The 72,089-nt window shown below is 37.9% G+C and overlaps 5 protein-coding genes and 1 non-coding gene across 6 annotated transcripts; 3 read left to right on the top strand and 3 right to left on the bottom strand.

The window, feature by feature from the left end:
• The first annotated feature begins 5,471 nt into the window (after positions 1 to 5,471).
• LOC134818767 (P protein-like) lies at positions 5,472 to 15,847 on the top strand. Its single transcript, XM_063828412.1, has 11 exons — positions 5,472 to 5,622; positions 6,977 to 7,107; positions 8,762 to 8,899; positions 9,018 to 9,061; positions 9,315 to 9,450; positions 9,635 to 9,714; positions 10,272 to 10,381; positions 11,122 to 11,260; positions 12,094 to 12,245; positions 14,180 to 14,287; positions 14,493 to 15,847. The coding sequence occupies exons 1-11, from the start codon at positions 5,472 to 5,474 to the stop codon at positions 14,903 to 14,905; spliced, it is 1,602 nt and encodes a 533-aa protein (XP_063684482.1). The 3' UTR covers positions 14,906 to 15,847.
• A 19,231-nt stretch (positions 15,848 to 35,078) lies between these two features.
• Trnam-cau (transfer RNA methionine (anticodon CAU)) lies at positions 35,079 to 35,150 on the top strand. Its single transcript has one exon. It is a non-coding gene; the product is annotated as a tRNA-Met (tRNA).
• A 2,625-nt stretch (positions 35,151 to 37,775) lies between these two features.
• LOC134818766 (uncharacterized) lies at positions 37,776 to 41,541 on the bottom strand. The gene is made up of 5 exons (XM_063828411.1): positions 41,360 to 41,541; positions 41,010 to 41,199; positions 40,662 to 40,831; positions 40,338 to 40,436; positions 37,776 to 37,787 (listed from the first exon to the last, which is right to left on the bottom strand). The coding sequence occupies exons 1-5, from the start codon at positions 41,474 to 41,476 to the stop codon at positions 37,776 to 37,778; spliced, it is 588 nt and encodes a 195-aa protein (XP_063684481.1). The 5' UTR covers positions 41,477 to 41,541.
• Positions 41,542 to 41,736: 195 nt separating this feature from the next.
• LOC134817772 (phosphatidylinositol 4,5-bisphosphate 3-kinase catalytic subunit gamma isoform-like) lies at positions 41,737 to 47,863 on the bottom strand. The gene is made up of 2 exons (XM_063827095.1): positions 47,837 to 47,863; positions 41,737 to 45,444 (listed from the first exon to the last, which is right to left on the bottom strand). Exon 2 carries the CDS (start codon positions 44,877 to 44,879, stop codon positions 42,231 to 42,233), a length of 2,649 nt encoding a protein of 882 aa, XP_063683165.1. The 5' UTR covers positions 44,880 to 45,444; positions 47,837 to 47,863; the 3' UTR covers positions 41,737 to 42,230.
• Positions 47,864 to 55,126: 7,263 nt separating this feature from the next.
• On the bottom strand, positions 55,127 to 60,769 carry LOC134818765 (uncharacterized). The gene is made up of 3 exons (XM_063828410.1): positions 60,639 to 60,769; positions 56,993 to 60,033; positions 55,127 to 56,461 (listed from the first exon to the last, which is right to left on the bottom strand). Exons 2-3 carry the CDS (start codon positions 59,942 to 59,944, stop codon positions 55,145 to 55,147), a joined length of 4,269 nt encoding a protein of 1,422 aa, XP_063684480.1. The 5' UTR covers positions 59,945 to 60,033; positions 60,639 to 60,769; the 3' UTR covers positions 55,127 to 55,144.
• A 1,305-nt stretch (positions 60,770 to 62,074) lies between these two features.
• LOC134818764 (uncharacterized) lies at positions 62,075 to 67,556 on the top strand. Its single transcript, XM_063828409.1, has 5 exons — positions 62,075 to 62,200; positions 62,498 to 62,612; positions 62,855 to 62,958; positions 65,902 to 66,047; positions 67,096 to 67,556. Exons 1-5 carry the CDS (start codon positions 62,075 to 62,077, stop codon positions 67,142 to 67,144), a joined length of 540 nt encoding a protein of 179 aa, XP_063684479.1. The 3' UTR covers positions 67,145 to 67,556.
• Positions 67,557 to 72,089: the final 4,533 nt, after the last annotated feature.

Below are 72,089 nucleotides of genomic sequence, written 5' to 3'. Positions count from 1 at the left end.
GAGATCAAAACGTGTTGAAATAAAAGCTTTGTATGACAGCGAACTAGGGAAATAATTGCAAAGTTATAAAAGTTCATACCTGCAGGCGCTATTTTTTTCATCGTTAACAGCTGTCCATGCTGTTACCATGAGAGGTTACCATGGAGTGCGGTATTTGGTACTCCGGGGTATGGAATTGCACTCTGATCTGTACTGGGGAGTCACGTTATCAGAGTGTGATAAAGAACATTTTGTTGATGTAAGTTTAAAGTACATGATTGAAACTGCAACAAAACTTATAGGTGGCCTCCAGCTTCAGCAGCAAACCCTCGCTTTAACCTTATTTAACACTCACTTTAAACTACCTGATGAGTTGCTTGACTTTCGTTCTGTAGACTACCACCACACCACAGCAAGGGAAACCCCCACGATATCTGGCACTAGGATTGTACCCTGGAGTCTTGTGGGGGTTGGTTCCCTTGGTTTTTGTTAACGGAGGTTTGTCAGCACATCTCACCGTGACCGCTGCTTGGCCACTGTGCTTCCTGAATGAGAGCTACTTTTTAGTTATCTCAATATTTGCTACCTTGTAAAGTTGTAAAACCTGGCACTGATTCTACTTCATTATGGGTTACTGAGAAAAAGAGAAAGAGAAAGAGAAAGAGAAAGAGAAAGAGAAAAGAGAAGAGGAAAAAGAGAAAGAGAAAGAGAACAGAGAAAGAGGAAAGAGAAAGAGGGAAGGGAAAGAGAAAGAGAAAGAAGAAAGAGGGAAAGAGAAAGAGGAGGAAAGTGAAAGTAAAGAAAAAGAGAAAGAGGGGAAAGAGAAAAGAGGGCAGAGGGAAGGAAGAGAAAGAGAAAGAGAGAATGAGAAAAGAGAAGAGAAAGAGGAAAGAGAAAGAGAGACAAGAGAAAAGAGGAAAGGAGAAAGAGAAAGAGAAAGTGAAAGAGAAAAGGAAAGAGAAAGAGAATGAGAATGAGAAAGAGAATGAGAAAGAGAATGAGAAAAGTGATAGAGCTTGTTTCGACAACTAAAGGAGAATAGAGCTACCTGTGGTAGAGTGTTATTGAGACTGTCCCAGGTCAGAGTAGATAAGAGGAGGTATCGGGCATTGATTTGAATACCTCTACTCATTCCTGAAAACTGGTATACTTATAGTGGGGGTGTTCACTGTTGTATTTAATATCCTCCCCCGAAATAAATGATCTTATAGTACATTTTGTTAGCATTTATTGATTTTACTATTTTTACCTAATGACCTTGTATTTGGTTGAAAGTTGGAAATCCAGTTGTTAAGAGAACTGTATTCGAAGTTATTGTAAGCTGTAGGTTGCTTTGTAATCGTATAACGGTTGGACTAAGGAGCATCGTAGTTAACATTGTCTCGTTCACTTGCTCTGAAAAGAATATGGCTTTACAATTGTTGGGGTGAATCTTTTAAGTATATAGATATGAGAAAGAAATACAAACTGTAGCTCCTCGTTCTGTGTTCGATTAACATTTAGTTAACTGATTCTAACTTTAGGAATTGGGTCGGGGAGTCTGCTTGACTCGAAATATGGGGTTGAAACATACTGATGTTTCTGATTATTGTTCCAAAGGTGGAACATACTGTGTTCTGAAAATATTGTCACAAGAACATTGAAAACTCACAAATCGTTACGGTATTGTGTTGACACGAGGGATAATGGATTAAAACGGGGCATAACAATTTTTGGGAAAACTTTATTCGCGTATCGTGATTCTTACTGTGTTAGGCCTCTAAATCTTACATTAACAGAGTCTATTTCATCTTCGTTTGGACTCTCCTTTGGCAGCTGTCTATGAAAGTGTCCTGAATATGAAAAATTAGTTCATGTACGTGCTTTTACATTCTGTTGTTAACATTTCTTTTAGCAGTTCTTAAGTTTCTTTACTTACAGATTGAAGATTAAAGTTTGTAAACAAATTACGGCAAGGTTCAAGTCGTTGACCTCACTAAGTTTAGACATCTGCTAATTGGTTTCCGGATAGAGCAAATTTATTCCTTTAGATTTTAAGATCATTGACTAAAAAAAATCTATTAATTCGCTAATCAAACTGGGATAATGCGATTACATTATTAAATTGCCGAGGCGCAAGCCGAGTGGGAAATTGATACAATAATCGCACGAGGCGAAGCCCAAGTTCGATTATTTTTTTGGGGGGGGCCCCCCAGTTATTTCACGATGCGCAGCCGAGTGCAATATTTGTTTAACAAAATACAATGTGTTTTCGCACGTAAATTAATGTGTTCAACCAATCATGATGACTTAAATCAGTATTAAAACGTATGGAATATAAATGTATACAAGAGGATCGTAGATGTATCGTGGAAGTTTTCACGGCGGGTTAAAACAAAGAATGCTTATGGTATACGTTGGACGTAATGGTAACTTTTCTTATCAGCATTTTCTGCTTTATCAGGAAAATACTAAATTAACAAGTACTTGGTAGATGCAGTTACATTATTGGTATTTTCATCGTAAGCCAACATTAATCTATAATTATATTCTAAATATTTTGCTAAGGTCATTAGGGTTTTGGATCTTGTTTTTCAAAATGATGAATCGTTCATATCGGTAAGAAGCAAAACGCCTGACTACTCTCTTGAAAACATCATTAAACTGAGAATTATTGGTGTCGAGGATATCGTGATAATTACATAAGATAAGGAAGGACAAGGCTTAAACTAGATATAAAACTACCATGAAAAAGTACTCAAATTAGTCTGATTTAATCGATCATAGTAATTAGCAATTAGTATTAGCAATTTAGGCAAGCTGAAAAGCACCAATCTCGGACAATCATTAAACACACGGACAACTCCAGATATGTGTACGATATCATTGCAGGTAACTTCTTGTTTTACGTTGAGAAAGCAAGGATTCCTATTGATGACGTCCTGCAGGAGCGCAATGAATAGCATAGAAATTGACGATGTTTCTACTGCAAAGAATTGCTTAGAGATTGTCGGAAATCTCGATCCGAGTAAGACTTTCCCAGAATTGTTTCGTTTTAAACTCCTAAAAAAACAAATAACTGCTATTTAGAAACAAAATTATAGTTCGGTGAAAATAACTTTATTAATGAGTAGCTACCAAAATCAATTGAATTCTGTATATGACAATTAACATTATGCCGTGATTATTTTACATGATCTTATTCACGTATCATATCTCACGTGGTGTACCGATCCCAAAATGGAAACAAAGGTCTGGCTCAAACTTACTGAAGAAAAAATTGGCAAACAGGGGGACTGTATAATAGTGAGTAACTTTATTAAAAGTGTAGACTTGGTCCGAAATACTCTCAAATTTTCAGGTAGTCCATTTTTTGGTCTCCAATTAAAATATGATTGTAACATTTTTTGTCGTTAAAGTTTTGAACATTATAATATCAGGTTGATCCAGTGTAATAAAACCTACTGATGCCGTGACCACTAAGATTAAAGACATGACAAAGATTGAACATTTGTTTATATAGATTCCCTAAGTGAAGCGCCAATTTTTGAAGAGTTTGTTGTGTTTTATTGCAAGCAAACTTATAAACGCTTAATCTTTCTTAATTTTGTTATAGTTACAGGGCTATAGCATTGATAAATTTCTAACACTTGTTCCTTTTACTCCACCGCAAAGATTGCTTTGATAATTATTTTTGAAAGATGAGCAGTGTAAATGGAATGTGAAATCAAGGTTCATGAATTACTCAAGATTCGAATTTACAAATCTTAAGTTGTGTCCCTTGAAAGTTATCGGGTTTGACAATTCGTAATTACGCTGAGAATTCTCTTCTTTACAGACTGCTCCAATTTCTGCGTGAAAAATTTTCACCTGAATTATTCAGTGGCCTGCAATTTCCCTAGTAGTGATTAGAGTAATATCAACTGAAAGATGCATTCGGATTACCAAATTCCAAAGTTTTTCCTTAGAAAAAAACTTTTCCAGTTCAAATTTTTTGGAAATCTTTCCAGATATTTCCGAAAATCTGGATTGTTACATTTTGGCTAATCGCCAATTTCTAGAGGCTGCGAACCCGTTGGTCCTCTAATAGCAGAACCGAGTGACGCGTCGCATGTGCTTCTGTGAACCTCTCTACAGTGTAGATCACTGCACAACGACTACTCGTAAGCAATATTGCTACAAAACAAGATAAATGTGGCCAGTCATTGAAAGACAAAGCTATTTTAACAATGTTCAAAACTTTCGATATTTAATCAAATCAGAAATATCATTTGGAAAAAGCTATCGATAATTTATTGGAGCGCAAGTAATATTAACAAATAATTTGTAGTTATAATAATCACCCAGTTCGACGTTTTGATGAATAAAACAAATAACATTAAATACTTTCAAATAAAATCATTAAAATAGGGCTCATTGTTAAACGGCGTATGAACTATGAATCAAAAAATGTGCAATGTATGTTTTAAATAAATCATTTCTGTATAGGGCATACCAATATTGATTAGGTCAAATTTCTCCATCGTGCCGTGTCAACACCGAACGCATCAATAGGTTTTACATACCTCACTATTGGTATGTGGGAGTATGACAATGTCGCACGCTTCATACCTCTCCAAATTCTCTTGTAAGACTCTCAATCTCACTCCAAACCTTTTCTGCCTCTCTGAATTCCAAAATAGCAGCCACACCGTCACCATCACCACCACAACCCCACCACCCAGCCCACCAGAGCCCACTGCCACGATAAGAGTGTGATCACTCTGTCTTCTCTTGTTATCTGCACATGTGTTTATACCCCACGAGGAGGTTGCTTTGCGGAGGTGGACACCCACACGTTGGTACCCTACTCCTGGTTCAGCTGGATCTGTTTTCCACACTGCACGCAAGTGTTCTCCTTGTCGCAGGTACAGTGTCTCCTGTTCCCAGCCTCAGAGGCAGGGACGCGTCTCTTTTCAGCCCAAAACTGTTTCGGTTTATGTGTACTGTGTAGGACGGAGTGCTCCTCTTTGCAATCCCACTCTATTTTTTGTCATTCCGTTTGGTTAGTTCGATCAGGTGAGATTTTCTCCACAGTCGATCAGATCACGCCTCTGGTCAGTGCGAGGGGGTGGGACCGTATGTGTATCCATACATTGCTTGCACTGTCACTCCAGAGGGCCTCCACGTACCACATCCGACCAACATTTCATCTTTATTTTCGTGTGGGTTTCTGAGCTGATTCACGTTCTTTCTGTACCGTCGACAAGCCTTTCCTTGATGAGGGAATTCTTCAGTTTATTCGATAGTTGCAGTGACGGGATTTTTTGATTCTCTTACGCCATTCACAAGCATTTCACAGTTCTGGTGAAGTTTTGTCTTAGATTTAATGTTATTAACAGGAAATCTTCACTTGCATTTGTCCGCTGACTTCCCAACTGAACCTCCAACGGTTCTAGAATGGTCACCGAGATATACTATACAACCCTCAAAGTAGCCATAGGGAACTGAGGTGGAGGGTGGTAGTGGCACCAATGGCGTCTTCTCTGACTGTTGCATCCGGGGCAAGATTTAGATGTCGGAGGTTGAAGGACTTGGATGGTTGTGTTTTACGAGAGAAGTTTGTATTGGAGGGAATTGGAATTCTTCTGGGTGGAATTTCCGAGGATAGTTTCGTAACAGAACGTTTAAAATCCACCATCTGCAATATAAATATTTATAATGCAGTGACCTTTTCTTCAGTATTAGCTAATTGTGTCACGTCCCCATTTTTTGGGGGGGGGGAATTGTTTTTGTTTTATGTTCGCTAGTTAAAACAATCAAAAGTTTTAAAAGATTACTTGTTTTTACAAAGGCACAAACCCGAACTGAGAGTTTGATGGGGCGCCCGTTTTTTGAATAGCCTCTCTGTGTCGTACCATCGTTATATAAATCGGGAAATATATTACTATTTATATATAGCAGTATTTCATATAGAAGTTAAGTGGTTAACACGTTACTACGTGTTGCTTCTACAACTTTTGACCTGAAATCGAAAGTGTGTAAAATCCGAGGTTACCTCTGAAGATCAGGCAATTCAGTTTCTAAAACCGGTTGTTAAAACTAAAAAGTGGATGGAGAGAAAAACAATTAATTCTATCAGAGGGACTCAATCATTCACTTTTGGTTTCTGTAACGCTCACTGAGTCAGTTTCACTTGATAAGTTGGAGACGTCAATGTCTAATTCCAGAAGATGTTTCCAGGTTACGTTTACTTCGTTTCATTTAACGTAAACGTTTTGCCCTCAGAAAGTAATTTTCGTCATAGTAGTTCCATTTTATCATACTCATTTTATGCTGATATTGCTTAAGGGTTTTTCTGCTAGACCTTATTTTTGTTACACGCGGAATGAAAGTATTAAGAACTGTTGGGTATATAAATGATAGCATATGTAACTTATTGATAGCTACGCTGGGATCTGGTCGTCAATGAAATCTCTTATATCAGAAGTAGTAAATATTAACTTACACTATGACCATAGAAAGAGGTTGTCAGCAAAATTAAAATTACGCGCACGATATCTAACTTAATCAATACCTGCTCGTACACAATACACATGATCGATACAATCATTATTACCTTATTTTGCCCTACCCCCAACTAATGAACCGGTTTGGAGTCGACCTTTGCTTATTGATTAGTGGATTTTGAAAATCGTGTAATGGTACGTTCACAGTTCATTCACAGTCTCAGTAACTTCACAACGATAAACCGCCTCCCACTTATTAACTAGGGACATAATATACAGTTAATCAAAACTGGTTCACGATGGTTTGGTTGAAACATAGCTGCCTGTTGTCCGGAATCCATGGGAAACAATACAAAGTAAAATTAATGATACTTTAAAAGAGAGTTGTCAAAAAAGTTAATAGAAATAATAACTGATATAAATTGGAAACTGATTAACGATAAAGGTATTTTCATTATATGAGAATAATAATCCATAAGATTAACTTTTATTAAATATATAATAGACTTATTTCTTAATAAGATTTTCAGGTGATAGTGGCGGTAATACTGTTAGTAGTGGTTTACGCGCTGATAATGACAGAGATAATCCACAGAAACAAAGTGCTGCTCTGCTTGGTGGCGGAGTTTGGGGCTGGGAACTGCTTCAGCTCTTAAATATGGTATGTTAATTGTGAGATTTGGTTAAACTATCAACTATGGTAAAAACTTTTGTTTGAGCTTCATTTCGTGTTTAATTTGTGTACGCGAGATGAGACTTATGACTCGTTATGATTGATCCGTTGTATATTACATGAGGCCTACTTGTCTACTAAATCTTCACTATTATTTTAATTACTATTTCACTAATTAATTAAATAATCTTCACTTTATTTAATTACTAATTCACTATTTAATTAAATAATCTTCACCTTTATTTTTACAGAGGACCCAATATGGAATAATTATAAGTTGGATAGACTGGAGAATTGGCTTTCTACTCATGGGTTGGTAAGTGACGTCGAGGAAATATTATTTATCGGTTCACAGACAAAAACTATTGACCAAGTGTTGCGACAAAGAAATTTTAACACCCCTCCAAAATAAATTTTTGTAGTAAATTTGGAGAAAGTTTTCATGAAAAGAGAGCAAATGACAATTTTCCAACAAAACATTTCACACGAAATTGCACCGGGAATTCAAAAACCCAAAACTACACAATTTATCAAAAGCAATATCTCTTATCATGATAATTTCAGAGAATCGAAATCTTTATATAAGTAGTTACAAGCTTGCATGGTCTTCCATCGCAAAATTAGGGTCCTATTCCTTTAAAAGATTTCCAGAAATTTTCGAATTTATTACTTCTGAAAATGCATCTAATATAAATTTTAAAATTATAAATTTAAAATTCCATAGTAATGTGCATGAGTCGTAAACTACGTGATTTGTAAAATAAGCCTTGGAGTTATGACTCAATATAGTCGATGCAAGTTTCTAACATATGATACAGAGATTGGAGCATGTTGGAAGCAGTGTTACTCAGTAACATGGAATAAGAGTAACACTTTTTCATATTTCATCACAAGTCACTCATGATCGGTGGTAAGAAGTAGTAGTTTTACTACAGCTACGTAGATGTAGATGTATAAGGTAGGATTAGCCAGAACAGGCATTTATCAACAAGAATGGCTAGGAGCGATGGTTTTTGCAAAACAAGAATTTGTCGCGCACGGCCTTCTTGGTCAATGGTCATGGGGACTCGGTCCACAGTAATAGCACCAAGATACAGTAAATCAGTCCAGAGGGACACAAAACTCCTGCATATGCAGCAACAATTTCTGTAGAAAAAACGGTACGTTGTCACTTCAATCGGCTTAATATAAGTCACGTCATGCCGTTTCAAGATGGATACAATGCTGGCAAAATTTTTAGAATAAAAAATTTTAATTAATTTACGTTCCAGTCCTAGGTTTATATACTTGCTTCATACATTGAAGCAGGTATATTTTCGGTATTGAGTTTGATTTTTGAACTTATGCTTTTGACCCCCTAATTATTAAAAGGGATTTTGAAATTGTATCTAATAATGTTGTCTTTTTGGTAAGTGGAAATTACACAATTTGGATGATTCCATTAAAGATGAGGTAGCAATGACAAATAACAATTGAGTTCTGTATTATGAAAATTATTATATATTCCATACAGAAGTTCTTCGGAAAACTTCAGCAGCATACGTCATACCTGCCCTTCTTTCACTTTTGAAACGACACCAATAGGCTTATATTTCAAATTAGTTCATGTAGTTAATCAATATAATTACCAAATTACTTTCAGATGTTAATGGTGGCACTGCTGGCAGACTCGGGATTCTTCGACTGGACAGCGGTGAAAATGTACGAGCTGTCCAAAGGAAGGATCTGGGTGTTACTTACCCTTCTAAATGTGTGCACTGCTGTCATGTCCGGATTCTTAGTGAGTAGCAGCTTTGTTTAGAGACCCACTCCTATTATTCAAATTTAGCCTCAATGCTTAAAACACTTGACCATCAGTATTTAGTTCGCTAGTTTGTGCTAATGTGAATATGTTTCAGGATAACGTAACCACCATCCTTTTGATAACACCCATAACTATCACGTGAGTTTCAACTTTGCAACCATTAACAACTAATTATAAAAATAAAAAATAAACAAAATTTTGTTTTAAAATAATTTTTTTTAAAAGAATTATGTTTTTATCTCCGCAGAAGTTTTGTCAGTAAAACACCTATGTTCGATTAGAAACATGATTTATCCGAATTAATTTATTTAATGGATCTTAGAAAGTTAAGTTGTAAATACATAGCTTGCCGGGTAATAACTCTATAAAATTTCAACTAGTTTCCATACAGGTTGTGTCAGGTGATGCATCTTGATGTCAAGAAGGTGATTCTAGCGATGGTGATGTTTTCAAATCTCGGAGGAGCTTCTACCGGTATAGGTGATCCTCCCAACGTTCTTATCATCAACTCTCCACTCCTTAATAGTGTAGGTTAACTCGTTGTTTTGTTGTTTTGTTTACGGGATTTATTTTAATTGAGGCTCGTGCTCTCACTACTCATAGTCAGTAATTGTGACAAGAAAACACACAAAATACAATTATTCTGGTATTTCGGGTCATGGAAATCATTTGGAAGCTATAACTATAAGCTAACCCTCGCTATTATTACAGAAGATAACATTCGGGAAGTTTACTGGCCACATGATGGTTGGTTCTATTCTCTGTTCAGTGGCTGCTTACATTTACTTTTGGTAAGTAGTGATTACCTTTCTGACTGTTATCACGTTTTTGCTTGCCTCCAATTACTTAGATATATACTACATTTTAAGCTCGGATGTCTAAAGCCTTTCATGGCAGAAATATAGTTTAATTGCTGCGTGGATATTTCCCCTGCCTAATCGCAAATAAATAACAGTAAGTTAAACTGACTGTTATTACTTGTTAAGAAAGAAATCTCATGATAATGTACATGAATAATATGACGGGAATTATATTTACCCATTTGTTACAGGTTGATGTTGAACTATTTACCCATTTGTTACAGGTTGATGTTGAACTATTTACCCATTTGTTACAGGTTGATGTTGAACTATTTACCCATTTGTTACAGGTTGATGTTGAACTATTTACCCATTTGTTACAGGTTGATGTTGAACTATTTACCCATTTGTTACAGGTTGATGTTGAACTATTTACCCATTTGTTACAGGTTGATGTTGAACTATTTACCCATTTGTTACAGGTTGATGTTGAACTATTTACCCATTTGTTACAGGTTGATGTTGAACTATTTACCCATTTGTTACAGGTTGATGTTGAAAAGGACCGCTAAGAGTCTAATCGTGCAAGATAATGATGTTCAGGAACTTCTGAGGGAGGCTAAACTTTGGCAGAGAATAGCGGACCGGAGTTACATCGGTTTGTTATAATACAATAATACCTTGGCTTTTGAGGGCTACACGCGATAATTCCCGACAGCTTGCTGGAGGGAACGCGTGGCCCGAAAAGAAGCCAAGGTATTATTTGTTATAATTTTTTTCGGTTCCGATTGGAAGATGTGTAATGTGATACGTGCGCGTTATACAATATAGACTATAGTGTTTATATATAACCTTAACCGTTATATTATTAAGCTGTATAAAACATAGTTGGTCAGTACGCACTGTACGAACTTTTAGAAGGTGCCGAACTGTACGAATTTTAAAAAGCTGTCGAGGAATTTTTACCGAATTTTATGAAAAAATTTTGTTTTAGAGAAAATTTTACACTTCAGATTTAAAATATTAACACGTCGACACGCCATCGTTTCCCTCAATTTATGAGGCGAATTTTTCCCGAACTAATCCCGAACTTTTAAAAGGTGCCGAACTGTACGAATTTTTTACAAATTTTGTACGAACTGACCAACTATGGTATAAAAGAAAACTGATGACACATATCGCTCCCCTTGTACATTGCACACATACACTGTTAAAGCACGAATTTTCACCCATAAAGGGACCCATAAAGGGACACTAACTGTACCCTATTTGGGAAATCATCCTAGTAATTGTTTTAATAGTATCAGATACAGTATCAACCATCTCTAATACTGTATCTGGCATCTCTAATACTGATATTGTTTTAACCCACCTTTACCTAGTTTTCATCATTACCAGGAACGACGGATGAAGTGGCTGTGAAGGAAATGTTAGCGGGTAAAGCTGCACAGGTGACACGTCTTGCGGAGGAGAGAGTCATGACACCACAAGAGGTGACCAAGACTTACAACGTTAACCTGCCTAAACTTAGAGCTCAGTGAGTCTTTAAATTATTTAAAGATAAAGAATAAAAAAGTATTTAAAGGATTGCTCAGAGTTAAATATATTTTGTGCGTAACAAGATTGTTGAAACGGATGTCTTTTTACTGTAAGATATTCTTTTGGTTATTGATTGACTTGGCAGGTTGATTTTGCTTGTGGGTAAGGAAGCAAACGCTTCTAAAGAGTAATCGTAAAATTTTATCCTGGGGAACTGATTGAATAAACTTCAATTTTGGTCTTGTTACCCTTTTCAGTTTCAATTTTCATCACTTGTGCTCATGTTTCCAATAAGTTAACCTTGGTTGAGGAAACCAGTAATTCTTAGATCAAATTAATGATTCGAACTTCAGCTTGAACACGTTGAGTTATTAGGATGAGTAGAAAATCTATCCTTGTGCTTATTTCCTTAAATTCTTATCTCATTATCTTTTAGCAACGATAGCATTATCTCTTAGCAACAATAGCAACGATAGCAGAGTCCACTGGTTAAACGATATGTATTAGCTAATCATGATACATAAAACCAACCTGCCCATTTCCTGAATAACACTTCCTATTTCCGCAACCTTTTTCCTGCGTAGCTCTCCCGAGTTCGAAGAAATACCAACTTGTATTTCTAAGAAAGCATTTTGATATTAATGATCGAACTTGCTGCTTCCCAATCTGATAACATTGCCTCGATGTTTGGTTAACCATACAAATTAAACCCTCCAACTGCTTTTTGTGAGCTGCATTCTTAGAAGGGCTTGCAGTAACCATGGTTACCAACGGTTACCAACGGTTACCAACAGTTACTAACCAACCCACTTACCCAACACTCCACACCAGATACGGTATCAGAGATAAGGGGAAACTTGTCAAAACAGCAACTGTACTGATAGTGTGCATCTTGCTGTTCTTCGTGTACTCCCTGCCTATAATACATACTACGCCCGGAGAGGTCGCTATGGCTGGTGCCATTGCGCTCATCATCGTCATAGGTTTGTAGCTCATTACATGTTTCTGGGTATACCTTATCATTGTCATACGTTTGTAGCTCATTTGGAATACATGTTTCTGGATATACCTTATCATCGTCATACGTTTGTAGCTCATTTGGAATACATGTTTCTTATCATCGTCATACGTTTGTAGCTCATTTGGAATACATGTTTCTTATCATTGTCATAGGTTTGTAGCTAATTTGGAATACATGTTTCTTATCATTGTCATAGGTTTGTAGCTAATTTGGAATACATGTTTCTTATCATTGTCATAGGTTTGTAGCTAATTTGGAATACATGTTTCTTATCATTGTCATAGGTTTGTAGCTCATTTGGAATACATGTTTCTTATCATTGTCATAGGTTTGTAGCTAATTTGGAATACATGTTTCTTATCATTGTCATAGGTTTGTAGCTCATTTGGAATACATGTTTCTTATCATTGTCATAGGTTTGTAGCTAATTTGGAATACATGTTTCTTATCATTGTCATACGTTTGTAGCTCATTTGGAATACATGTTTCTTATCATTGTCATACGTTTGTAGCTCATTTGGAATACATGTTTCTTATCATTGTCATAGGTTTGTAGCTAATTTGGAATACATGTTTCTTATCATTGTCATAGGTTTGTAGCTAATTTGGAATACATGTTTCTTATCATTGTCATAGGTTTGTAGCTCATTTGGAATACATGTTTCTTATCATTGTCATAGGTTTGTAGCTAATTTGGAATACATGTTTCTTATCATTGTCATACGTTTGTAGCTCATTTGGAATACATGTTTCTTATCATTGTCATACGTTTGTAGCTCATTTGGAATACATGTTTCTTATCATTGTCATAGGTTTGTAGCTCATTTGGAATACATGTTTCTTATCATTTTCATAGGTTTGTAGCTCATTTGGAATACATGTTTCTTATCATTGTCATAGGTTTGTAGCTCATTTGGAATACATGTTTCTTATCATTGTCATAGGTTTGTAGCTAATTTGGAATACATGTTTCTTATCATTGTCATAGGTTTGTAGCTAATTTGGAATACATGTTTCTTATCATTGTCATAGGTTTGTAGCTCATTTGGAATACATGTTTCTTATCATTGTCATACGTTTGTAGCTCATTACATGTTTCTGGATATACCTTATCATCGTCATACGTTTGTAGCTCATTTGGAATACATGTTTCTTATCATTGTCATAGGTTTGTAGCTCATTTGGAATACATGTTTCTTATCATTGTCATAGGTTTGTAGCTAATTTGGAATACATGTTTCTTATCATTGTCATACGTTTGTAGCTCATTTGGAATACATGTTTCTTATCATTGTCATACGTTTGTAGCTCATTTGGAATACATGTTTCTTATCATTGTCATAGGTTTGTAGCTAATTTGGAATACATGTTTCTTATCATTGTCATAGGTTTGTAGCTAATTTGGAATACATGTTTCTTATCATTGTCATAGGTTTGTAGCTCATTTGGAATACATGTTTCTTATCATTGTCATACGTTTGTAGCTCATTACATGTTTCTGGGTTTACCTTATCAATATCATCGTCATACGTTTGTAGCCTATTTGGAATACATGTTTCTGGATATACCTTATCGGACGTTATTTGACCGGACATTTTGTGGACAGACATAATTTTGAACGGACATCATAGGCATTCATTTAATATATTTAATTTAACTACCTTGTCGGACTTTAATTGAACGGACATTAGAATGATCGCTAGGGCCTCCAGCGTCCAATTAATGTCCGACTCCGTTCAAATAAAGTCCGATAAGGTATCTATAGGAAGTATTGCTTAAGTATTTTATCCTTCTTTTAAAACGACTAACGAGGGGTCAAAATCAACTGAAATGTTTTGCTACTCACATTCTAAAGTTGTGAATTTTGAACTTTTTTAACTAATGTATCAACCACAGATCACCACGACATGGAAGGTCTGCTACACAAAGTAGAATGGACTACTCTTATGTTCTTTGCTGGACTTTTCATTTTAGTGGAGTGTCTTGAGAAACTTGGGCTCATAGGTAAATACCTTATTTGATTAATTAATTATTTTTTCAATCAATTGTAATTTGTTTAATCAATTATTGATATTCTCAAAATCGACGAGATTGACAAATACCAAGCTTGCTTCATATTCAAACTATATCACATTCTAAAATGCTTTAAATATCAAAATGATAACAAACCTTCATGGAGAGTCGAATAGTCATCGTGACGTCCTTCCAGGTACCCTCGGAGAGTTTGCAGCGACGACCATAAAATCAATCTCACCTGACTACCAACTAGCTGCTGCTATCTCAATCATCCTCTGGATGGCAGCCATCATCTCAGCTTTCATCGATAACATCCCCTTTACCGCCGCTATAATCCCCGTAATCTCACAAATCGTTACAGAGACTGGTTTACCTTTAGAGCCGCTGGTTTATGCTTTAGCGTTTGGGGCATGTCTCGGGGGAAATGGAACACTCATTGGAGCTTCTGCTAATATTGTAGCTGTGGGCATAGCGGAGGAGAAGGGGTACAAAATATCGTTTTTCGATTTTATGAAGTTAGGATTGCCCGTTATGTTTGTGACGGTTACTGTTGCCCATATATACCTGCTTGTTTGTCATTGCTGGTTTGGGTGGGGTAATGGATGAGCATTATCATGTTAAACTTTTAGATAAACTTCAAATGCTATTAAATTTCAAATAACGATCGCCGCAAACGGATGGACGACCATCGGTTCTGTTTTCGCTGGCGAATGTTTTACAGTTTATTTCATGAAACTAATCACAATATTCTTCAGCTTTTTTGTTTAAAATATAATTTGTTATAACATGACAACTGTCATTTTTATTCTAACGAAATAAACAGTCTGTTTTTGTAAAAGAGATTAGAAATTGAACCTCAATTGTGGCAGATTGCTTTGGTGATTTTTCCAAGATATCTATGTTAAATTTTCATTAGTATCTAATTCGTAACTAGTCGGTAAGTTAATCCTGAACAATTTTCTTTATCTTATTATTACTTTTACAGACAGTAATAGTATTAAGTACTAATAATGAATAAGACATACTTATAGAAAACCCATTCAATTTTAGTTTTACCCCCGTACCCACTACCCATGTTGATGGGAAACTAAGGCTGTCGGGGTAAAACTAAACGTACTGTCATGCGACACGTAGTACGAAACCTGAAGTTCGAAAAGACCTCCCTCTTTCGCACTAGAGTTCGTGTCGCACTACAGTCCAGGTAGCGTACTGTAGTGCGACACCAGATCCTGTCATATTTCCAAGCTCAGGTCGGTTCCTATCCTTCTAATGGACCATTAAGTGATTCGTCGGGTCGGTTCACGACAAGTATGTCGAAGTGATCCACTGAGTCAGTGAGTCAGCAGGTGATCCTATCACACGCAATCTCTGATTGGGATAACAAGTTCATATGCTTGGGCCATATATGACTACCGGAGCATCGACAATCGAGCAACATGACCTCCACAGTCACCATCATTCCTGGACGTACTTCTTGTTCAAGAAACGTTATTGTGTTGCAATTGTGAAATATGTTATTGATTTGATTATCTAAATTAATCATATTTTAATAAACTTGTTGTATCACTATCTAATTCTAAATAAATAAATATATAAAAGTACTTGACTGCTGCAATTACAGTCAAGCCATCGCCGATCAGCCCGTTAATTTGGTCCACGTCGTCGGGCTCGGATAGTATGCTCTGTCAGCTCATGTTGTGAGTAATACATTGCACGTACGGGTCACATCACGCACGGGTCACATCACTCAGTCCAGTTAGGCCAAGCGACCTAAGGTGGGCTGTTGGCTTAAAATCTGTTATAAATTAGGATAAGGTATATTCTAACTCAGAAATTTTCTTCGAGACCAGCTTAACATTAACAGATAGATACTATTATTGGTCCGCAACTTGCTAGCCTACTGGCCCCTTTTTGCATCCGAGGCTACAGCTAGCCTTATATTGCTAGCTGCATTTATAGCTGTAAAACCTCGATCATTGAACTAACTGTATCTGGAGATCATATTAATGTTGTTACCATGGTAACACTATTATTATTAATGTTATGCTGGAGACTGTTTGAATAAATTGGCCGGTGCACTTTACCAATTGTATTTGTAGTTGTACTTGTATATGTACTTAGTATAGCGTAGTTGTATTGTGTTAAATTGAACTTCAACATGTAAAATTGAAGTGACGCGTGATTACCTTCACAAGATTGCTTCTCATTTAAAAAAACTTTTCCTGAAGAGCCAGAGCACCTAACAGTATAGATAAACTCCAACACTTGCAATACCGTTCAACTCAAGCTTAACTGAAAACTGCAATGGCGAGGACTGGCCTGGACCGAGCTTGGAAAAGTCTCAGAAGGCACGGACGAAAATGCCAGAACTTGAAATGCAGACAGACTGTTGCACTGATAGGATCTGCTCTGATCCAGTTCAGTGTCGGCACTGTCACCTCGTTAGGTTAGTCTTATTTACAAAGTTACATCTGCACCAGTCAACCAATCTAAACCAATGTAAATAACAGATACTGAAATACTCATTTATATCAAAAATCAATATCAATACTCATTGAGATACAACATTATCAACGAATAGTATAAAGGAATGAGTACACATTTTAACGTGCATCAACACAGGAAATCAGGTCATATACCTAGTGTCGTATGCGAGGGAAAGAGGGGCCAAGCAACCCAACTTACGGTACACTGACATGTCCATCCTGGTGTTCTTCGGAATGTTGGTCACGGGATTTGCAAGTGTTCCGTGCGGTCTTCTTGCTCAGAAAATTGGAGGTAACGGCAATTAAATCTAATACTAATCTAAACCTCAAACTGTTTTTATTATTTAAAACGTTGCTGTTTTATTATTTATTGTGTGCCAGAGAATCGAGCATCGAAGTCATCATAAATAAAACGATATTCAATTTTTTATAATAGTGCCGTACAAAATTAACACCCATAATCACATATCAGGTTGGGAATCAGCAGCATTGGGTTCATTCATATACACGAGCTCCTTCGTGTTGGGATTCATAGCTGTGAAGTACAACTTCTACATCTACTACGGAGTTGCGGTTCTGATGGCAGTAGGGGTGACACTAGCTACTATTGGCGCTCTCACAGAGGCTATAAAGTGGGTCCCTAGGTGGGAGGGCATGGTAAGTTATAGCTCTCACAGAGGCTATAAAGTGGGTCCCTAGGTGGGAGGGCATGATAAGTTATAGCTCTCACAGAGGCTATAAAGTGGGTCCCTAGGTGGGAGGGCATGATAAGTTATAGCTCTCACAGAGGCTATAAAGTGGGTCCCTAGGTGGGAGGGCATGGTAAGTTATAGCTCTCACAGAGGCTATAAAGTGGGTCCCTAGGTGGGAGGGCATGGTAAGTTAGGAGCTCTCACAGAGGCTATAAAGTGGGTCCCTAGGTGGGAGGGCATGATAAGTTATAGCTCTCACAGAGGCTATAAAGTGGGTCCCTAGGTGGGAGGGCATGGTAAGTTAGGAGCTCTCACAGAGGCTATAAAGTGGGTCCCTAGGTGGGAGGGCATGGTAAGTTAGGAGCTCTCACAGAGGCTATAAAGTGGGTCCCTAGGTGGGAGGGCATGGTAAGTTATAGCTCTCACAGAGGCTTTAAAGTGGGTTCCTAGGTGGGAGGGCATGGTAAGTTATAGCTCTCACAGAGGCTATAAAGTGGGTCCCTAGGTGGGAGGGCATGGTAAGTTAGGAGCTCTCACAGAGGCTATAAAGTGGGTCCCTAGGTGGGAGGGCATGGTAAGTTAGGAGCTCTCACAGAGGCTATAAAGTGGGTCCCTAGGTGGGAGGGCATGGTAAGTTAGGAGCTCTCACAGAGGCTATAAAGTGGGTCCCTAGGTGGGAGGGCATGGTAAGTTATAGCTCTCACAGAGGCTATAAAGTGGGTTCCTAGGTGGGAGGGCATGGTAAGTTATAGCTCTCACAGAGGCTATAAAGTGGGTCCCTAGGTGGGAGGGCATGGTAAGTTATAGCTCTCACAGAGGCTATAAAGTGGGTCCCTAGGTGGGAGGGCATGGTAAGTTAGGAGCTCTCACAGAGGCTATAAAGTGGGTCCCTAGGTGGGAGGGCATGGTAAGTTAGCTCTCACAGAGGCTATAAAGTGGGTCCCTAGGTGGGAGGGCATGGTAAGTTATAACTCTCACAGAGGCTATAAAGTGGGTCCCTAGTTGGGAGGGCATGGTAAGTTAGGAGCTCTCACAGAGGCTATAAAGTGGGTCCCTAGGTGGGAGGGCATGGTAAGTTATAGCTCTCACAGAGGCTATAAAGTGGGTTCCTAGGTGGGAGGGCATGGTAAGTTAATAGCTCTCACAGAGGCTTTAAAGTGGGTCCCTAGGTGGGAGGGCATGGTAAGTTATAGCTCTCACAGAGGCTTTAAAGTGGGTTCCTAGGTGGGAGGGCATGGTAAGTTATAGCTCTCACAGAGGCTATAAAGTGGGTCCCTAGGTGGGAGGGCATGGTAAGTTAGGAGCTCTCACAGAGGCTATAAAGTGGGTCCCTAGGTGGGAGGGCATGGTAAGTTAGCTCTCACAGAGGCTATAAAGTGGGTCCCTAGGTGGGAGGGCATGGTAAGTTATAGCTCTCACAGAGGCTATAAAGTGGGTCCCTAGGTGGGAGGGCATGGTAAGTTATAGCTCTCACAGAGGCTATAAAGTGGGTTCCTAGGTGGGAGGGCATGGTAAGTTATAGCTCTCACAGAGGCTATAAAGTGGGTCCCTAGGTGGGAGGGCATGGTAAGTTATAGCTCTCACAGAGGCTATAAAGTGGGTCCCTAGGTGGGAGGGCATGGTAAGTTAGGAGCTCTCACAGAGGCTATAAAGTGGGTCCCTAGGTGGGAGGGCATGGTAAGTTAGGAGCTCTCACAGAGGCTATAAAGTGGGTCCCTAGGTGGGAGGGCATGGTAAGTTATAGCTCTCACAGAGGCTTTAAAGTGGGTTCCTAGGTGGGAGGGCATGGTAAGTTATAGCTCTCACAGAGGCTATAAAGTGGGTCCCTAGGTGGGAGGGCATGGTAAGTTAGGAGCTCTCACAGAGGCTATAAAGTGGGTCCCTAGGTGGGAGGGCATGGTAAGTTAGGAGCTCTCACAGAGGCTATAAAGTGGGTCCCTAGGTGGGAGGGCATGGTAAGTTAGGAGCTCTCACAGAGGCTATAAAGTGGGTCCCTAGGTGGGAGGGCATGGTAAGTTATAGCTCTCACAGAGGCTATAAAGTGGGTCCCTAGGTGGGAGGGCATGGTAAGTTAGGAGCTCTCACAGAGGCTATAAAGTGGGTCCCTAGGTGGGAGGGCATGGTAAGTTAGGAGCTCTCACAGAGGCTATAAAGTGGGTCCCTAGGTGGGAGGGCATGGTAAGTTACAAGCTCTCACAGAGGCTATAAAGTGGGTCCCTAGGTGGGAGGGCATGGTAAGTTAGGAGGTCTCACAGAGGCTATAAAGTGGGTCCCTAGGTGGGAGGGCATGGTAAGTTAGGAGCTCTCACAGAGGCTATAAAGTGGGTCCCTAGGTGGGAGGGCATGGTAAGTTAAAAACTGTAAATTCTATCCTTGCTGTCTGTTACTGAATTTTGCTTAGCTCTCTTATACAGGGCTAAATTTACAACACCATTCATAGTATGCCCGCCGCGCATGATTGCGCGGCCGTATCGTTGCTTTCGCAACGATGTACATTGTTAAATGAAATGACGATGAGGGTCACGACGTGAGACGACTTGAACCAACTTTTACAGGAGAACTGTACTTTTACAGGTTGGTACTTTTACAGGTGAACGGCATCAACTACGGAGCATTTGCAGCCGCCCCAGCGTTAGTGAACCCTCTGGTGACAGCTCTGGTTAATCCTCACAACATTTCACCTTCTGCTACACCCTACATTGATAAAACTGAAAAGTACTTCACTAACGCCGAGGTGTTGGACAATTTCCCTAAGATTTACATCTTTGCTGTTTTTGGTTAGTCCCTTCAGTCTACCTTATCGGACTTTATTTGAACAGACATTAAAATTAAAATGAACGCCATTTAATACTTTCAACACTACCATATAACAAATTATTTTAGGTCCCAATGTCAAAGCGATAGAAGAGACTATGACGTGACCGTTTGTATCCTAAGCAACGCATCTACTTCCTGGGCTACAGTATTGACTTCGCCATTTTCTCCTCCCTCACCGCCATTTTCTCCTCCCTCTTCCTCACATCACTATGGATCTGAATTCTGTTACCAATGTTTTAAACTCGTTTTCATTAAATGAGCTGAAAGCTCTCAAGGCCAGTGTTGAGAATGTCATGAAACTTAAGAGAAATTCTGTTAAATGCGAGGACTTCTTGGAGTTGCATTCAGATTTTGTTCAGAACAAGAGTGTTCAACATGGCACGTTGATGTCTGAACTTGAAACACTTATGGCCAAGCAAACTGCTGTGAAAACTGCCACAAAGTGGCTCACTTCCACTGGAGAAGAATATGTATGGTCTTCCTCAAATGGACACACCACGACTAAGGAGCCTATCGATATTTTTAATTATCCTGGGATATCAGAGCTTATGCATGATATCAACTCCAAGTTTGGCTGCAAGCTAAACTCATGCCTAGCAAGCATGTACAAGTCTGGTTCTTGTGCAACTAGGTACCACAACGACGACGAGGTGTCTCTTGACCAGTCGCAAGGTATTTATGTAGTTTCATTTGGAGCTGAGAGGACCATCGACATAATTCCAGAAAATGGGGATAAGCGATGTAACAGTAAATGCTATATCACCCCAAAGGACTGTAGTTTGTATATTATGAAACCGGGGTGTCAGGAATATTGTCTTCACAAGGTTCGTGCAGAGAGCTCAGTTAAGGGGACTCGGTATAGCTTATCTTTTCGCTGCCAGATACCGAAGACAGATACAAATGTAGTCAAGGAGCAGATTGCCCGCACTACAATTCCTATGCCGCCCACCACCACCTCAACAACAACCCTTTACTACCGAAATACTCCAAGAAAACCGAAGAGCAGGAAAACCACTGTCCTGTTTGGTACGTCAATGACAAAATTCGTACGGACAAATAAGTTGGGATTCCGGGGAAGGAAAGTAATCAATGTGTCTCAAAGTGGTGCAAAAATTAGAGACATCACTGAAAACATTCATAATTTTCATAAAACTCATGCAGCTGCAGAAGCTGACGATATTGAAAAAATTATATTGAGTGTTGGTACAAATGACATTAAACATTCTAAGTATGGGGTTCAGTTCCTTAGGAAGTATCTTACTGAATTAATTGACACCACTAAGCAGTTATTTCCCGCTGCAATTATAATTATCCAATGTTGTCTTCCTATTAAATGTTTATATTCCTACATAGCAAAGAATGTTCTAGATTTTAATAATCTACTTAAAGACTTATGCCTAAATAATAATTGCGTGTTCTTAGACTGTTTCTCAGTCTTTTTAACTCGAGACTTTAGATCATGTAATGAACTTCTATACCATGATTGGCTTCATCTCAACATGAGAGGAGTAGGTTTACTGTCCACTTGGCTTAAGTTTGTTGTTAACGAACACAGTTTTGACAGGGTTGTAAATAATCTTCTGGGAATTTAAATCTTTGATCTTTTCTTCCATTTAATATTTTGATTAAGACGTTGCGCCTAAAATTAAAACTCAAACAAATCTCTGATTTAATCTTTTTCTCAATTTTATGCCTCCCATTTCAGGTACATTCGGTCACTGTCCATTTTCCAATATGTTAGACAATGAATCGTTTAGACTTAGAATAGGTCTTTTTGCATGCAAAAGGCCTCGTACACAGTCAAGAAATGCACTTATACATATCAACACGTTTATACCTAACAAAATTTACACATTTAAGTCTCCATACACCCCACACATCAACTACAATTATCATAATCATATGTTTCTCTTCTATTCTCTCATCATGACTTACTTTCTCCCAATTCTTCTCTCCACGGTTAGGTCCATGAACACCGTATTCCCCCTAGATTCTAATATTCATTCCTCTCTACTCCTTGACAGCCCACGTTATCTTATACCATTTCTTGCTTGCTCCCACATCAAACTTTTCTTTGTAATTATCTCCTCATGGTTTATAAGAAATGTTCTTCTCCCTGGTAAGATGAATAGAGTCAAGTATTCCAGCCGCCTCAGGCGTCTAGTCTCTTTATTCATTCTTTGGGTTTTCTCTCTTAACTTTCTTTTGATAACTCTTGTTAATCCTTCTATGCTTAATCCAGGTCCCAACTCCCTATCTGTACTCTACCAAAATGTCCAAGGTCTCATTCCTTTCAGTAACCTAAGCTCCTCCCATCCCCTTCTTGATGGTAATAAGATTTCCGAACTTCAATCCTTTGCTAACATAGAGCAGCCTGACATAATTGCCCTAAATGAGACTTGGCTCAAAAAATCTATTTCTAGCAACGAAATCTTTCCTTCTTCTCAATATGAAATCTTCCGCAATGACCGCACGAGAAAGACTCATCCTCAAGATCCTAATAACCCTAAAAAGTTTAGGGAAAATGGAGGTGGTGTTCTTTTGGCTGTTCGGTCTGATCTCGACGCCACTACAACCCGACTACCAGTTAGCCTAGGTGCAGAAATGCTTGCTGTTAAAATTTCTTTTCCTAACAAAGAGAGTATTGTAATCTGTACTTGTTATAGAGTAGGAACTCTTGGGTTACCTAATCATGATGTCATAGTTAGTTATATTCGCAAGCTAGTTTCCAAAAAGAATCCCCCTAAAATCTATGTTATTGGTGATTTTAATCTCCCCCATACAGACTGGCTATCTTCATCCAGTACCGTACCTATTGAGCAATCCTTCATAGATTCTTTCAGTGATCTTTCTCTCTCCCAGTTGATCACATCACCCACCCATAAAAGTGGTAATACATTAGACATTCTTCTCAGTAATTATGATAACACAATCGATAACTTGAATGTCTGTGATCCTCATTCCGTGTGCAAATCTGATCATTTTCCTGTCACTTTTTCAATTAAAAGCTCCTTTTCCCGTAAGAAAACTCCTAAACGTAAAATCTATAATTTTAAGAAAGCAAACTGGGACATGATTAATCGTGAATTATGCTCGATTAATTGGCAAGTCCTAGAATGCCTAGATCCTGATTCGTCTTGGAAGTTAGTTAAAGACTGCATTATGAATTTAGTTGATATACATATTCCTAAAGTAATTATTAAATCAGAGTTCCAACCCCCGTGGTTCGATAGTGAACTTTTTTCTTCATGCCGTAAAAAAGATAGACTCAGAGCTAAATTTAAAATTTCTGGTTCTATTTCTGATGAGTTAAAGTTTGTTACTAGCCGTAAAGATTTTAAGAGGCTCTCATCAGCCAAAATAAGAGATAATCTTTTTAATAGTGATGATCCAGCGCTTATAACTAAGAAGTTTTGGTCACATGTTAAGTATAAATCTAACTCCTGCCGTATTCCTAATTGTGTTAGTTATTCTGGACAGCTTCGGTTCAATCCCAAAGATCAAGCTGAACTTTTCAATTCTTTCTTTTATAACCAGTTTTCGGATCCTTCACTTTATGACACTGACATCTCCTATGTCAATGATGTTGACTTTGATATTGACTTCGATCATCGGGATGTTCGTAAGCTTCTTTCAAATATTAATTCAAATAAAGCCCAGGGACCAGATGGCATACACGGTAAAATTCTAAAAAATTGTTCCGTAGGTTTAGCTTACCCTCTAACATGCATTTTTCGTGGATCCTACAACAGCGGCTACATTCCACAAGAATGGAAACTTGCAAATGTTGTCCCAATATTTAAGAAAGGTAAGAAAAGTGAGGTTGAAAACTATAGACCAATATCCCTTACTTGTTTAGTCATGAAAGTTTTTGAGCGCATTGTTAAACGTAAACTGCTTTCTTTGACAAGTACCCTTCTTGATCCCAGGCAGCATGGTTTTCTAGAGCACAAGTCATGCACAACCAATATGGTTGATTTTTGTGATAGCCTGGCATTGTCTCTTAACGAAAACATTATCAATCATGTTGTGTATTTTGATTTTGCTAAGGCATTTGATTCTGTAAATCATGATATCCTTCTTCATAAGCTAAAGACCTTATATAACATTGATGGTACACTTCTCAAATTTCTTACCAATTACCTTCAAGGCCGTTACCAAAGAGTGGTTATTGGTAATGAGATGTCATCTACCCTCTCAGTTAATTCTGGTGTCCCCCAGGGCTCTATCCTTGGTCCCTTACTTTTTGTATTGTTTATAAATGATATTCATCTTGGCCTTTCGGATAATACTGATATTGTTTTGTATGCCGATGATACAAAAATCTGGCGTAAAATACATTCATCTTCTGATAATACCAATTTACAAATGGATATAGACTATCTCTCTGACTGGGCACTTAGAAACAAAATGCGATTCCATCCAGCAAAATGTAAAGTGCTTATTGTTTCAGGAAAACCATCTTTATCTCCTCCATTCGCATATAATCTTGATGGCTCTCCTCTTGTGTATGTAGAGTTAGAAAAAGATCTTGGAGTCGATGTTACTCCTAAGCTCAGTTGGAATAGTCAGTGCGACAGAATTTATACTAAGGCCTGCCAACAACTTGGTATGGTCAGAAGAGATGGCCATATTGTCATTGATCAGAAACGTCGCCGGGCGCTTTACCTCTCCCTGGTTCGTAGCCAATTCGAAAATTGTTCCATAATCTGGCGCCCTTGTAATAAATCACTTAGTGATAAATTAGAAAGTCTCCAAAAGAGAGCTATTAAATGGATTCTGTCTGAAGAGGGCCGCAGTTATCCACCTGAGCAATATGTCAAAAAGTGCAAGCTTGTCGACATTCTCCCTTTGTCTCAAAAGTTTGACTTGAATGATCTTATTTTTTTCCACAAAGTTCTGAACAATTTAATTCCTGTATCGCTGCCTCACTATCTCACTTTATATCAGGGCACTTCTCGACTAAGACGTTGCCACCTCGACAGTCTGTCTATTGTGTCATCAATTTTACCTAAGTTAAGTCAGAATTCACACACCTTATGTACCTCAAATAGCCCACTGGCAAAATCATTTTTCTACAGAACTCATATACTGTGGAATGGACTCCCTTTACAGGTAAGACAGATTGTGTCTACAAGTGTTTTCAAAGCTGAGGTCACTAAGCATCTATGGAAATGTTTATTGGATAGTGAAACAACAGCCTAGCCTAGTCTCTTTGCTCCCCATATTATTATTATTTTTGTTTTATTAATTTTTTTATCTACCTTCCTATACTTTCAACATCATATCACACTTCACCCGCACACCTCACACATTAATGACCATATCAGACCTGTATCTAATGTATCTGGAATTTGACGCATTGAAATACCAATTTTGACTATATATCCACAGTTATTCACCATGGATTTGTTTGTTATTAAATAGTTTTTCATAAATTTTTGGATTTAGATTAATTCGATGTAATGGGTCCAAGTTACTGCGGACATAGTTCACTATGTGTTTACCGTGTTTGGGTGCCCATCATATTTTACAGATGGGGGCGATATTTTGAACGATTCTATTTTATATTCATCTATTGCTGTACTCTGTAAAATTTGAAAAGTATTTAATAAAAAAAAATTAATGTCGGCGTCGAAATTCAGTGTCGAAATTCAGTGAGTAAGATGTAAGAGTAACGAATCATATTATCCGATGTCTTGTACATTGTGCATCGAATATTTATCAAAGCCTAACACCGATTCTAATATCTGAAAACTCCAACTATAATTTTTGATCTCCAGGATTGGCGGCGGTTCAGATAGTAGGAATAGCGTTCCTGGCTCGATACCCCTGCTAAACTTCCCACCTGTTTTCAAGAAGAACGGTGTCGTTACTTAACTACTGCTCTGCCAATGCCTTCAGGTATTCTTACACTGCACTGATTATAGTGCATAAAAGTGTGAGTCTTCTGACATTTTTTTGTGTAATTCTGAATTATTTGTGGACTTGATAAATTTCTTGTCAGTATTTGTGAGGGTGCTGGGTATGATTAATCGTCGCTCGAGGTCAGCATGTAAACGAACACTGCATGACCCCCCTTGCTCGCTTGTTAACTACAGGTATTTGCATTAACAATTAAATTGGTAGTTATGCATTAATAAGTAATAAACATAATTATTAAATCCAAAATTCAATATTCTGTTCCGTTCAACAATGTTTTAGCTTTCTGAAAACAATCACTTCAGTGTACCGGAGTGTGTCCCCACAGATAATGGGCCGAGGACCCTAACCCCGGCTATTGAACCACGTTCCCTAGACAAAGTCTGGACTCTCCCTCAGGCGATATCGGACTTGTTTGATGAAGCTGTATTTAGGTTTTCCGGTTGTTTTGCTGCAGAGTGCAGATTTGATATGTTTGGATTAAACTGAATAGTCCGATGTGAACCTCCCCTCTCCTGAATTACATGTTTTCTCTACACTCACAGGTAACTGTTATCAGCGCCTTGACTTATAAAAAAAACCACAAACTTTCTCAACTGAATTTTGATTTGAAAAATGCCATTACCATTTATAAAATTGACACTCTCTTGCAGTGAATGAAGCGTTTGCCGCACAGTTCCTAGCTGTCTTCTAAGGAGTTTGGGTCTAGATAACGAGATATCAAACGTTAACGGAGACCATCGCTATCGCCAATCCTCTTGCTGCGTCAGGATACTACTTATTTTATTGCGTAAAAAAATCATATACAAATGTTTTCATTAGCAAGATCGTTGTAAACATTGCTTCTGAAGCCAAACCTGTCTTTATAGCTGCACAAAAAGCCGTACTCATTATATGATCTTGCAAAACCTGACCACTGGACCAACACCATCTTCCACAGGCTCAAGAATAACAGCTAACCTTATCTACGAAATGCGGCACAGGAATGTTCAGTACGAGTATTGGTATGCGTGATTGGTGGTGAACAGGGATTGGCCTCTACTCTTGGAGAAATGCTAGAGTCGGGAGGAATTTAAACCTGTATACTAATTCAATGAAATAGATGTTGAAACCAGACTGAATTGTAATTGTCCTTTTTTTCGATTGTTCAGATTGTCATGGAGTTTCCCGGCTAAATTTAATTAAACCCTAATGTCTTATCAGATTGTAAATTAGTTTACATAGTATTATTACTTGATTTGTTACTTTGATTTTGTACGAAGTTAGAATAATTTAGCTTAAATTTTGTTTTCCGGGTTTGCGATTTCTTTTCATAATTTATTGGATTTTCCCCAACTTTTTGAATAACAAAGCAGAGAATAATATATTGACGCTAAGATCTGTTTGTATCTATTATCGAAATTGTTTACAAATAGGAATGGGCGATTTACTTTTAATTCAAATCATAAACCTATAGTTTACAAAATAGTCAGTCTCTATCACAAACACTCCTTTCACACATAAATTGAATAAAATAATTCTTTATCATTAATACCAATTAACACTGCTCAACTTTAACTCAAGTCCGTTAGGTTCTATGTTGTAATTGATCCTTACTGCGAAAATCTTCCTTGGGGAGATCCTGCCACACTAACAGTTTCTGAAAAGAATAGTTCTGGCAATTCCTCGTCCGTGTTATACAGTTTATAAAGAAAAAATCCAGTGATGCATTGGCTTAGACTTAGGGGTCGTTCACATATTACGTAATCCCGAGGGGGTGGGCGCGGTTTTCAAATGCTTACGGTTGATTACGGGGGGGGGGGTTTTTGGTCCTTTTGATTACGTAATCAAATTTTAATTTTTATATACGATCTCGAAATAGTTCGTGCTTTTGCGATTATTTCATTTCATTAATCCGTTGCGAATAGCTTTTACTAAATAAATGGTCTTAACATAAATATGTAATAGAAAGTTAATAAAATTATAGAAGGGGGGTTGTCTCATGATTACGGGGGGGGGGGGGGGGGGTCAAACCTTGATTACGTTAATACAGTGGGGGGTTCGTCTGATTACGTTGATATACGGAGGGGGGGGGGTAAAATTTTCCCAAAATATTGATTACGTAATCTGTGAACGACCCCTTATCCAACTATAAAGTCTGCACCATGTAATGTGATTATGGCTAATATGGGTAATAATGTTATATATAATTATATATGTGCCTAGGCTCTCACTCCGATAATCGTAAACGAGTATTCGTTAAAAATGTATCTGTTTTAAAAATAATATTTTAATCGGTATAAAAACTCACCAGAATTTCCAAAAATACTTGCCACAATATGTCAATACAGGAAATTTGAAGGAATATTAGTGGTTTTTTGCCTCTCCCTGTTCCAAGAAACAGTCCCCAACGTCTCTAGTAGTAGTATGACAAAACAAGGCAGATTACTTTATTACGTGAGCTTAAGAGGTTGTCCTGCATTTGCATCCTGCATTAACTGTAGAGCCCCATGGGAGGCTGTGCAACCTCAATCGTTACCAACCTCAAATCTGTTTAATCAAAATAAAATAAAAGATTTTCATACCGTTTACTGTCTCCAAGATTTTCATACCGTTGATAGTTATATTTAATGAACTTTTGAGTAGGTTGACGTCACTATTGCCATAAATATCCATTAAAAGTCTGAGTGTAAGGCTCCAATCCAGCAGTCCATCAGTCTCCACTCTCCAGGCTATTAAAGACACATTCGCATTATTTCTCATTAACTTGAAATGTTATTGATATCTAAGTTAAAAGGGACACAGTGTAAACCACTGTTGAACTTGAACACTATATTTCGGTCGGTCAACTGTTTAGTCAGCAAGGTTGTTAAATACGTACGTCAAATTTTCGTAAAATAATACGACTAGTCGGTTCTAATAATGAAATAGATACGTCTAATACGCTGTAATACGGTAAATATTCTATGGATGTTAAAATTAAAAACACGTTCCACGAATACGCCATAATACTTCGTAATACGCTATTTGTTCCAAAATTAAACATTACAGCTGCGCGCCAACACCCATCATTGAATACATGGCATTAAGCAGTGCAATTATTATTTTTTTTAATTTGTTATTTTTTTTAAAATTTGTAATAAAATTTTCAGGATAAAAATCCAATAAGCAAACAATTTTGTGCGCGCACGACACAACAACCTTTTCGGTAATACGTCAATTTTCGCGGATTAATACGTATGCGTATTCTAATACGTATTCCCCTCCTAATACGTAATTTACAATCTTGTAATAGTCCAGGGTTGAGGTGACGCGTCAGTTTACTGAGTCAGTACTCAGCCACTATTTATAAGTCCGGTAACAAGAGCTGTATCTTACAAATATCATGTGTAAACAGAACTCCTCGGCATCGTCCCCCACTATACAATGTACATAGGTATACCAATGTACATTGCACAGGTACTTTCAGTGGTTTACAGTTTAATAACCTGATTGACTGAGTGACGGAGGACCCAAACAGCTGGACACAGTATGATACGTCCAAGCTATAGTTTTTAGAAGCCCTCAGAGACCACGTTAACAGAACTGTGGTGATTTGATCTGGGATGGTTGTAGGTAGGGAACCCGACCGGAAATCCGGCTGAATCCGTTCCGGCCGATATCCGGTTTTCAAAATCCGGTTTCCGGGTTCCGGCTCCCGGCTGCAAAAAATTAGCCGGATTTTTGCCGGATTTTCTGTTTTTTAACCGAAAACAATATCAAAAAAATATTTTCGGCTAATATTGAACAGGGTAGCCTGAATCGGGAAAAAAAGTTGTTTTCAGAAAACTTTTAAAAAAAAATTTGACTTAGAAGTTTTCGGTCCGAGATCGGTCTCGAGACGTACCTCCTGTATATAGAGCTCCCGCTTCCCGACTCGTATGCAAAGGGAGGGCCTGCCTTTCGAGATCACATTACCAGGGGAAACCTTGAGTCCAGAATACAAGTAGTGTATCGAGGGTAAGGTGCGGACTTAGAAAAAACCGGCAAATATCTTTGTACCACCACCCTGGGCCCTACCCCCCGGCTATTAAATCGCAAAATTTGGGCAGTATTAATCTTCTGATTATGAAATACGAAATTAATGAGGGTCACGTGTTCAGGGTCTGGGTAGCTACTTAATTAGCTCATTACTGTAATCCAAGTGACTCAGCTCTAGACCAGGACGGTGATTAGTACAGGTACTAGACAGTGCCTGCCTTTACGACAACCTTATTAAACACCTCTGGTTGAGTCACGTGACCCAATGATACTCAGACTTGCATGAAAAAAAGGGAATTCGCACAAACGCGCTCAAATATCAGGGGTCTGGCAACATATGCCAATTAGATATCATTTCTGATTATTAACGCGTCCAGGGTCGTGACTCGTGTCTACTCGTGTTAATATTGTGTCTGCTACGTAACTGCTTGTTTAAGTATGTCTAGTAGTAGATAGGAAGATTGTAAAAAAACTATATCTGTTTCGGACTGTTTGAAGCCAGCCTAAGTCGAGTCGAGTAGTACAAATCTAAAACATCCGTCCGTCTGGTGTTCTACACAGAGAAAATGGATCCCTATGCAAGGTGCAAAGAAGTGCTCGATGAAGATAGGCGTGGAAAGGAAGAATTTTCCCGGCAGAAACGGCAAAATCCCGGCTGGCCTTTTATTTCACCTCTGAAACACACCGGTTCCGGTCCGGCAAAATCCGCATGCCGATTGGAGATCCAATCCGGCTGAATCCGGTTCCGCAGCCAAAAACCACCAATCCGGTCGTTCCTAGGTGTAGGAGTAGTGGCTGTCCAGTTCTGAGAGCAAGCTCTGAATATCCTGAGGTCAGATTAATGTAGATTGTAGAAGTAACCCTTTGTTTAAAATGACATACAAGATGTTAAACTCTATAGTCACAACACCAAAATAACTCGATTTGAATAAAGTAATTTAAGTGTTATTTGGTGTTACTGTTATAACATATTATTTGATTTGAAAATTGGCAAAAGCAAAGAACATTGGGTTATTTGGTGGTTTCAACTATTGATTCAAAGAGCAGGTGACCAATATATATTGATTGATACAAAACCAAGTCATATGAAGAGGTACTGGATACTGATAGGTCTAGTAAAAGAACCCACGGAAAACTGCTAAACCTGTGAATTCAATTATAATATTAATAATCTCCTGGTCTTTCGGCATATATCTGTTATCTAATCTAAATTTTTAATATGCTCTATTGATTCTGACATCTCGAGAAGAGATAAGGGAAGGGGGACCATCTACTTAGGACGTCCGCCAAAATCGCAGATTTTCAGACCACCAAAATCACGAAACGCGAGAACTCTGCAAACTCCGTTTGCGAGAATAATAAAATCACAAACACTTACCATTATTGAACAGAATCACAATGCTGGCAGCATCATTACCGCGCCCTTATATTCACAATACTAATTTACCCCCTATACTAAATTAAATCCCCTTTATTGTTTTTCCAGGCATTAAGACTCATCGAAATTATGTTCGAGCAAGGTATATTCCAAAACATTCCTAATTCAATGTTAAAGCTGACAAGAATAAGAAATAGTTATGATGGGTGGATTTTTTAAGAAATTTGCGCAAATACGCCGCCAGCCGATTTTATACGAAATTAGGTTATAAAAACCCAAATCGTCCTTATATTCAGGGTGCCTTAAAAACCGTGTTACAATTGAGTTAAGATTTGAAACTTTGCAGGGCGTCTAGACCTGCCCAAATCGACTGGTAAACAAAAATTCAATGTTTCAGCAGGTATCGGCAATGGGATTTACTGGAACCCCTGTTTTACAACAGATGTCCGTGAAGCATATATATATATTATATTTAACAAAAACCCGATAAACATGGGTAAGTGACCGCCTTGCGCATGTCTCTCTTTCCACAACAAAAGGAAATGATATTTAATTTGATTGACCGTTCTCAAATGCAAAATGATACCGAGAATGAAACGGTCGCTCGCTTTCCCCATTCATTCACGGCTTACGAATTGTAATAATTTTCGATTGATTACAAGTCAAACAGATGCTGTAAAAATCTCTTTTGGGTTGCGTCGGTCGATACCTAGTATTTCGGGTAAGGGTGGTAGTTAATCACACTTATTGCATTAGCTGAAGTTTATTGAAATCTTTATTGCCGAATACAGCTGCTTTGGTAGTTCTTCTTAATCTATTACAATTGTAATTGGAATGGGAAAAGCGAGCGACCGATTTCATTCTCGGATCTTTTAGCATTTGAGAACGGACCAATCATATTAAATCATTTCGTTTTGTTTGCGGGAAAGAGAGACACTGGCAGCGGTCCACTCTAACCCATGATTAATTTTTTTAAAGTTGGTTTTATTCAAAAATATTGATATTTGACCAATATATGGGCCAAAATCGATCAAATTTGGTGCGTATGCCCAAATATGGTCATAGTGTTTTTTGTTCTTAACTCAGTCATTTTTTGTCCAATCTTGACGGAAATTCATATACGAGTTCAGAGGACCACTAGCTACAAGTAAAGCACCTAAAATCTGGATTTTGGGCATATTCAGGGTATTTGGCTAAATTGAGCCTAATTTGGACCAAATATGGGCGTGGCTGCCCCGCGGGCACTGTTTGGCGGTTGGGGTCCTAGTTTGTTGGTCAACTGCTATCTCGAAACCAAGTTTCACAATATATGGGCCAAAATCGATCAAATTTGGTGCGTATGCCCAAATATGGTCATAGTGTTTTTTGTTCTTAACTCAGTCATTTTTTGTCCAATCTTGACGGAAATTCATATACGAGTTCAGAGGACCACTAGCTACAAGTAAAGCACCTAAAATCTGGATTTTGGGCATATTCAGGGTATTTGGCTAAATTGAGCCTAATTTGGACCAAATATGGGCGTGGCTGCCCCGCGGACACTGTTTGGCGGTTGGGGTCCTAGTTTGTTGGTCAACTGCTATCTCGAAACCAAGTTTCACAAAAAAATCAGGGTGAACCCCCCCCCCCCCCCCCCCCCCCCCCCCCCCCCCCCCCCCCTTAAAGGATATATAATGCCAACACAAATCCCGTCTTTAATCTGTCGATCAGTTTTGCAGTTTTCTCGTTGTTCCAACTTGAATTGCCGATGTCCATATCTTTAAGAAATGTTATGTTCACAACATCTATACTTCAGGCGATTGCACTAAACTGCATCCAGTATGGTTTTACTTGACAACAGAGACTACTTTCCCAGTATCAACAGGAACTCTGATCACAGTGAAATGTCACGATGGATTAACAAATATAGGAAGTGAAATAATAGAGTGCCAAAATATGATACATTACAAGTTTGATAATGAGCCTGGATGCGAACCTGAAGGTGAGATACTTCAACAAATATTCGTCAGAAATTTTGTACTTAAAAGAAATAATTCCTTGAATAAATTTTATGTCCCAAATCATTCAAATAATTATCAGGAAAAATTATCTTAATTTAAGGAACCAAAGATAAGTGACCACTCAATTTTATTTTTATTTTCAGACTGGTCCCCGATAACAAGGAATGAGTATATAGATCACGATCTTGAAGCTACCCCACTAAAGATTCTCACTGATACTGCGCTCGGAATTAATGACTTTGTTAATCTGGAAGTGCAAAGTCTCGGAAAAATACGAATAGACTTCCTATACAAGCGGTTTTCTATAGATTCATGCGGTGTTTATGGATTTGCCAACCTACCAGAGGACCTTAATAAAGAATGGACGATTAGCAAAACGAAGGAAGCTCTTACTATTCTCTGTAACGGAGTGGAGGTCCTAAACTTGGTCTATGCTGATTCAAGCAATGAAAAATGCGAAACCACTTGGTCAAGGAATGCAGCACAGATCAAGTTTAGAGCTGATGACCAAGCCTCTGACTATTTTTGGGATCCGCTGGAACTAAAAAGTGAGTAAACAATTTTTTTAAATCTGAAAGGATGTGATATGATCCTTTGTTGTATCCGTGTGTATCTTTTAAGTGTTCTGGAACTGAGTGAGTACCAGGAAGGGTTTCAAATATCATAGAAATAATGTTACCTAAATGTTAAGTAAAGACATTGGTAAATGTTCACCAGACTTTCACCTGCTATTGAGTGTTTAAACTTTGTGATTGAGTTGTACATTTCAGGATGTGAGGATTACGACGAAACAGATCTAGCCAACCTCTCACTAATACCTGAACTGCCTGTTGAGCATGGCACAATGCTCACTATCAAGTGTAACAAAGGGTTTGCTCTGCAGCGAGGTGGGCACACTGTCGAATGTTTAAGGAGAAAACTTGTCTACGCAGCTAAACCGCAGTGTGTTAAATATAGTGAGTTATACTTAGTGATTTACTTAGATTTACGCTATATTCACACTCAAGTTATGACTTGAATAAAATCAAAATGTTTGGAAGCATTTTGATTTTATTTCATCTCTCAGTAGTCAGTTCACATTTCTAATCCTCCAAAAATCCCAATACAACTGTAAATTTATTTGTTGATATAATCTGGCGTAACGTCAGCTAAATATCAACTGTTTGTTATGATTACTAACATACCATTGTAGATGTTTCCAAAGCTAGCAAATTGCCACTGAATGCAGACTGCCGTGACGAGAATAAGAAGTAAGGTACTGAAGAACAACTGCAGTTCTTTTCCAGACGTGTCCAGAAGTGACGGGTCGTACTTATAAACTCCGAAATTGAGTAAAAGAGTGATAAACAGCGCTGCCGGACCTGAAATAGTTTAGGTGTGATACATGAAAATGAAAATTTACAAAAAAATCGAGAATTATTCTCAATCGGATGACAATACTAAAATTTGTGCGCGTATATGAAGACTTGAATCAATGCTCTGACATCTAGCAGGGTGGCGCAGTGGAAGCGTGCTGGGCCCATAACCCAGAGGTCGGTGGATCGAAACCACTTCCTGCTAAAATATATTTTTTCTCTCACGAGTAACATGAATTAATTTAACTATAAACTCTCTTTGTTTTTACACGCATCAGTGCATAATCAGTCAGATAGTCCACATTCGCTCTTAATCAAGTACGATACGTTGGTACCTCTCCAGAGCACTAACGTCTAACAACACTTTACCTTCTCCTCTGACGTTCGGTAACTAAAAGTGTTAGTCAGGGAGCGCCTTCAAATGATAAAATCGACTGAAAAAGGAAGAAATCAGAAAACTATCTTCCGATGTTTAGAGTAATTGGAAACTTACAGAAATTGCAGCGCTACAGCCTACAGGAAACAGGTGACACAAATTGTCTGTTCTATGTGAGGGAGAAACCAAATGTTACAGTTAACAGGTTGACAAGAGACAGTCAAAACGATCTACGATTTAGCTTCGATATTATTGCCAGTTGTGAGTTGCTTGACCATGGACGGACTGTGTATGTACTCAACTAAAAACTTGGCTGCTTAGCTTAATTGCGCGCTCAAATAAAATTTTCAAAAACTTGACTGCGCGAAACACATCACACTTTAATGAAATGCGTGTTACAGTTCGGCAATAAAATTGCGCGGCAAAAATGACACTGGCGGGCAAGTCAATTTCAATGCTATCTCTGGCAACGATGTAACATTTCAATTTTGATAGTGAGTTAAGTAAAGATATGATGAATGTTATTCTACAAGAAGTGTCTAGAAAAAATAATGAATCTAGGTAAACTTTAGGTAAAAATATAATATTAATCATAAGCTAAAATGTACTAATCTTTGTATTCTAAATGGGGAAAAGTCAAAAGAAGAAACATTGTCAGTCAGTCGAGAAAATTGTCAGTCAGGCTATATGGCAGCTTTGTAGATGTTGTGACAATGCTAGTAGTGGTCTCAGGCTTGCGACTGGAATTGCGGTGTTAAATCGATTTAACGGTATACCAACGATCCACCTGATGATTCATGACCTTATCTACAATGTTATAGTTATTGTCATATCTTACACGATCATAAATCCCTACACAACAATAAATACGGAAACCCAAGTTGGCTCAAAGCTCGGTCCTACAGTGACGTCATGATAACACAACGAGATTTGATTTCACTTACATACTAACGATGTACATTCTATAAACACAGGTTTTGGGTCAGTTTCTTGGCCTTGTGCTAGATTCTTTAGATTGCATTATGACACGATCATCCATGATTTGCAGGAAATTAAAATAGTCCCGACCGAACTTTCGGTTGGAGTAGACATGGCAAACAACAGAATCTTGCAGCTCACTTCAAACACATCATGCGAATAAGCGGTTTCATTGGCTTAAAATCCCACCAGTTTAGAAAGTGTGTATCCTCCCCACGTTGCCTCACGGCAGTCCCAAATTCCACACCAGAGCCTACAATTTACACGTTGATATCAAGATTGCAATCAAATATTAAAGCAAATTGAGGAAAATCCTCTATCAAATCATGTTACATTTCAAATGAGTGGGGAAGGTGAAAGGTCGGCCCTGTTTGTAATAGTGCAATAAGTAATAGTACATAAGTACGGACAAAAGTACGGACCCGGTTTAGACTATTCTTGTTGCTTTAGAATTTATCACAGTAATTCTTAAACCAATAAAAATTTTTTTCCCCCTATTATTATTGGGGCCACTTAATCTTTGACTTTGGGAAATCTTCAAAACCTTGTATTTTATTATATTCAAAAAATTAAAAAGGGGAAAAAAAAGAATGTGGGAATTTTGGGTGGCCCCCAAATTTTCCCCCCTTAAAATTCAATTTAAAAAAAGTCCCGGGGTTTTTTTTAGGGGTAAATTTTTTGACTTTCTCTTTAAACCCCCTTTTTTTTTCTTAGGAAAATGGAATTGGTGCGGTATTTCTAAGAAAAAAGGAGCAAAACAGTTCTAATTACAAGGCCCGGGGGATTTTCCTTTTTTCAATTTAGATCAAAAGAATTTGGACTTTTTTCCTCTTTTCAAGGAGGAAAACACTTGTAATACTATTGATTAATATAAAAAGGGCAAAGGTTTTTCTATCCCCTTTTTTAAATTTTTTTTTGGAACCCTAGACCCAAACTGCCCCCAAAAATTTTTAAAAAAACTGCCTTTTTTACCCCCATTTTAAGTAGGATTAAAATTTTGAAAAATTGGGAGCAAAATATTTTTTAAAAATCCCAAAAATTCTTTTTGCATTTCCCCTTTAATTGGGTGAGGAAGGTGATGGAGAGTGAGTCCCCCCCCCCCCCCCCCGATTTTCAAGTTGCAAAATAACCCCAAATTAAAAAAAAACAGATGTGGGAAAAACAAAATTTTGGCCATTTTAAACTTTGGGCAGAAAAAAGCTTTAACACTCGAAATCCCCCCCCGACCGAATTTTTTGGTATCATTTAATACTTGTTTAACTTTTGTTTTAAAAAACCACACCCAAAAAATCGGCCCCGTTAACCATTTAAAAGTAGTACCCATACAAAAAACCCCTTTTCATGTCAACAAAAATAACGAAACCCGTTCAATTCACCTTATTTCAAAGTTGTTTCCCCTTTGTTCTGATTGTTTTTAAACGAAAAACTTTGAAGAGCACTTGTTAAAAATTTTGTGTGTCAGCTTTTTTTAAATTTTTATGGAGTTCCCTGGGAATAAGTGCTTACTTATTTTATGTCTAATTTAAATTTTGACCGTAATTATGGGATGTAAGGGAAAAAAGTAAATATATTAAATGAGTATATTTCACGGTTTTAAGGTCATTTCTATTAAAGTTTTTTGTTTCACAACACGGGAAAAAAGTTTCCTTTAATTTATAAAAACAAAAACAATTACACACACCCGTAAACCCCACACAACCCAATATATATATAAAACAAATTTTTCACTGAAGTAATTTTCGGGTAGCAACCCAAAAAAAGGGAAGGGGGGAAATTTCAGATTGCATAAGGTTAGAAGTTTTAGTTTAACAAATTTGGTTTCCCCTTTGGTTTTTGTAGGGCCACGGGACTGAATGCCCGTAGGTAGTTGGTTGGGGGGGGAAAGTGGGGGGGGGTGCTGACCTTTGTCGGGTTTAAAGGGGTTTTGTAAAGGCCCGGGCCGTTTGTGTTTAAAAAAAAAATATGCATAGGTATTGGTCGTTTACACAATAAACTTAATTTCCCTTATTGTGGGTTTTGGGAAAGAGGGAGGTTTACCTTTTAAAATAATTTTCAAACGGACCCCCACTGCAACCTGAAAAAATTTCCCCCCCGTAACAGTCCCCAATTTAAGGGACCCCCCCCCCCCCCCCCCCCCCAAAACCCCCCCCCCCTTCCGTGATCAAACAGCCAAGGGAAAAAAAACGCAGGCCCGGGAGGTTTTAAATTATGTCCCTTTGGGAAGTGTGGTGTGCTGTGAAAGGGAAAAAATTTAAAGTGGAAATTTTATTGGGGGAAGCTAATTTTTGGACCCCCCCGGGAATCAACAGTGAAAACCCCTTTTTGGGGGAGTAGGGGAGAATTGGGTTTTCCCCGTCAGTGCCAAAACCCAAAATTTTTACCCCCCGAACCACATTATACACTGTCAGAATTAGTGGCCCCCTCACAGTTTACCCAATGTTACGTACACCAGTTTAACCCCCGGCCCCCCAATGATTAGTCTCCCCCCCAACCCCTTTGTGTGGGGTTATTGTTTTAACCCTGTTTTGGGAGGGCCCCCCGCAAACATTTAAGGTTACACATTTTGGGTTTTAAAAATCTTGTGGAGGGAGTGGGAAAAAAAAGGGAAAAGGAAAATTATGAGGAATTATATAAATTTTATTAATATATTTTAAATTTAATTGGGGGGTCATGTAGTATCAAGGGAATGTTGGGGGGTGTAAAAACTGTTACGAGATAAGGGGGGGCGTTTCCCCGGGGGGTTGGACCCCCGTTTAAAACGCGCAATTTTTTTGTAGGTTTCATAAAGGGGGGGCCCCCCTTTTCCCGCTTTCATAAAAGAATTTAAAATGTTCACGTAAATTTTGTCAAAAGAACTTGTTTAGTCTAACATTAAAAATACCTTTTCGGGAAAAATTATGGGTGGGATAAAGTGGTGGATTTTGGAAAATTCCCCCATATTTTTCCCCGGGAAAATTTAATTTTCCCCCTTTTTAAAAAACCCCCCTATATGTTTCCCCAATAAGGTAAATAAAAGTAAAACATTTTGATGTTGATGGGTTTTGGAAATGTTTTCCCCCATTTATTTTCCCGGGCATTGATTTTCCCCGTCTAAAATTTAACCCCCTTTTAATATTTCCCCAGGGAATGGGAGAAAAAAAATGAAATTAAAAAAAGTTAAAATTAATAAATTAATTTAAAAAATAAATATTATTTAACAAGCCCCCTGAAGGGATCGTGTTAATTCAAAAAAGTAGTGTACATTAGATATGATTATACAGTGTTCAGTTTTGAGTTGGGTTTTAATGTGTTTACAGTGTAGAGATACGGGAACAGTGTCGTTGGGTAAAAAGGCTAATTAAGGTTTTTTGTTCCCCAATGTGGGGAATAAAAGATGTTTCCCCTGTGGAGCTTTTCTTTTTGGGGGAACATGATGGAAATTTTGGTTTTGGTTTCAGTTCAGGGGTATTGTCAAACATTGTTTTTAGTGTTGTTAGTGTTTGGGGTTGTTGTGTTGTTATTTTTTTCGTTTTAAAGTTGATGATGAGGCTTGTTGCTGATTTTAAAAGTTAAAATGTTTAGTGTGTTGGGAGGTTTAAGTGTGATGAAAAAAAATGAATGAAAATAAATTTTTTGTGAAATAATGTAAAAACAACCCCACCAACCCCAAACCCCACCCCAAAAACAAAACACTAACACAAACACTCACACACACATATTGAGTACAGTTGCACTGTACTTAAAATACACATTCAAGTGCTAAAATTAACTAACGCTTACTTATATTTACTAAAATTTTCTAATATTAACGAATACTTATCAACATGATCAACAATACTGTGTTATGGACAAAGAGCATATTATGAACCGAAAAGGTGCAGTTCACAAACATAATCAGGCTTTGATCATACTCACATCCCAAACCCCCCCACCCCCCCCCCCGGCCCCCGCCTATATCACCATGTAAAAAGACTTTAGTGTAGAAATTACATGCAAAAAGCAATATATATCCATGTTTGGGACAGAACGAATGTGTATGTTTTTAGGTGTAAATAATACCTGGCCCAGAGTGACGGAGAAAGCAAGGACACAGACTACGAAACCTGCCAGACATTCCAGAAATATTTTCTCGTTGTAAATTACGCTCAGACTCGGTACCTGAAATCATATAGGAGTTAATTTAAAATCAATATCATAAGTCATAGTATGTACTTGTGCAGCCAATGCAGCAGTAAGCATTAGCTGCATTATTATAGCATTATCCTAAACTTTATGTTGTCCTGAAGACCTGACCAAAATATATATATTATTACATTACGTTGAATAGAAATTATCGGAAGTATAGTCTTGTGTAAAATGAGATCTCTGATTTACAATACTCACAGTTGGGTACCGAATATCGCATTTTCCAAACGAGCACATGGTAAGCGCAATGTAAGCCAGGGTTATGTAGAGTGAGCACTTTATCAGGTCAACAGTAATAGATTTATATTTTCTGATTATGTGGGATACTGCGGAGGAGACACAGCTCAGAGAGCTTGTCAGAGAACATCCTGAAATTCAGAACAGTCAGATAAATCTCGTAAGCATATTATTAACATTATTTAAGCATATATTTAATTATATAATTATATAAAATGGTTTAAGTTTAATCTAATTTAAAAGCTAAATTAATCAAACAATCCATGGAATAAGGTGCGAAGAGAAGTTCAAGTTTAAAACATTTCAAACCTGAAGTGGGCGTGGTCTCAGTTTGTTCTTCTGCCGAAACCTGACTGTTAATTCGGGTGTTGTATCTGTGGGGGGATGGTGACCGGTTGAGGGCTTTGCGCCTGCTCGGGGAACGACTTCTACTGCTACGTCCGCGACTTGGTGATGGTGATCGGGAACGCGATGTACGCCTGATCCTTCTGGTCACTTTCTGAAATAAAACGAATGAATAATGTCTATTATACAGTATAGCGGGACCGGGATGTGATTATTGGTTTTATTTGATTGCTTTAGATCGTGATGCAGCATCAATAATATCACACATAGCACAAAAAGGTTTCAAAAATAATGTGAGGACACGTGAATCTAACCGTAGTACTGGTTGTAGTTGTAGTTGAAGATTCCACAACTTCAGGCTTAGTTGAAGATTCCACAACTTCAGGCTTAGGTGAAGCTTCAACAACTTCTGGCTTAACTTCATCTGCCATTTTCAGTTAGATTCAGCAATAATTTCGTCAAAATGCTCTCCTGACCAAACGTTACTTCACCAAACGTCCCTTTTTAAATAGAATAATTAATTTAATTAATTAATTAATTTAATTAATTGGGGAGTTATAAGCTTGATTTACCCGTTATTTGGCAAGACGTGGTTTATAACTGATATATGTAAATATTCGGCAAATTTATAAATTCTACGGTCGTCATTCATTCTGCAACTAAGTTCAAGGATATAAACAGTGATGAGTCAAAGATTAAAAACAGCAAGTTAGAAAATTATTAAACAAAAATGATAATATTTCCATCCCTTTCGTCTCAGAATTCAAGAAAATTCAATGCAACTATATCAAAGTCATCAACAATTAAGAACATCTAGTTCAACCACCGTACAAACAGATCTATCGTTTTTGTAGTAAATTTGTGCATGCCCAGCAGTAACAAAGAGAGAATTAGAAATGGCAGCCCTTATTAATAAAACTACAAAATTTGAAAGATGGCTGAATACTTGGTAAAACCTTATAAACAACTTATCTCAACTCGAGATTAAATCAAATAATAAATTGTTCAGTAATCAGTACGGTATTTTTTAATCATCAAATAGATTCCTGTTATCAAAACAAAAACTAAACGTATCATACAAATAATTTCCTATTTACAGTTCCATCCCATTGAAATTAACTTTATAAAGATGGAGCAATTTTTACTCAAGCGACCCAAAGCACACAAAATTGTCAATAAAGCAAGCTACAGATGTTTCAAAGTGTGAGCCAGGAAATTGAGTGCAGTAGATTTGTCTTTCAGCGTGTCGTTTATTAATGACTGAAAGTGGTTGGCTGCCTGAGATTCACTCTTATGCAGCAACAAAGTGGAATGTAGATACTCAATGTCTTTAGTTGTTTGAAGTTCTGGCATCCCTGCTTTCAGTAGTAGTGACAGTGTGTTGACAAGTAGATGGGAATGCTTGCGGAGGACTGAGAATGCTCTACACGCAACACTCTCAAACTGTTTGAAAAGTTCCCCATCTCTGCCACCCATTACAAATGCCAATGTAGATGTAAAAACAAAAGGAACCCTTTCTCGCTTTATGTTGAGGCCCAACACTTCAAAATACTTAACATTCCCAAGAAAGTGCCCAAAGTCGATGTGAAAGTAAGCACCATTACGCTTCACCATGATGTTGCTGCTATGCCTGTCTCCAATTCCCAAGACATAAGTAGCAACACAGTACCCTGCACAGGTCATGGTGAATAACTGTAAAGCTCTGTCTAAATCAACTTTGTAGGTGTTCTGCTGACTCAGCCATTCTTTCAGCAGATCAGCCCTAAACACACCTGTAACTCCACCATGCTCCAGCATAATATCAGCTAGTGTCATTGCATCCACAAACTCAATCATCCCACAGTTTTTACCAGTCCTGATACACCCATAAGGCATCATGTAGAGGTCAAGTGCACTTTGCTGCCACATTGATTCCATGAGCTTCAGCATTTGTATTGTAACCATGTCCTGAGTAATATCATCTCCGTGTTTGAATATAACTCTCATAATCTTCTTTTCAGAGTTACTGCTGTCACCGTTTTCGAATGCCAATAATAAAGGTTTCTTCTTTGAATCAAAAAAGGTGCACTCTCTGGGAATTATCTTTCCTAGCATGATATAAGGATTGAAAACGGGAGAAAAACTTTCCGGAAGATCTGAGGTGTGGAGGGCCTCTAAAAGGTATGCTTTACGTTGTGCATCATTTTGGTACTTCTCTGATTTGAGATTCTGAGCGATACCCCTTAAGATTGTACAAGCTCTCACTTGAGACAGAAGCCTAACTCTTTGTTCATCTCCACAGCCCCTGATAAAGGCCTCCAAAACCAAACCTATTCTCACCCGGTGCTCTAGTCTCTCAATGGTGCTCCTGAGGTGCCAGAAGAAGTAATGGCCAAATTCGCGATTTTCAAGAGCTCTCTTCAGAAGGAACCGAGCTAAGGGAGAGTCGTGATACGTTTCGTATTTGAGAGCTTCAACTAGTTGCAGAAGGTAGGTACTCACTAAATGAATATCGAGTTTCTCAAGACATGATACAGCATAGTTTCGGATTGGACGACATGGAGTTCTGCAAGATAGCAACTCAAGAATAACCTCCATTCTTGGAGGGGCCCAAACATCCAACATTTGGACAATTTCCTCTACGTTTTCTTGGTGACACCAGTCCACACTCTGTAGAAGTTTAGGAAGGGCTTGGTCATAGTTTTTGAGAAACCTGCGGTACTTCCATATCATTTCTTTTTCCTTCTCATTTAGTCCAGTGAGGGCATCAACATTATACATGAGAGCCTCAAGTCTACTCTGTTCAGAAGGACTTGGAATGGGACCCTGATCAAGATCTGCAAGGGGCGGAGGGTAGGATGGCACAACAACAGGAAACATGAACTCATCCAGCTCGATCTTAAGAAGCACACTTGATGGGACTGGGTTTTGACTCACAACGCTATCTGGGAGAGCCATTGTTCCATCTTCAATATCTTCATCTATGTCCCAGCAACTCAAAGTCATTTTTCCTGTCTTTAAACATGATCTAAAATCTATAAGAGAAAGGTTTATCCATGCAATACAAATATCTTCACCGACAGAGGTCGAATTTTCTCCCTTTAATGTGTCCGACTTGATGGGTTGGAGATTCTTTTTAGAGGATTTTGGTTTATTCTCCTCCGTCACTGACTTTTTGCGCTGCCCCTTTGTGATGGCTTTTACCTGAATATGAATTCGTGCATCTTGTGGGACATTACGTAGAGCTATGTCATAGGTTAACCATTGATACCATGTAGGAGATGCGGAATATGCAACTTGTTTTGTGCATCCCGGAGCTGAAAGTGGGGTTGTGCCATGGTACAAGGTACACTGAACGTACACATAAGACAACCCCTCTTCAATATCTGCGACATTTTCACAGCCAAAAATTCTTATTCTTAGCTTCTGGTTGATCTCCCACAAGCTCAAAGCAGCTATGTTAGTATGCAATTTCCCGTTTATTGTAAGGTCAGATTGAAGAAGAGAGTATCTCTCGGCAGGATCCAATAATGGTGTATTTAACTTGGGTTCTTCATCACCAGGAATACATGGTTTCCCAACATACCACAGGTCAACATGTTCTTTTCTGATAAGGCATTCCCGAACATGAACAAAATCTACAAAAGGTGTATCACCTGTGATGTAATCACTGATACCTGCAACTTTCAGAACATAATCTGTTGCTTTGGCGTCCTCAGTAAGCCCATATAGTGTTCGCTTCACCGGATCTTTAGGAAACATTTCATCCCTAACAAAATCAGCACTCTTGTCAAACAGTTCGCTTAATTGAGACTTTGTACTCCCAGTTGGAAAGAAAAACTGAATAAACAACATTTGTTCACGGCATCTTTTCTGCAGGTGAACTGGAAGTGGGGAAGGGGTTATTCTTGGTCCATAATAGTAGTCATAGTTATTTCTGACCTTCTCTACATTTTGACGACCATCGTGAAATTCTTTCTGGCACACTCAATCTCAACATTCCCCTCAATGCCAAGCTCAGAGGGAGTGATGCCAGTCAAAGCTTGAACCATGCTTATCATATCTTTATCATGGCGGCATAAAATTCTGTTTCTTGGGCGTAATTCAAGCCATTTCATAAATGTTGAATCCTCCATCCAATATTGGTAAATATCTAAAGAACATAGCAGGACAGATTCATCTATTATCTCATAAACATTCAATTCATGACTGTAACTAAAAACATAGTCACACGGAGCTCCACTGAGTTCAAGTCCTTGGGAGACCAGGTAATGCCATAACTTGTTTTTAATCTCTTTTACTTGACTGTTAACAGAAGCTTTCATAAATACTGATCTGTCTTGAGGTAGCATGAACTCAACTTCGATCTCTTTTTTTGGTAGTCCATGAACTCTGGATGGCATGATGGTCTCAAACTAGCCTGAGTATTAAATGTTGAATTAGAAAATAATTTCTGGTTATTATGATGTTTTTACACAATTGACAATTTAACATGACTATAAAGTGTTTTCAATCTTATATAATAAAAGAAAGATTTTATTTTATACCCACAATCAACATATTAAATAAAGAAAACACAATTGTTGCCCTGCAACACTGGTTCAGGGCGTGGCTTTTTAGTTTAACAATTATGAGTTTGCATAGAAGAGTTTGGTTTTTAAAATTGAAAACTAGAGCATACAGTAAGAGCTAAATTACTTGGAAGTTAATTACATGTGTAATTGGATGCAAGGGAAGTCATCTGACATCCCAATACATGTAGTTAAAGAATCGTCTAGAGTAATCTGTCCTATACTATCTGTATTATACATTGAATGCATGAGGAATGGAGTATTCCCAGATGATTTAAAGACTGGGAGAATCAGACCGATCTATGAGATAGTAAATTAAACTTCAAAAGCCATGTAGATTATATTATTAGGAAGGTCATGAAGAGAATTGGTGCCATGTATAGAAGTAAAGCACTGCTACCCATTAAATATAGGAAAATGTTTGCCAATGCACTCATGTTGCCACAATTCGATTATTTAGACACGATCTATTGTAGAGCTGGCAAGACAAAACTTGCTGAACTTGACACTCTGTACAAAAAGGTAGCCAAAATAGCTCTCAACGTTCCAAAAACAGAGAGCAGCCTTAATGTTTATAGAGACATGAAATGGTTACCACTCCATCTTAGACGACAACTCCATCTGTCAAATTATATGTTTAGAATCATCCATGACAATTGTCCTACAAACTTTATGAACAAATTTAGTTACATATCAGGAGGTAGTAGGAGCGGCGAAAGCTGCAACCTTTATGTCAATAGATCAACATCACATAAAAACTTTCAATACTTGGGGGCAAAATGTTGGAATAATGTTCCAACAGATCTACGAAATCTGCCCGATGTTAAAAGCTTTAGTGATTCGTATAAGAAACAGCTACTATCATCTATAACAACAGACCCTAATTATACCGTCGACAATTCATATGACAAATTTTACACTGCAATCATAGTCGCCGATAACTAAGTAACTTCTAATTCTTTTAAATCTGAGGCATATATAATTGATGTATCGAAAAGATATTCCCTTTTTTACCACCTTACCATTCTGATTGATTTTGCACATGACTGACATGTTTTAACTGGAGAAGGGGTTCCCACAGTGGTAGTTTTATAAACCAATATTAATTTATTGACCTATTATACTTAGTGGTAGTTTTATAGACCACATTTAATTTATTAACTTATCATACTTAGTATTTTTTTTTTGGTGACTGTATCACCTAGTTTTAACATTTGATAATTGTACAGTTTATTGACGACACATTGACTGAATGTTATTTTATATTCTAATTTATATTCTAGATATTTTATTTATTTTACAACAGACGACAACTTCCTGTTTTTTCTTCTATATTAGTTACTCATATCTCTTGTACAGACTTTTTTACAAGGACATTGACAAATGATACTCACATTAGGCATTCATTATTGCATCTAAATTATTTCACTTGCATTAGGCTTAGAAATTTATTCTCTGGTCAACAGATTTCAAATGTTTAATTAATTTGTAGTATGACAGTAAGGTATATAAGAAGTTATTTAATTTTGCTTGGGCTATTATATTGACTAGGTATTGAGGTTTAATGATGATATGGAATTTGAATTCTATATAAATTTACACTATGTGGTTGGGGCATTTTGCATAGTAAATATGGTTACTACTCATATTATATATCATATTATTTGATTGGTATTCGATTTCTGATTATTTCTCTAGGAATATGATTATTATATCTCAATTTGGCTTTAGATAGGGTGCCCCGCTAAAAGAACTGGATTCTTCCAGGAAGCATCCCGTGCACAGAGCTTGGTCTACATATATATTAAATTATTAACCATTCATTCTGTATATGTGCACGAAAATTTATTTCAATCAATGAGAAGGATAATGAGGAATTGCTGGAAAACTGTAGGCCAGTATCAACCTTAGCTGTTTTTGGTAAGATATTCTAGAAAATTATTTACAACAGACTGTATAGCTTCTTTTAGTCCCAGAAAATTATTTACGAGAACCAGTATAGCCATAGATTTAGAAAAAATCATTCTACAAGCCATGCCCTCAACCTCTCAGTGAATTACATAGAACCCTGTCTTAACAAAAAATTGCATGTGCTTGGAATATTTATTTACCTACCTAAAGCATTTAACACGATCTCACATTAAAAACTACGTAGTAAGCTAGACAACTATAGAATACGTGGAATCGCGAATAGACTCATTGCTAGTTATCTGTCTAATAGATATCAATATGTTTCTGTACTGGGTAAGGAGTCTGACAAGCTGCATGTTCTCTTTGGAGTTCCCAAAGGCTCTTGTCTCGGACCCCTGCTATTTATACTATATGTTAACGACTTATATAGAACAACTGATTTAGGCAAGTTCATACCATTTGCAGATGACACAAACATATTCATAGTAGATAAATGCGGGAAAAAATGTACTGTAGATAACACTAATTTCTAAAAACCATAGAATACTAAATATAAAATGTGTCCAGTAAGGCGAAAATGCATAATTTGATAATTTCTGGACGCCGTCGTCGTGGTGAAAGTAACCCTAACCAACTTCATGCCCCTATAACGATACTGGCGAGCAAGCATGTTTGCTGTTTAGTTGACCGATGTTACTCGTCTAAATTTCTTCGAAGTAGCGCGCGCCGCTCTCTTCTCGAAATGTGGCCCGACAGCAAGTGCTTTGTAGGTTTACAACCTACCAGGACGCGCGCCGAGTTGGACTCGTCGACGGTCCTGTAATATATGGAACATATATTTTACGAGTATCACCCGTTAACATGAACAAGTGCTACGAAGTAGCGCGCGCCGGGCCAGATCATTAACAATGGTTAACTGTTTAGTTGCGTTTAATATAACGGAAAAATTAATGAATTAATTCATTCATTCGAATTTGAACAACGATTAGCTACAATATACCGTTCATCTTAAATCATTGAATCAATTTTATTATATGATGCAGAGGTTGGCCAGTTCTTTTATAATAAATGTGACACTCCGATTTACAGCATACTTGCTAGGGAATAAAACAAATTAATATTATTAGACTATACATTCACATAGCCACGAATCTACGCGAACTGCGTGACGCGCCTGTGTCGGCGGTCGCGCGTACTATTGTAGCGCGATACACTACTGGGTCGCGCGCGCATCAAATAATGCTTCTCGCAACCACAGATGCAGATCGGCGAGATGCGAAGGATTGACATCGTGAATCAACGCGTACTACTTCAAGCAAAATGGCTCTGGTTACAGGTTAGAGCAAAATTATACATGCAGTGTGAATAACTGGTAACCTTGATTCACGATGTAAATCCTTCGCATCTCGCCGATTTGCATAAGCAGATCGGTTGCGGGAAGTGCATTCTTGGATGCGCGGCGCGGCCCAGTAGTGCATCGCGCTACAACTGGTAAACGAGCCTTCGGTAAAAACGAATTTGGAAAAGTCAATGCGGCACTCGGTTTTTTAGTATTGTTGTCGTATTATATTATTGATTGTATCATATCGGTATATTGTTCATTATCTGAGCTGCATTTTGCCCGAGCTGAGGCATTGCTCTAACCAGAGCCCTCTCGCTTGCAGTATATTCAACTTGTGAAACAAGCGCGTCACGCAGTATACACATGGCTATGTGAACCCGAGGCAAGTGCTACGAAGTAGCGCGCGCCAGGCTAGTTCATTAACAATGGACAATATAAATAGTTTCAAAAATAGTGAGTTATAAATGTTATACAGCTTTAGTTAAACTGACTATGTATAAATGAATGAAATACCTGATAATCCGCACTTTTATAACTCAAAAACATTGATACATGTTACGTATCACAAATATCGGATAAGTGAAAAGTGGCATGCAACGTATGTCAAAAAAAACATTTTCCTGAAAACCTGTTTGTTGTTTTCCTAATAATAATTCGATCGAAATGACTTCCAATAATCATTTGTATCACGTGGTGAACCCCACGGTCGCTTCACTATAGTAGCGTCTTCGACGCTACAGGGGGAGCCGCGCACTTCGTGCGCGGCGGGTCATACAACGTATGACAAATAATCATTGCACGTGCATGTGCGTGTAGGGGTGAAACACAGTTATAACTGCGAACAAACAAACCACACTAGTAAACACACCACTACCAACCAAATACCACACCAATCAAACTCTCAAACCAGCTACTCTCTCGCCACAACACTCCCTCACAGGAACTTTCGTCGGAATCATTAGCCACAAACCTAGTACCCTTTTCGGGGCTTTAATCGCAGGACGGTTCTGTACCAGGCGCCCCAGCAGTCTGATCTTAGACCACTTTCCGACTAGGCAAACACTTGAAGTAACCTGTCAGCGCTCGCAATTGACGACGAGATAACGTTATGGTTCTTCTAGCTGTTAGTGTTCCCTAAGTTCCTACCTTCCTTACTTCCCACTCCCTCCTCCCCGACAACAAATAAATCCATCTGGAGCAGTGGGCCGCTTCTCTACCACTCTCCCTAACCAACTTCTTTAACTCCCTTCCTCCAAATCCAATCCTCCTAGCAGCTCCCTCTAAACTACGACCAACTATCCCTCTAGCTCCCACTTCCACAGCGAAACTGAAACAAGACCATCCGTTGCTCTGAATTTCTGTCTAAAGGCTGCTGTACCTATCCATCTTAAGCTCGTGGGATTCTGTAATCCTCTCCTCTGACGGTACGGTTAACGCCCACCACAGCACCTTCTTGGCTGACCGGGAAAAGAGGTCCGGCCTCAGGTCTTGCCAATCTCCTCTGGGAACTTCAGTTGCTCATCAAGATCAGACCTCACCACCCAGTCCCGAGATGCACTCAGGATACCAAACTACGTTCTGCACTCTTCTTCGCTGGAACCTTCTTGCTTCCCTCAGGCACAAAATCAATACATTGCTCGGTCTCCTTCACTCTATTCTTAGAGGTTTTCACTCGGCGTTCACAATGGAAAGTCACGTGGTCTTTGAGTTGTTTGAGAAGTGAGAACCTTATCATGCCGCCACCTGTAACGCCCTTGGCTCAGTGAGACCCTACAACCGGATAGAATGTGTTGTATGGTCCCTGTCCTATCCTCACACAGCTTGCGTGTAACAATCATCATTACCATGGTAATAACTAATAACTATGTTGTTTTCTATTTCTCGTCTTATTTGCACATGGGCGGTCGTACATTGAATTGTACATACATCATATTATAACATAAAACACTTAACTTTTTCTTCAAATTTTTTTCTTATCTTAATTATGACTAGAAAGCCCGTAATGACACCAGAGGCACATATTAGGTGCGGTAAAAAATCGAAATTATGCGGTACCGCACCCGACTATAAAGGTAAAATGTGCGGTAAATTTTTACCAATTATGCGGCAAATGTGCAGCGATTTTTTCGAAATTTGTCCGGGAATTGTGCGGTTTTCTTTTGCATTTTCTGAAGGACTTTGGAAATTCTAAACGTATAAGTATAACCGCCGCTCTTATCAAAAATAGGTCTGTTTATGTGTTACTGAGGGTTTAGTTCTTTACTAAGACCATGATTGAACCTATATTGAGATTCAGTTATCTGAGAACAGTGACTTGATCTGGTAGAGATCAGGAGACAGTTACTTGAAGACGCCTCTTGATAGAGTCGATCAGATCCCATGCATGATCGCAAATATGTGACACGCTTGTTGGCATTGATCGTCAGTACTTGTAAACCATTTGATCCAAGATCCATTAAGCCCACTATAAAGCCAACGCTACAACGAATAGAGCTCATTACCCGATAAAAAGGGCTGCAGGTATGATCGAAGAACGGTAACGACGAGGGTTCCATAACAGCCTGGGTCACGGTCCCGAAAGGGCCTGGGTCATGGTCCCGAAAGGGCCTGGGTCACGTGGTAACCGGGTCACGTGGCCTAGGCATGAGTTCCAAAAGGGCCTGGGTCACGGTCCCGAAAGGGCCTGGGTCAGGGTCCCGAAAGGGCCTGGGTCACGTGGTAACTGGGTCACGTGGCCTAGGTATGAGTTCCAAAAGGGCCTGCGTCACTGTCCTGAAAGGGCCTGAGTCACGGTCCTAAAAGGGCTTGAGTCATGCTCCTAAAAGGGCCCGACTTTTAACATATTTTGGTTTTTACACTCGAAAATCTTAACGCGAAAATTTCAAAATTATGCGAAATTACGCGGAAAATGCTAGATTATGTGGAAATATGCAGAAAATTACAAAATGTGCGGAAGTGTGCGGAAAACACCCATCGCACCTAATATGTGCCTCTGAATGACACAGTAAAGGAAGAAGCTAATAATATTCTTTGGTAGTCAGTTTCTATGATCGCCTCAAAAAATATCTGTCACAACCGAAGATATTGACGTATGTTACTCGTCTAAATTCCTTTGTAGTAGCACGCGCCGCTTTCTTCTCGAAATATTATTGGCCTGATTGCAAGTGCTACGAAGTAGCGCGCCGGGCCAGACCATTAACAATGGTCAACCGAAGATACAGCTCAGCCGATGAAATGTAGCTTGCACTGCAAACACAATGTAATTACCACAAAATTGATGAAAAATGACGTTAAACATTAAAACAATCATTGCACGTGCATTTAACAACGCTTGTTACCATGGTTACTATGCAACTTTTATTTGTCTACCTAATTTGCACGTGGGTGGTCATACATACAGACCGGCAAAATAATTTTTTGACATTGAACGAATTTATTTATTGCGAATTTAAAGGATTGCTAGTATTTTATGAATTTGTTTTCACTTCTGGACGTTTAGACAGTAGAGTTATATATATATATTTCGTTGCTGAACTCCTATACATTAAAAGTCGGTGTTGATTAGATATATATATATATATATATATATCTAATCAACACCGATTATATATATATTAATGATATGTATAAAACAATACCAATCATATCATCAGTGATTGGTACCAATCATTGGATATGATTGGATACCAATCATATCGTCAGTGCCAAATAGAATAATGAATTGTTGCGCTATGACATGTTGCTACTTTAAAAAATTATTATTATCGATCATGAAACATTTTCAAAATTTTCAAAAATTATGAATACGGAAACTTTCAGGAAATCTAAGTTTGACCCATATCTATAATCTCTGAAATTTTGGTGCAATTTGGAGACGAATTATGTGAGTTATTAAGAGGTTGCGTGTGGGTAGTCACTTAAGGGCCACCCTGTATTATGTAAATAACAAAATTTAGAAAATGTCATGACCAGTAGTTCAAGTTGTGCTTGTTCAATATTGTATTTGGACTAACTGACATGGATTTTGTACCTTAACTTAAGGGGGCATACCCCAAATCTGTCCAGACCAAATGACCTCATAGGCAGTTCAGTGACCTTCTAGCGCACCGTTTCCACACCGAAAAAAAATTATTTTGAGAATACCCATTTTTGTAATCGAGCATCGGGTTGAAATTTTGATCGCCGTTTATTCACAACTATGTCAAGGTGTGTGTAAAATCTTGATATCGTATCTAAAAAGGCTGGTGTGTTATGAATTTTTAAAGTCAAAAAGCTAAAATTGTCCTTTTCAGGCTTATTTTAACAAAAAGTCAGTCAGGGAAGATCGGATTATTTGATGCTTGACATCAAATTGTTCTCTGAATTCTGGCGCAGTTTTTGATGCCCTCAAAAATGTTTTTACTCATTCACCTTCTGATCTATTGGACCTCAAAGCCAAGCAACAAATTTAGGCACATTTTTCGTTTTTAATATTTACTGATTTTTCTAAACTTTTGATAGGAATGTGCTAGTGACTTTTTGAAGGGTGCAAAATAACCGCAACTAGCACATTTATATATGAGTTATGAACAACAAAACACCCTAAAATGATTCCCTTTGAAGTTATGGGAGAAAATGTGATTTTTCATCTGCTAAGTCAAAAAATCACATTTTCTCCCATAACTTCAAAGGGAATCATTTTAGGGTGTTTTGTTGTTAATAACTCATATATAAATGTGCTAGTTGCGGTTATTTTGCACCCTTCAAAAAGTCACTAGCACATTCCTATCAAAAGTTTAGAAAAATCAGTAAATATTAAAAACGAAAAATGTGCCTAAATTTGTTGCTTGGCTTTGAGGTCTAATAGATCAGAAGGTGAATGAGTAAAAACATTTTTGAGGGCATCAAAAACTGCGCCAGAATTCAGAGAACAATTTGATGTCAAGCATCAAATAATCCGATCTTCCCTGACTGACTTTTTGTTAAAATAAGCCTGAAAAGGACAATTTTAGCTTTTTGACTTTAAAAATTCATAACACACCAGCCTTTTTAGATACGATATCAAGATTTTACACACACCTTGACATAGTTGTGAATAAACGGCGAGCAAAATTTCAACCCGATACCGCAAGAAATGATTAACTTATAGCGTCTCAACCACAAAATAATTTTTTCCGAAAATTGCACTCTTAACCAGGAAATGCTCGATTACAAAAATGGGTATTCTCAAAATAATTTTTTTTTGGTGTGGAAACGGTGCGCTAGAAGGTCACTGAACTGCCTATGAGGTCATTTGGTCTGGACGGCACAAACCACTGTTTTGGGGTATGCCCCCTTAAATTATGGGTACACTTAAATTAGTTATTAGGCACTAACCTTATCAATTTTCTAATCGTGATCTTATCTTATACTAATGTTATCAATATTTTCTATAATTTGTGATTTTCAAAATGTTTCAGCTGAAAATTACTGGCTGGCCCCATCACCGGAGCATCCTTGTAACTTTTGTAGGACTGTCGAAGAGCCGATTATGTATTCTAGCAAGCCAGCAACTCGATGTGAGGGATATTTATTTTTGACATTCTGATTCCTAGTGTAGTAGTAAAAAACAATAACATTTCATTATTTGAAATAATTAATCAATTCAGAAGTTTATTCGTGCAGTTTTGTCACAGAGTACATACTATCAATAACAAGCGACTAACGCCACCTTTTCTGGGGTGTAACAAAAGTTGAGAACTTAAAAATTACGAATTTATTATTCCATACATTGATTTAAATTAATGGATCAAGTCTTACATCAATATAACCACCTCATTGAGGATACACTAAGTTATTCATAGTGAATTGTGAAATTGCAATTCAAAAATATTAAATCAATCCTAATTAATGTAGATTCTCAATTATATTCTTTGTAGTTTAAACTTTAATAACAGACAAGTTTGTAACATTATTGCAATCACCATATTATTAAGTATGTAAATCATACTCTGTAATAATATAAAACCCTCTAAAAGAGGTGATTAAATATTGAAAGTAAAACATAAAATCAAGGGCCAAGATTTTACCTTGGAATATGACAAGAGCAACAATAAACAAAATCGAGATTATTATAGAAATAAAACTCTGTCACGACATCTTTTCGTTAACATTAGCACCAGCCTCAACTAAGTAACATCATACTACATCTGATTCTCCCTGCTGTATAGCTATATGAAGCGGAGTACTCCCATCGTCCGTCTTTTCGTTAACATTAGCACCAGCCTCTACTAAGTAACGTGCTATATCTTAATATCTAATTTGCCCTGTTTTGAAGCTCAGTGAAGCGGAGTACTGCCATCGTCCATCTTTTCGTTAACATTAGCACCAGCATCAACTAAGTAACGTGCTACATCTGATTCTCCCTGCTGTAAAGCTAAATGAAGCGGATTACGCCCATCGTCCGTCTTTTCGTTAACATTAGCACCAGCCTCAACTAAGTAACGTACTATATCTAATTTGCCCTCTTCTGAAGCTAAGTGAAGCGGAGTACGCCCATCGTCCATCTTTTCTTTAACATTAGCACCAGCCTCAACTAAGTAACGTACCACATCTAAATTCCTCTGTTGTGAAGCGAAGTGTAGTGCAGTACTCCCATCGTCCATCTTTTCTTTAACATTAGCACCAGCCTCAACTAAGTAACGTGCTACATCTAATTCTTCCTGCTGTAAAGCTAAATGAAGCGGAGTACGCCCAAAGTCCATCTTTTCGTTAACATTAGCACCAGCCTCAACTAAGTAACGTGCTACATCCCATTCTCCGTGCTGTAAAGCTAAGTGAAGCGGAGTACGCCCATTGTCCATCTTTTCGTTAACATTAGCACCAGCCTCAGCTAAGTAACGTGCTACATCTAATTCCCCCTGGTATGAAGCTATGTGAAGCGGAGTACACCCATCGTCCATCTTTTGTTTAACATTAGCACCAGCCTCAACTAAGTAACGTGCTACATCTAATTTGCCCTGTTTTAAAGCTAAGTGAAGCGGAGTACACCCATAGTCCGTTTTTTCGTTAACATTAGCACCAGCCTCAACTAAGCAACGTGCTACATCTAATTCTCCCTGCTGTAAAGCTAAGTGAAGCGGAGTACACCCATCGTCCATCTTTTCTTTAACATTAGTACCAGCCTCAACTAAGTAACGTGCTACATCTAATTTGCCCTGTTTTGAAGCTAAGTGAAGTGGAGTACGCCCATCGTCCGTCTTTTCGTTAACATTAGCACCAGCCTCAACTAAGTAACGTAATATATCTAATTTGCCCTCTTCTGAAGCTAAGTGAAGCGGAGTACGCCCATCGTCCATCTTTTCTTTAACATTAGCACCAGCCTCAACTAAGTAACGTACCACATCTAAATTCCTCTGTTGTGAAGCGAAGTGTAGTGCAGTACTCCCATCGTCCATCTTTTCTTTAACATTAGCACCAGCCTCAACTAAGTAACGTGCTACATCTAATTCTTCCTGCTGTAAAGCTAAGCGAAGCGGAGTACACCCATCGTCCATCTTTTCGTTAACATTAGCACCAGCCTCAACTAAGTAACGTGCTACATCCCATTCTCCGTGCTGTAAAGCTAAGTGAAGCGGAGTACGCCCATCGTCCATCTTTTCGTTAACATTAGCACCAGCCGGGGGGGGGGATCATACACTTAGTACCGGACATGACGTTGGTGGGTGGGTCATTTTTTCTTCTAAAAACACAGTTAGTACATGGTACTAACTGGTGGGTCTACTGCCCATTTTCCAGAAAAACAGTTAGTACATGGTACTAAAGGGGGTGTCTAACCCCAAAAAAACCCATTTTACCTCAAATTTCAATTTTGGGAATGGGTTTTGAGGTTTTTTAAAGTTTTTTTTTGGGTTTTTTTTTAATTTTTTAAATTTTTTAAAGTCTTCCTTTAAAGTTTAAATGAGTTTTTAAAAAAAAAGCAATTTCTGGGTGGGTATCTTATTCTATATACCAAAAAACAGTTAGTACCACGATTTTTCGACAGTTAGTACCGCAAAAGGCGGCAAAAGGGGTGGGTGTCTTACGTATTATCCAAAAAAACAGTTAGTACCGCAAAGGGGGTGGGTGGGTCTAGTGAAAAATATCCAAAACTACACTTAGTCGACGTGATGTCCGACACTTGGTACCTGATCCCCCCCCGCACCAGCCTCAACTAAGTAACGTGCTACATCTAATTCCCCCATTTCTGAAGCTAAGTGAAGCGGAGTACACCCATCGTCCGTCTTTTCGTTAACATTAGCACCAGCCTCAACTAAGTAACGTGCTACATCTAATTTGCCCTGGTATGAAGCTAAGTGAAGCGGAGTACGCCCATCGTCCGTCTTTTCGTTAACATTAGCACCAGCCTCAACTAAGCAACGTGCTACATCCCATTCTCCCTTCTGTAAAGCTTTATGAAGCGGAGTACGCCCATCGTCCATCTTTTCGTTAACATTAGCACCAGCCTCAACTAAGCAACGTGCTACATCTGATACTCCGTGCTGTAAAGCTAAGTGAAGCGGAGTACGCCCATTGTCCATCTTTTCGTTAACATTAGCACCAGCCTCAACTAAGTAACGTGCTACATCTGATACTCCCTGCTGTGAAGCTAAGTGAAGCGGAGTACACCCATCGTCCATCTTTGCGTTAACATTAGCACCAGCTTCAACTAAGTAACGTGCTACATCTGATTGACCCCCTTTTAGAGATGAGTGGAGCGGAGTACACCCTTGTTTGGTCCTAGAATGAACGACCAGACCTATTTCTTTGATTAGGAATTTGACTATTTTGATTTTTCCACATTCAGCTGAATAATGCAGAACTGTTTTTTTGTTATTATCTAAATAATTCGAGTATGAAGATTCAAACTTATTGAAAACGACACTTATTTTATTAACGTCATCAGAGTTTATAGCATCAATTATTTCCTTTTGGTTATCAGGGGTCAAAGATTTTTCTGATTGTAGTAATCCTTTACATGTGTGTGGTTTAATGTTTTTACTAGATTCGGCGATGTCAGGATCAAAAGCCTCTATTTGAATCCGTGTATCTGTATCAGCTAGAAGTTCAAAACTCGACAGTACATGTTTTAAATGACTAATTACTGTATCTTTCCTGTGTGTATACAGTATGACTGCACAATAAACTCGTGCTCTAGATACACCCAGGTAGAGTTGATGGAGTATTTGGTACTCACTGTCTGCTATATCTGTCACATCCATAAGGAAGATGACAACAGGCCACTCTGCGGAATATGTATCCGATAGATTATACATGGACAATTGTTTAATCCTTTTTCTCAAGAGTGTTTTTGTTGCATGCTCGGTATTACTTATCATAGCAATATCTGATGTTTTTATTTCATCCGTGTCCATGACTTTTCGAAGCTCTTCTTCAATGCCGACAATTACCTGGTCAATTACCTGGTTATGTCCGTTGCAACGAAGAAATCGTAGTACTGGTTTGGTCCCATGAACGAAATGTCCTGACAACTCTTTCGGCGACAGCAATATACCCTTCCTTATGATTGATAACACGTTTGAAATATCACAAGTGTTCCTAAGATTTCTAGACAATGTAAGGTAGCTGTAAACCTGCATCATTGAATTCATCGCTGGGAACAAAGTAGGCAAATTCTGCGGAGCCATGTGGTCGATCGATTGAGCAATGTCACTACAGATCCAAATCGTCAGATCCAAATCATATGATTCAGTTGTAGTTGTCATTTCTTTGACTCGTTTACTCCTATCATAATGTCCATCACTAAGTAAGCATTGCTCGTCATCAATAAAAAAGTTGAATTGTTGACTTACCCGTATCTTAATCTCCTGAAACATTACCGTATAGATCATTTGATCGATTGATCGCAGTCCATCCCTTCGATAATTTGCTCGTCCAATTGGGCTCGAGTGTTCTATACTTAATTCCAATAACACTACAGAGCAAGGTCTTCTCAAACAAGAGTTTATTTCATCGACTACAGCATCATTTTCAATTAGGCCATTTTCTGTCATAGCTGTCTTGATAACTTCTGGCTGTATTCCAGCTGTCTTTAACGCTTTTTGATACACATCTGAATTTCTGTCTCCCGTATTGAATATAAATATCACAACTTTATTCTTGCCAGTTTTAGCCAACTGAATAGCTTTACCAAGAATCAAGATTGTCTTCCCTGAGCCGGCCGGCCCGTTGATCCACAGGAATTTCTTTTTGCTCTTAAAAACTTTATCCTGTTCTTTTGTGAGATAACTGATGCCCATGATCTTAAAAACATCGTCTGCCACCACGAAATCGGGATTCTCGAAGCCTGATTTGCTTCTACCAAAACCGTAAGTTATTTTCGCGTCTTTTAGCTGACTGTCTACTTTCATAATGTTGCTGCCTAGGCTACATTTTTCTTTAGGATGGCATCTGTTTTGTGGATCAATGATCCATAGTCCAATTAGGATATTCCTCAAGTTTGACATTTTCTTCTCATCAGTATAAGAATGGACAATTTTGTTCGTGACATTTTCTGTCCACCATTGTAGAAAGACATTTCGGCCCTCAGTAAAAGACTCCTTGAAGATTATGTTAGATCTTTGATTTTGGTCGAATCTTTTTTCTTCAGATTCTGATATGCTGAGAAATGCGCAAAACCATTGAATGTAGGGGTAAACCTCGTTCCTGTCATCAGAACCTGAGTAGAGCATTCTTTTGATTAATTCCTCTGTTCGCTCTCCTTGCTGTTTCTTACTTTTAAATGCTTTCTTAAGTTTTTTATTAGATGTTATATTCGGCCTGATCTGCACATCAGAAACTTCAATAATCACGATGCAATTCTTACCAATCACAACGAAATCACATTCCCCGGCCTCTTTGTTGGGTTTCTCAGAATCATACTTGAAATCTGTTTTAAACAATGCATACTGTCTATTGGTGTAGCTGAGTCCGTGCAAAACCACGGCATGTTCAAAATCCTCGAGTGATCGATAAACTGTAACCTCTGCTTCATATGCTATTTGCTTTCGTTTATCACTTTCGTTTTCTTTCGTTAAGATTACACCTTCCTCCTCGGAAAATCTGTCGATAAACTTTGAGTTTGGAATCGGAGGTAGCATTGTTGACCGATTATGTCGATTGTTGCAGTATTTTTCGTTTGCTTGCTGACCAGCTAGTTTTATTTTCTCTATCACTTCCTCATCCGATTCTGAAATCAACATCATCAGTATGATGCAGAATCTGCATTGCCGAAGTGCATACAAATTTCAAGTTTTTCTTTATCAGATTTTTGAATTTGTTGAAGATGTGAATTTCAGACTTCAGTGCTTATTGAATATTGATATATCACCAAAAGGTGACAATGCTTTAGTGTGGCATATGAAATATATACACAAAACTTTGTTTTATGGTACAACATTTATGTATTATATATCAGTGTTGTTCTGTCTCGTTTTACAATATAGTATGGAAGACATAAAATGTATGTGAAACCATCTGTGAACAAATTTAAAAAGATCAGTCCCCAAAGAAGGTTGATTCAAATTCAATAGGGTCTTAAGGACCCCAAAAAAGAAAAGAAAAAAAAATCCCTTTAACTCGAGAAGGAAAAGGTCGCAGTCATTCACCAGTTTCACATCTGAACTCCCACTAGAGCCGAGTTACGAAAACAACCTACGTTGCGAACTGATCATTTCAAATTTGTCTATAAGTCTATAGATGGTCCTAGATCTCCCAAACTTAATGTGAGATTTGTGCATCTGCATTAACTAACACCAAAAGTATTATATTTAATTGTTTAATAGGTGCTCATACCTGCTCTGGAAGAAGAGGTTGTGGGAAGATTATCATCTTTTTCTGTGTCAGCCTGCTCGGTTGATACGTTTGATGCATGAACAGTAGGAAGTTCATCTGTCACTTCCTGAGAGGATGGTTTGTCCAAATTCATCTGGTCATCGCTTCTTCGTTTGCATTTTGTAGACACTATGGAGTTATAACAATTGTAATTTACATTTTATCTTTCCTATTTTTTTGTCTTTCGTCATATTATAATAATTATCAAAATGATAGCAAATTGAGCAAAAAATTACACTCAAAAATGTTTAACGATATTGTTCCATATTGCCCTATTGAAGAAAACTGATAAACAGCAAAGCACGGCAACAAAACGCTATTTTTGTTATGATAGTTACTATTGATAGTATTAGTATAATAACTATTTGATAGATAAGATAACTTTACAAAAACGAGCGGAATGCCTGTCCTACGGACTATTAAGGTTCAGGGTCAGGAATTGAGCTGAAAAGGTGGTGAACCAAATATGGAGGGTCACATCAGAGGCCCTGCAACTAATTGCAGGGCTAATTGAAACTAGCTGCGCACAGCAGTGAGCCGCTATGTTTCCTTAAATTTGATCTCATATTGTTATTTGTGAACAAAGCTTTGCTTGATTTTTATTAACTTTTTGTAATTTGCTTTGCCATTAAATTAAAGCTTACAAATTGATATGCCATTAGTTAAAGTTTGTTACGATTTATTATATTTGACATCACTTTTCTATTTGATTTTGATATTTTCAGAAGTTATGTTTTCATATCAGGAGTGCCCATTGGGTTTTTTATTTTTAACTGATTATAATCAATCATAAATGATGTAAACATTAAACAATGAATTAGTCCATAGAGACGATCCCCTTACGAGGGGCTTTCAATTTGAGCTTTACGGGTTTCAGCTAATTAATCAAATATCTGAGACAATTCCTGTAGACACATCCTCGGCCTGGGTCTTGAGACCAGAGACAGTTCAAGGAACCCCTCAGAAATAAATTAGGCTAGGATAGGTTTTCTGAATATGGGGCAGGTTTGAACTATTCCAGGTCTCAAACCCCGGGTCAGAAGATCTTTCTACGGGAATATTCTCAGATCCATGAGAGGAGTGATGTCTATCAGCTGCTTTTAGTCCCATGGAAAAATGTTGTTTCTAGCCGAAATTATTGCCCGTCAATGCAATGGTCAGCCCTTATGTGTAATTGTATTGTGCTGGTGATTTTCAATCGTGCATCCTAAAAATCGAGTCTAAAAATCTCTCTACTCCTACAGATTTGACACGAGCCGAATTTTGAGATAGGCCTTTAAACATTTTTTATTCGATTTTGAAAATCTTGGACCTCAAAAAATTGTTAAAAAACGATCTGAGTGTAAATATTGTTTAGATACCTATTTTGTAACAAAATGATGCTATTGACAGTGAGTATGACAGAGCATTGCAAGACAATTTCTCACCCTTGGGTGAGGACACCCCCCTATTATCCTGTAGAAGGAGCCGATAAGATTGGACCAAGTGGTCACTACCCGTTCAAGCGACCTGTCAATTTGAAGGTGAGCCAGAAATTAAGAATTTGAGTTGTTTGTTATAAATTAATTTGTTTATTGGGACAATTATTTGGGTTACACCACAATATACATTTATTTTACAATCTGAGTGTATTTGATTTGTATCTATTACTTGGATGTGTGTTCATCAGTTGGGAAATAACTGAAAGCTCCTGTATATTTTACAGAGGTAATTCCTCATGGAAATTTAAGAAATAAGACCAAGTCAGTTTTAATGTTTCTTTTGGCCAGTCAATTATCTACCAATGAGCTCTAATCAGAGTAAATACCTCCGTCACTCAGGAAAATCCCACTCATTGGACTTTGAAGAGGTACACTGGATTGCCAGTGGACTGTAGATTGAGCGCCCCTGTGCCTAGTCGCAAGATTAACAGCGACCAGGGCGTACACCTCAAAGGTTAATTTTAGATAGGATATTATGTTAATGATAAAATGTCATGAACAGCAGTTGTGCTAGTTCAATCTTTAGACCAACTGACATGGATTTAGAAATTTTACTTATAACTTATGGGGGCGCAGTTTAATTAGTTGCTAAACACTAGCACTAACATTACCAATTTTGTGATCATGATATTTTCTAATAATGATCTTGTTTCAATGTTTTAAATACTACAATTTCTGATTTTCAAAATGTTGCAGTTGAAAATTACTGGCTGGCCCCATCGCCGGACCATCCCCGCAACTTTTGTAGGACTGTTGAAGAGCCAGTTATGTATTCTAGCAAGCCAGCAACTCGATGTGAGGTATGCTCTACTTTTGACATTCTGATTACAGGTGTTATATTTAATAAAACTATAGTATTTCAACTGAATTTAAACAGAGCAGAAATTCAGTTGTGCACATTGCAGTTCTGTCACACAGTAGTGGACTGTTATTATAATATATAACAAGCGAATTATATTAGTCACTTGTTAGTTACACCTCAGAAAAGGTGTCATTTAACACCTTTTCTGAGGTGTAACGAACGCTGAGTTTAAAAATTATGAAGTTTATAATTAACATTAAAATCAAGTCATTATGAGGAATAAATCCTACTCCGGTCTAAATTGCCGATCAAATTTAAAATTTTAGAAGGGTTTAGGATGGCCTCTAATAAGGTAAAATACAAAATCGAAGGCCAAGGTTCGACCTTGGACTGTGGCAAAGTACTAACGTGGCACAACTAATTTTCCATTCTGTGAAGCTAAGTGAAGAGAAAAAGACTCACTGTACATGTTATAACATTCTTTACCAGATATCTGTCTATATTATATTTCAATCTTGACGAAATCTCCCCAGCAACGGCATAAAAACACTGAAATTTGGCCAAAAACCGACCCTAACTCGATCTGACCAATGTCAGCTCGCAAATTGAGTTGAAACTAGCAATTTTTAGCAAGGTTGCAGAAAATGGATAAGTATCTATTATAGCTATCTTAGAATTTTAAATTAGGCTTTATAATTTGTATAATTAACGTCGTAAGAGAGGAAAAATAGACGTAAGAATAATGGTTTTATTTCAACAAACATCAAAAGATTACACGTGTGATGTGCACGAGGAGGCACAGATTAACAACACGCATTTTCGTGCTTTATGATACGTCGCGCTAGCTTATATTTACGATCACGGTGTCATTTAACACCTTTTCTGAGGTGTAACGAACGCTGAGTTTAAAAATTATGAAGTTTATAATTAACATTAAAATCAAGTCATTATGAGGAATAAATCCTACTCCGGTCTAAATTGCCGATCAAATTTAAAATTTTAGAAGGGTTTAGGATGGCCTCTAATAAGGTAAAATACAAAATCGAAGGCCAAGGTTCGACCTTGGACTGTGGCAACGTACTAACGTGGCACAACTAATTTTCCATTCTGTGAAGCTAAGTGAAGAGAAAAAGACTCACTGTACATGTTATAACATTCTTTACCAGATATCTGTCTATATTATATTTCAATCTTGACGAAATCTCCCCAGCAACGGCATAAAAACACTGAAATTTGGCCAAAAACCGACCCTAACTCGATCTGACCAATGTCAGCTCGCAAATTGAGTTGAAACTAGCAATTTTTAGCAAGGTTGCAGAAAATGGATAAGTATCTATTATAGCTATCTTAGAATTTTAAATTAGGCTTTATAATTTGTATAATTAACGTCGTAAGAGAGGAAAAATAGACGTAAGAATAATGGTTTTATTTCAACAAACATCAAAAGATTACACGTGTGATGTGCACGAGGAGGCACAGATTAACAACACGCATTTTCGTGCTTTATGATACGTCGCGCTAGCTTACATTTACGATCACGGTATTCAATCTTCGTTGTGATTGATATTTTTTGATGCCTGATGAAAAAGTATCGTTTCTAGGGAATACTTAAACCTTTATCATCATTGTCAAATAAAATTCATAATTTCTTCAGTACGTACCTAGATGATGAAAATAAATTAGAACACAACTGATTTTTAAATTTCCTCAAATGAAGCTCTACTAGCGGGTTTGTAGTACGATTACAATATAATACACTTGATTCTAAAATATTTTGAATCTTATACGACAGCAAAAAATAAAAAATGAAATATAAAGCTCACCCAAGCAAAGCATTAACCAGGTATAATTATATTTTTAAGGGAAATGAGGGTGTAAATTTAAACGAGAGAAATGATGACTGAAGAAATAAATTAGATCCACCAAGATACGGGTATCTATAGAGATTCGCTCAGCATTAAATTGTATTGTAGCCGTAACGGTAATACTAATATTATGTTAGTACAGTTAACAGTAACAACAATATGATAAGATCACGCGACGTCGGGAGAACTAAACCAAGAAACCTCGAGTATGCTTAAAATTGTCGGTTGAGTAAGGTGATGCAAGTGAGATAACACGTGAGAAATTAATATGAAGAGAGTATCCTGTATCATGTTTCGCAGAAAATCTTGACACTGGCCGGTATTTAAGTGAAAATCTGGGTTCTTATAGTAGGCAGTGATGTTTTGGGGATGGAAGTTCAATTTGTCTCTGACTGAGAGCGAACAGTCAATTAAGACATGATTTTCGTCCTCAGTAGGTTTAAAAGGGCCTGTTTTGGTGTATGCCCCCTTAAGCCCTTTGCTAAAGAAGCAGAAAGGGGTCGTTCACATATTACGTAATCAACCGAGGGGGGTTTCCAAATGAATATGCTAGTGTAATTTTGAAACAATAGCTATGTGTAAAACTGATTACGGAAGGGGGGTAAAAATTGTCCACAAAGTGATGACATAATATGTGAACGACCCCTAAGTGCACCATCGATCTTCTCTTGGTACAAGGGGGGGGGGGGTTTCAAATCGCCCCTTTCAATGTATAGGCCGTGGCAGCTGATACGAAAGTCTAAACCTTGTTAAGCTTTTTCGAACATGTATTACATATTTCGATCACTCGTAGATATGCTTCTGGTTCAAATGCTTAATTAGATTATAGAATTCTAGTTTTGGCGAGATGCCTTGGCAGTTTTCCAGGTATCCACGAATTCTTCCCTTATATTGTGACTGATTTGAGTGTAGAGCTTAGATTTTGAAAAAGATGACAAAATGGAAAAAAAATGTTCAAGGAATTATTCTAATGATAAATTATAATCATGAACCGATATGAAACGCTTGTTTATGATAAACTGAGTACATACATTATACATGATTAAAGATCCTGATATTAAATCTACCTTTATCAGGAGTGGTCGACGTTGAGATGCATGTTACCCTCACAAGGGGTCCTCAACCACCAGAAGCCACCCAAGTGGGGGACGGGACACGCGCTACCACCAATCCGTGGGGACGATAAAACCACTTACACCTTCTACAACAGCCCAATGACAGAGTAAGTTGTCCGTCCGTCCGTCCGTCCGTCCGCCCGCCCGCCTGCCTGCCTGCCTGCCTGCCTGCCTGCCTGCCTGCCTGCCTGCCTGCCTGCCTGCCTGCCTGCCTGCCTGCCTGCCTGCCTGCCTGCCTGCCTGCCTGCCTGCCTGCCTGCCTGCCTGCCTGCCTGCCTGCCTGCCTGCCTGTTTGCCTGTATGTTTGCCTGCCTGTTTGTCTGAAGCCAGTCTTTCATCTACCGCACCAGCAAATCCTTGTTAATTAAGCGGAGAGTAGATCGGTTCATTGAGTGAAACCTTTCTTATTTTACACAATACTTACCTCGGCAGTGTGGCAGGTTAGTGGGTACATACCTACTTCGCAATTTGATACTTGCAATTATTGGGCTTTATAACATCGTTTTGAATGTTTTAGGCCTCATTAATTTGGCTTATCGTCCTCAATAGGTTCTATTGGCTTCACTTTGGATGACTAAATTTCGCTACTAACTACGAATACGTTGAAATAGATGAGATATAGTTCACTAACTCCACTTTGGCATCTTTACAGTACAACATGCAACAATAATCATCGTACACTGTACACTGTACACAGTACAGTGTACAGTGTCTATATTATATAATAAGAAATGTACAAATGTTTTCCGTTGAGCGGATAATGTAGCGGAGAAAGAAATCATTGTATTTTTAAAATGACAAATATTGCCCTCTCCGTCTTGCGTACTCTCTTGGAACATGGTCACAGGCCAAACGAGAATATGATCGATCGTCTATTGGTTGCCAGGGAAACAGCATCAATATATTTGTTTTATACAGCAGTTTAATAACGTGATTGCATATTACATCTTTATATCATTGACGGTAGGAGTTGAGATTTGTTGGACTGATCAGCTCATGGACTGAAATAAAGTCAGAAATGTTGCGATAAATTCAATCTGTCTGAAATATTATTTGCTAAATTCTTTTAAAAAATATATTTTGTTCACTGAGTGTTATTGGAATGAGGTTGTGATATGTGGTAAGTCCTGTTCAACACACCAATTTTGTTTTCAGTTATGTGGATGATATGCACGCAAGCAACAAGCTATTTAAACTCTTCTAGAATTGCAATAATACTTGGATCTCCTCGGCTGCTATTCAGTGATGTGCTGCAAAACTTTAAAAATCTCATGAGACGATTTAAATAGTTCTTGAAGCAAAAAATGCGGCTACAAAATCAGGACTGACAAATATTTTTCGTGATGAAAACGATTACTGATGTTTTTCAACAATAATCAGTCGAGAGACTATATTCAAGGAATATAAGAATGAATGGAATTTTTGTCACTCAACGTCAATGTAATTTATATGGCATTGTGCCAAAGATTTTAGATTTTAGATACAGATTTATTTGCTAAGAAAAGATTTAATTTACACATCATTATGATTGTCGAAAGATTTACATTTTATTTTTAAATCGAATTGATGAGATTTGTAAATTTACTTTGTTCTATGTAAGGAAAAACTTGGACTAATGCTGGACGTGATACATTGTCATAAATCATAATAATGATTTCATATGCTATAAAATGCGACAAATTTCTGGACCAGGGGTATACTGTAATTGTTATCAACGTACTACATTTGTTGACTCGACAAGAAGCCTATTCGAAATATAATTTGTCATAACCTTCAAATGACATGGCTGCAGCCTAAATAAAAGTGTAGAGCGGCAATCCTCCTTATTTATCATAACAAGCTTGAAATATTACAATTTAATAATTTGATCATGCATTGCATGATATGAGTAATTTTTATTAGAATCAGAAATATCCTGAATAATAAATGTTAAATAAATATTCCTTTTAAAAATTTCCTATAACTATTCCCAGAGTAAGGGTAATTACAAGTGAAACATATTCGACAGTACAAATTATATCCTGACGATTTTTCTTCTCGAGAAAACGATTCCATGGTGTCTTATGATGAAATGTTATGTGATGTGTGTAATTAAACGAATGATGATTTTATGCATACTTATCTTCATAGAAGCTAGAAAAAAAACTCAGCAGTGAGTACTTATTATTATTATTTTGATTATTTGAGCTATTGCATAAGTGCACGGCATTTTTCTGCTCGAATTACCAATCTTGATCTGAAACACTTCAGTACTCTCTCCAAACTTGCTGTTGTGTGACGCGCGTGTGTCCCGACCAATTTTCATTTTAAATACTGAAACTTAGCGTAGCGATCCTAATAATTGTCCGATTTCAATTAAATTTCATAGAAAAAAATTGATTGACTTGTCTGGATTAAAGACGATGCATTTGGCGATCAAATTTAAAGTTAAAGTTAGACTCATGAACTTATACAAATAAAAATGTTCACGAAACTATTATATCGAACGAAATGGAAACTTTAATAATAAATTGACTCATTTATAGAGAACTTTTGCTTTGAGGATTCCTGAATAATATTGATAATTCGGAATCCTGAAATTTCCCGGATTTGTAGGGAATCCAGGAATATTTCTTATGATTGGGATTGCCGAATCGGATCGAATATTTGATCGTCGATGACTTACTAGTTATTGTGTTGAGATTAGCAATACTTTGCATAACGAAACCTGACTCTTACAGTTTTACATCCCACTGTTTTAGCATTTGCATAAATAGCAGGAATTTTCTGACTCGACACTGATTGAAACCTTCATATCCGGCCCAAACTTGTACGGATGCACGCTGGCCACCAAGCCGAAATTAGATTTAAATGGTAGTAAACAAAAAAGATCATCGACTGTGACAGAAATTTGGTAATTTAACGTCATATTCATAACGCACACCAATTCAACCTTACAGGCCTACCTTAATAATATAATCTGCATAGTACATACCGATGGTTAATTCCCAGCACCGTTCTACAGGTTGGCCGATGTGGCTTGGGTTGAGGTTTATTTAGTCAATCGGGAATCCAAAATCCCGGGTTTCCTGAATATCAGTAATCAACCACCAATTTGGGAATTTAGATTCCAATATTTTGTCCCGATTTTCAATTAAATTTCATAGAAGCAAAAATTTGATTGACTTGTCTGGATTAAAGACGATGCATTTGGCGATCAAATTTAAAGTTAAAGTTAGACTCTTGAACATTATACAAATGAAAAATGTTCACGAAACTACTGTATATCGCACGAAATGGAACTTTAATAATATATGACTCATATTATGAGAACTTTTGCTTTCGGGATTCCCGGGAATAACTTGATATTCGGGAATCCCGAAATTTTCCCGGATTTTCGGGGATCCAGGAATTTCTTATGATTGGGATTGCCGAATCGGGATCGAATATTTTGATCGGTCGATTGACTCTACTAGTTTGTAGTTGAGATTAGCACGTTTGCATAACGCAACCTGACTTTACAGTTTACATCCCACTGTTTAGCATTTGCATAAATAGAAGTAAAACTGGGAGATGGGCAACTTGCTGACTGCGACTGATTGAAATTTCCTATCGATATCCGGCCAAGTATCTTTGTAACCGGATTTTGAAGCCGGCCATACCTGATCATCAACGGTCCACCCGAACATATAATACTCAGAATTTTAGAAGTCAATGTAAGGATATCTGAGTTTAAGGAAGAAACTGTGAAATTATAATCTATACTGGCATCATTAATTGAGCGTACGAATCTTCATTTAAACCTTCACGCACACTTTATCGACCTTTAAATTCTTTTCATGAAGTAAAGTTCCTTGCTACAGCTATTAACCTCTGCATACATGATTTCTGTTTGATATTCCATCAAATTAGCTTCAAAATTGAAAATCTCTATTTCTCACCTAACATAAGGAAGGCTTGATCCTGCTCCTCAATTACTCTAGAGTCTCGCTCAACAGAAACAACAATTGTTGTGACAGTTTCCCATCCCCACCCGATCTCAGCAGAACAAGTCAGCGTGACCTGCGGTACATTTCAGGGTCAGAACTGTCGGGCACTTGCCAGTGGTACCGATATGGGTGTAAATTTGAATTAGCTGTGGTAAAGAAGAACAAGAAGAAGGTCTGTACATACATGATAAATTGCCATAATCACACAGAGTTTATCCCTATTTGCCAGATTTTCAGGTGACTGATCATTTCTCAGTTATATCTGAAATAATCAACAAACCTGTTCCTTTCTGATAGAAATAAGTACGCTCTCCTCTTGAAAAGTCAAAGACAATTCGTCAGAATCTGCTCCAGAGTTAACCTCAACATCAAGTCGTTCCTCGAGGCAGTGTATTCCTGCTGCTATCCTACCTGAAGTGTTGTCAATTATAATGCCTATCATGGTCTGGGTAAAGAATAATGTTAGCTATGTGTATTTTTAACTGGTTATTTTCAGGCACTTATCATATTAATAATGGATTGGCCGGAAGGTATAAATAATCAAGTCACCTGGGCCCTGGCTATATTATTATTGAATACCTGTTATTTTGTAAGAAGATGATCTATCGAGCACCAGTGCCAGGATACCGTCTCGATTGAATTTTATACTGTAGTTGTTACTGTTCTTCATATAAACTCTCAGTTTCTGAAATGTGTGGCAACTTTAATCTTCGGATTTAAGGTATTTCCAACACGAGAGCCCAGTTTTCATTGTCTCATCATGCCTGGTAGCAAAATCAAAAATTGCAGTGCGCAAATTTTATTACTGCACGCGAAGTTCGGTCATTCAAAACATCCAAGAAAATAATTCTAAAAATAATATTTGTTACCACGGTGGATGATATCATAACGTCGTTGATTTCCTTACTACAACCATTTTTATTAGTCTTCTTGCAGGACATGTAGGATCCCCCTATGAATTGAAAATTTTTAAAAAACTCAACTCTTTTCTGAATTCACGATCCCAACTCTCATCCAAAGCCTTAGTAAGTAAAATTTTCAGTTCAGAGTTGGTAGAATCAGTGGATGAACCGTAAAATTTGGTGAGAGAAATGTCTTAATAGTCTGCTTCTTTTTATTTTTGGCTTTCTACCAGTGTCTATACTGACTTCACCTTGTCCATGATTGGTCCGTGAATTCATCAGTGATCAGCATAGAGTTTAGAAATTGATGAACAAATTATTCCACAAGAAACTCTGAAGAAAACAATTCAAAAATTCCTCACCTGCGTTCCAAGCCAGTATGTTTGGTTGAGGAGTACTGTAAATAGGATCGTTTTTATCCCTCTCAAATCCCACTGATCCCCTCAAGACAAATAACAACCAGAAGTAAAGATGTACCATTGTGCTAATAATATTAAATTGTATTATCATCATAAGTCTGTTACAATGACAGAAGAAAATCTACTTAAACTTTTGAAAACTAAAAACAGAAGAATTTGCCGAAACCATCTTGAAGAATATAAATACGACAGTATGTCACAATCAATAAGGTGAGGATGAGACGACAGCTGGTGGGCATGTTTTATAATTGGAGCTTGTAACTGAAAGCTGGTTTCACTTAAAGATCCTGCCTTCCAGGCTGTGACAATTAAACGCTCCTTACTTCGCCAGATGGTGGGAGATTCGTGTCGGTTAACCATTTGAAATGTCCTCTACCATCTCTCAAGATATCATCTCCATGTGTTACTACAACCAGCCAACCTGATGCTTTAAAATGTGTTATTTAATGCTCACGTGACGTCTACCAGACCACGTGGCTAATCACTGACAACTGTAACCATGGTAACTGCTCCACAGCACTACTACTGGGGGTTTGAAGTGTACTAAATTATTATGAGTATAACAGATGTGCGGCAGACTTGCCTCAGGATTGCTTTCTCTTGGGGTTACTATGTCAACTTATTTTAATTGAATGACCTGTTCATTCAGGAACAATGTTTAAAAAAACAGTTTATAAATCAAGAGGCTTGCATATAATGAACATATTGACATGGGTGCAGAGTTGAGTCTGTACGGAACCTAGTAGTTTCAGTTCCCCGTTTAACTTGCCGTACAGCAAGGACATCCACTACTTTAGCCCGGCGAGGCACATAGCTCACTCTACAACTCCGTGTCAAATGTTTCATATATACTAGCCAAG

This window comes from Bolinopsis microptera, chromosome 7 (assembly GCF_026151205.1).
Source record: "Bolinopsis microptera isolate Bmic1 chromosome 7, MBARI_Bmic_1.0, whole genome shotgun sequence".
In the NCBI taxonomy this organism is placed as follows: Eukaryota; Metazoa; Ctenophora; class Tentaculata; order Lobata; family Bolinopsidae; genus Bolinopsis; species Bolinopsis microptera.
Note: the sequence above shows the minus strand (reverse complement) of the source record. Positions and strands in the feature narration are given on the sequence as shown.

Coding starts and splice junctions, on each gene's coding strand:
- LOC134818766 (XM_063828411.1), bottom strand. CDS start 41,476: ATGGCAGATGAAGTTAAGCCAGAAGTTGTTGAAGCTTCACCTAAGCCT. Junction 41,200..41,359: donor CAACTACAACCAGTACTACG/GTTAGATTCACG, acceptor GTTTTATTTCAG/AAAGTGACCAGAAGGATCAG. Junction 40,832..41,009: donor TGAGACCACGCCCACTTCAG/GTTTGAAATGTT, acceptor TCTGAATTTCAG/GATGTTCTCTGACAAGCTCT.
- LOC134818764 (XM_063828409.1), top strand. CDS start 62,075: ATGACAGAGCATTGCAAGACAATTTCTCACCCTTGGGTGAGGACACCC. Junction 62,613..62,854: donor CCAGGGCGTACACCTCAAAG/GTTAATTTTAGA, acceptor AAAATGTTGCAG/TTGAAAATTACTGGCTGGCC. Junction 62,959..65,901: donor AGCCAGCAACTCGATGTGAG/GTATGCTCTACT, acceptor TACCTTTATCAG/GAGTGGTCGACGTTGAGATG.
- LOC134817772 (XM_063827095.1), bottom strand. CDS start 44,879: ATGTTGTTTATTCAGTTTTTCTTTCCAACTGGGAGTACAAAGTCTCAA.
- LOC134818767 (XM_063828412.1), top strand. CDS start 5,472: ATGGCGTCTTCTCTGACTGTTGCATCCGGGGCAAGATTTAGATGTCGG. Junction 5,623..6,976: donor GGATAGTTTCGTAACAGAAC/GTTTAAAATCCA, acceptor TAAGATTTTCAG/GTGATAGTGGCGGTAATACT. Junction 8,900..9,017: donor CTGTCATGTCCGGATTCTTA/GTGAGTAGCAGC, acceptor AATATGTTTCAG/GATAACGTAACCACCATCCT.
- LOC134818765 (XM_063828410.1), bottom strand. CDS start 59,944: ATGCTACCTCCGATTCCAAACTCAAAGTTTATCGACAGATTTTCCGAG. Junction 56,462..56,992: donor CTGGTGCGGGGGGGGATCAG/GTACCAAGTGTC, acceptor GTTAACGAAAAG/ATGGACGATGGGCGTACTCC.